The following is a 72,089-nucleotide window of genomic DNA, read 5'->3' as shown; positions in this document are numbered from 1 at the left end:
ATGCTATTGCTATTGGGCAATCCATGATATTGAGTACTAAGAAACTACAAATGATGATTCTCCAATACGGATTGGAACTAAGCAGCCACCTGGCTATACAGAAACATGTCATATAATCATATAACCCCACCGAAGGTAGCAGACAAGATTGATATTGGTTCTAAAGGGCCACCCTAAGGCTCCTAAGTCCAGAAAGATGCTCAGTTGTGCTGAATACTGATGGTAGACCAAGAATATAACTATGATCACTTTAAACCAGGGATAGGCAAAGCTGGCTTTTCTATGACTTGTGGACTTCAACTCCCAGAATTCCTGAGCCAATCATGCTAGCTCAGGAATTCTGGGAATTGAAGTCCACATGTCATAGAAGGGCCAACTTTGCCTACCCTTGGTTTCAACAAAGACAAGAATTGGATCTAGGACTGCATGAATGCCACATATACATCTCTCCCATTTAGTTATGGTACCAATAGTGGCTCCTAACGCTGTTTTCACCTTGGAAAGAACCATAGGCCCTTAGTTGGCAAGGTAGCCAAACATGGAAACAGGCCAAGTAATACAGCTTACATCACCGACCTACAAATAAAATCAAATATACTTAGAAACAATGATTGACGGCAGAAAAAGACCTCATGGTCCATCTAGTCTGCCCTTATACTATTTCCTGTATTTTATCTTAGGATGGATAAATGTTTATCCTAGGCATGTTTAAATTCAGTTACTGTGGATTTACCAACCACGTCTGCTGGAAGTTTGTTCCAAGCATCTACTACCCTTTCAGCAAAATAATATTTTCTCACATTGCTTTTGATCTTTCCCGCAACTAACTTCAGATTGTGTCCCCTTGTTCTTGTGTTCACTTTCCTATTAAAACACTTCCCTCCTGAACCTTATTTAACCCTTTCACATATTTACTTGCAAATGCTTTCAGGAAGGAAGCACAAGGCTACGGAAAGAGCGAAACTGATGGTGGGCAAATCATAACTGCAGTGGTGCAGTATTGCCTGCGCATTGAGACATGTAGAGAAACAAACCTTTTCTTGGTTGGCCTGTTACCATTCTTGCTTCATTTCTACATCTGGTTTCTCCCTGTCTGCTGAATGGCATAAGAATCATCATTACATAAGCTTTTGCTCTTGAGCTCCCATTACATTGCCTTTAACATCCATTTCATGCCTCAGATCATACCGAGCATCGTATGGTGCGCTGTGGAGTCTAAATCCTCTTAAGTGATTATTCCAATTGCATCTGTCTGGTTGCTACAACACTCATTTGCGAGACTATTGTGAGCGTGCATTGATGGGTATACCACAGGGGAAGGATGCGCATACGCATCCACTTGTGTGTGTGAGAGAGTGAGTTTAGTTCAATGTAACCGTTGGATGAGGTGTGACGGAGAATGTTAAGGATGCCTCAAAGAAACCAAAAAAGCCCCTTGTGACAGATTTGGCACCCCTCTTAGGGAAGCTGCAAGAGGCTTGTCTATGGGTAGAGAATACGGGTCCTTTTGCTGGGAGGACAAGTCAAGAATTGGATAATGTAACGAGCCACAACCTCTTCTGCCTGAGATTAGCAGGAATTCCGTGCCTACAGTACAAATGAGATCAGATTATGAGGGAGCCAAAGTGAATTGTCATTGACTCTCTTGTGGATTCTCTTCCCATTCCATCTTTTGGGACTGTCGGTCATTTCCCGCTGTCATTCTATCTGTGAGAGTTTGCAATCCGCAAAGGAACTGGAAGCTGCTTGAACGGGGAAAGCTAGCAAGGGTCCGGATTTGAGCTTTACTAAGGACGGTCAACCACCCTCTGCAAAGTATCTCCCATCCCCTTGCCTTGACTGTGCCCTTTGCCTGGATGGGGGGGAACTTCCTCATATTTTTTATATATTTAAGTTAAATAAAAAAGAGAATAAATGGAAGCCATGGCGTACTGTTTTTATGGGCGTACCACAGAGAGGCAAGCATACAGCTAAGCTGGAAATGGAAAGTTACCTCACATCGGTTTAGAGGAGTTGTCTCTCAAGGTGGCCGTCCCTGCCTGGGATAGAACCACGGGGCCTTCTGTGGACAAGGGATGTGTGTTCTTTGCCCTTTAATAAAGCTCACATTTCAGATATTAACATAACCATACTGAACTGCCTTGGGCAGGACTAAGCTGACTTTACTCTTAGGTGCTTTTTTACTAGGACTTTTGTGATTTACCTTGAAACACTTTTGCAGTGGTTCTCAACCTGGGGGTCGGGACTCAGGACCCCTTTGTGGGTAGAACAACTATTTTACAGGGGACACTATGACCATTTATTCCCATGGTGTTAGAAATTAAAGCTTCTATTCTAGTGCCTTGGAACATACACTGCTCAAAAAAGGGAACACTTAAACAACACAATATGACTCCAAGTAAATCAAACTTCTGTGAAATCAAACTGTCCACTTACTGTAGGAAGCAACACTGACTGACAATTAATTTCACCTGCTGTTGTGCACATTCAACTTTGTACAGAACAAAGTATTCAATGAGAATATTTCACTCATTCAGATCTAGGATGTGTTATTTGAGTGTTCCCTTTATTTTTTTAAGCAGTATATTTTTACAATCCGACCAATTGGGCATTTACAGTGAGGGTGTCCCTCTAACCTTCCTGCCAATCAGCTTAAAGCTCTGGTGGGACAATTGTTGCTAGACTTATTGTGGGGATCACCACAACATGAGAATTCTATTAAGGGGTCATGGCATTAGAAAGGTTGAAAACCAACATTTTGTGTGTATAAAGCAAGGGGGGAAATTTAAGATCTTTTAGTAGTCCAGATGTATGTAGTTAATGGATCAGAAGTATTTATAACAGAGTAGTCCCAGGCTTACAACAGTTCATTTAGTGACCATTCAAAGTTACGGCAGCACTGAAAACGGTATGACCATTTTCCCCACAGTTACCACCTTTGAATCAGCCCCATGATCATATGATCAGATGCTTAGGAACTGGTTCATCCTTAGGACTGTTACTGTGTCCCAAGGTCATGTGATCCCCTTGTATGGCCACCTAACAATGGGGGAAGCCAGATTCACTTAATGACTGGGTTACTAACTTATCAACTGCAGCGATTCACTTAACAACTGTGGCAAGAAAGTTCGTAACGTGGGACAAATTTCACTTCACAAATGGTTTGCTTAGCCACCGAAATTTTGGGCTCAGTTGTCATCAGTTGAGGACTACATGTGATTAATGGCTTTTCTGCCTTAATACTAGTCTTTTTACTTGAAATCCTTAATTACTCCTTTTTATTTGTACAGTGATACCTTGTCTTACGAACTTAATTGGTTCCGGGAGGAGGTTCATAAGGTGAAAAGTTTGTAAGATGAAACAATGTTTCCCATAGGAATCAATGGAAAACTCATTAATGCGTGCAAGCCCAAAATTTACCCTTTTTCAAGCCAAAGTGCCTGTTTTTGCACTGGTGGGATCGCAAAAACGGTCGCTCCGCTAGGCACCACCACCCGGCCATCACCTTCCAAAACAGCCAGGGGCTTCTCGGCGTTCTCCCCATTTCGGCCAACCAGGAAGGACATCTCCGTGACGTCAAAGTTCTGCCCCTGGAATTCCCTATTGGGATTCCCCACCTCCGTTTGCATCTCCCGACCGACTGACAGCTCCACGTCTCTTCTCTTCTCCGCGTTCTCCCAAACCCAATCCCAAACTTTTCCCGAACTTCCGGGTTTGGCATTTGGGAGAATGCCGAGAAGCACCTCGACTCTTTCAGGAGGTGACAGTCAGGCGGTGGCACTTCTCGGTATTCTCCCGAACCCAAACTTTTGCCGAACTTTTCGGGTCCGGCTGTTTCGGAAGGTGACAGCCGGGTGGCGGTGCCCAGCATAGCACCCATTTTTGCGATCCTGGAATTCCCCTCCTGGTATTTCCCTACAGTATTGCAAAAACACAGAAGTCAGGAGGTGGGATTTCCTATGGAGGGGAGCCTCAGAGGAATCCCAGGATCACAAAAATGGGCACTTCACTTGCAACAGAAGTCTGGAGGCGGGGCATCCCAGCGGCGGTGGCGGGTTCGTAAGGCGAAAAAAGTTTGTAAGAAGAGGCAAAAAATTCCGAACCCCAGGTTCGTATCTCGAAAAGTTCATATGGCGAGGGGTTCATATCACGAGGTACCACTGTATTTGAAATATACATATTACAATAAGGCTGTGATGGAGAACTTTATCTATCTATCTATCTATCTATCTATCTATCTATCTATCTATCTATCTATCTATCTATCTATCTATTTAACTGGACTTATTTGCTGCTCCTCTCCGTGGACTCGGGGAAGCTCATAACATATACCAAAATACATAACAATAATTTGTCCAATTAATATGCTAAAAAAAGAATTCTAATTTTAAAACATTCATTCAAATTCACACAATAATCATGCTAACGATTGGCAAACATGCCACAATAGCACATGGAACCATATCTATCAGCATGCGAGCCGTTGCCCTAGTTCAGCTCCAGCTGATTTTTGGCTCAGGCAGAATCTCTGGGGGGGCATTTTTGGCGGGGAGAGTGTTTTTGCCCTCCCCAGACTCCAGGAAAGCATGTGGAACCTGGGGAGGGGCCCACTGAAAGTCAAGAAAGGGGGGGCATGCGTAGAGGCTGGGCAGTGTAGGGGGGGTCACACACATGTTCAGGGGGGCATGGCACACGGGGGCATTGAATTATGGGTGTTGGCACACGCAAACGTGCTTTTGGCAGCGAGGAAAAAAAGGTTCGCCATCACTGCAGTAAGGCATTCGGATCAAATTAACAAAGAAAAAAAAGCAACTTTTTTTTTAATGAAAAGCCTACAAATTAATTAACTATCAGCCTGACAAACTGGGATTACAAAGTGACATGCTTTGAACAAGAAGAACAAGAGACTGGTTCCCAAAACTTCACATAAGCTCCAACGTCTTTGCCATTCATATAATTTATCAAAAATGTCCCAAATTTCTTTAAATAGGTCCTTATTTCCATTTGTACTTCAACAATTAATTGCATATGTAAATTTTTTTTCCAAGAAGAGATATGAACCAGATTTTATTATACCAGATTGTTAATACAACTCTTTGAACTTTTCCCTCCAGAATCTAGCTATAGATAACAAGGAACTAATAGGTTTTGTGTTCCAAGAGTGGCATTAAAGCTTTTTAAAAATTGTAATAGAGGAGACCTTTTCATAGACCAGGAGGTAATTGAGGTAATTCAGGATATGAATGAAGGGAAACTTGATTTCAAACAGTAATGGTGACACAATAGTTAAAGTCCGGTATTGCAGGCAAACTCTGCCCACCGCCTGGAGTTCGATCCTGACAGGAACATGGTTGACTTGGCTTTCCACCTTCTGAGGTTACTAAAATGAGCCTTCAGATTGTTGAGGGAAATATGCAAATAGTGTTGACATTGTAAACCACCCAGAGAATGCTATAAAATGATACGGGGTGGTATATACATACAGTAAGTCTTCAATGCTATTGTGTTTTTAACTACTGCCAAATATTCTTCAAGGCTTACGGATATCAGAGACTTTGGGTTCATTGTTCTCTCTCTCTTACTCCAAACTATCTCACTAGTTTGTGCTTTCTTGGGTTCCTGAAGGAAAAATTGCTTATAAATAAAACAGATTTGAAGGTTAAAGTTATATTGAGATATTTCCCTGGTGCATTGTGGGGCTGAACTTTTTTTACTACCGCATTGTGGGTGTGGCTTTCTTGCCATGTGACCAGGTGGGAATGGCTTAACAATCATGTGACCCGGGGGGTGGCTTAAAGGTCGTGACCGGCTTAAAGGTGGCCAACATCAAGGGTTTGGGTTAGGGTGCCTGACCTCTCCTTGCCTCAAAGAGATACAATTTCCCTATCTATTTACTATTTCTGAACATCCAAAATATAGTATTTAATTCTATGTATATATGCCATATGTGTACATACATATTACACACAGGCACACACAAGTATACATTATCTACCATATAAACTGTATATGTATGTACACACATACACAAATGCACAGCTTTTCTAAAATTGTACACATTCAACCTCATGTACTGTGATAGGAAAAACATGCCCAGAGCCCAGAAGGGAAAAAAAGAAAAAAAAATTCAAAATTTTTCTACTGGTTCTGTGTACCTGACGGTCCTGTAGGAGCCCTCATCACTGCCCTGGTCTAAGAAATTCAAACTGGACTTCTGCCAATTCTAATTTCATCACCAGCTGTATTCAGAAAAGTTTCTTTTCCACCTTGGTCTAAAATATCCTGATGCTTTCTTCTCCCCTAGTTTATTGAGATAAACACTGGTGATTGCCCCATGAGTGGCAGAAGGCAGGGAATGAAAACAGGTTCTACTGACTTACACATCCATACCTGAAATGACACTTTAAGGATGAGGACTTTATCAAAACCCTCAGATACTGGCTTCAAGGCACAGCACAGAGATCTCTTTCCATCCTGCTCTTGAAGGCCGGGCTTTCAGCTGGGAAATATGGGCAGAAGCTTCTAAGCAGCTCTCTTCAAAGGGCTGTCAGCACCTGGCTGCCAAAAACAGGGCAAAGGCCTCATGGTTTTTGAGATGAAAGCGACGAGCTCCAGAGTGGGACCCATAAAGCTTTGGACAGAATTGCCCCTGTGCCAGTGAGCTTTGTAGAGCCAAGGTTCACAGCTTGTGCTAAAAAAGTATTCCAAATCTTAAGAGGACAGTAAAGCTGATTTGGGGGTGATGGTTAAAGGGCTAGAGATTCTAGACCCATTTTAGGCATCATCACCCACAACTTCTGGAGTCAAGTCATTCCAGAGGAGAGTATATTTTGTGTGCATGTGTGTGCGTGTGTGTGTGATATCTCTGTCTATGTATATATCAGTCTATCTGTCTCTGCCTGCCTACTATCCAATCCTATCCGAACCTAACCTAACCTAACCTAACCTAATCTAACTTATCTCTCTCTCTCTGTTTGTAAAAACTTGCCTCCAGGCAGTATGAATGCTCCAACATTGGAAGTTTTTAAGAAGAGATTGGACAACCATTTGTCTGAAATGATATAGGGCAGTGATGACGAAGCTTTTTCCCCATGGATGCCAAAAGTGCGCTATCGTGCATGTGTGAGTGCCCACACCTATAATTCAATGCCTGGGGAGGGCGAAAACAGCTTTCCCCACCTCCTGGGGACCCTCTGGAGGCTGGAAATGGCCTGCTTTCCAACTGGCCTGTTTTTCACCCTCCCCAGGCTCTAGAGCAGTGATGGCACGGTACAGGTGCCACAGGTGGCACACGGAGCCATATCTGCCGGCATGCGAGCCATTGCCCTAGCTCAGCTCCAACATGCATGTGTGTACCAGCCATCTGATTTTTGGCTCACACAGAGGCAGTGGGAAGGTGATTTTGGCTTCCAGAGAGCCTCCAGAGGGATGGGGGATGGCGTTTTTACCCTTCCACGGCTCCAAGGAAGCCTTTGGAGTCTCGGGAGGGCAAAACACAAGCCTATTAGGACCACCAGAACTTGGGAAACAGGTCATTTCCAACCTCCAGAGGGCCTCCAGGGGTGAGGGAATCTGTTTTTGCCCGCCCCAGGCATTGAATTATCGGTCTGGGTACTTGTGCATGCGCGATAGTGCACCCGCACATTCTTTCGGCACCCGAAGCAAAAAAGATTCACCATCACTGCTCTAAAGGCTTCCTTGGAGCTTGGAGAGGCCTCCCCCTTTCCCCTGAAGGCCTTCTGTAAGCCAAAAACACCCTCCCATAGCCTCCATGAGAGCTGAAAATTAACTGGCCAGCATGCACATTGGAGCTGAGCTAAGGCAATAGCTTGTGTGCCAGCAGATATGGTTCTGTGTGCCACCTGTGACACCCATGCCATAGGTTCGCCATCACTGATATAGTGTTTCCTGCCTGAGCATGGGGTGGGGCTAGAAAACCTCCAAGGTCCCTTTCAATTCTCGTAATTCACTTTCAATTCTGTTAATTCACTTCCAAAATATTACCTATAAAACTGCAAGGACAGTTGCCAGCGATATGACTTAAAGCAGTGTTTCCCAACCTAGGCCACTTGAAGATATTTGGACTTCAACTCCCAGAATTCCCCAGCCAGCGAATGCTGGCTGGGGATTTCTGGGAGTTGAAGTCCAGATACCTTCAAGTGGTCAAGGTTGGGAAGCACTGACTTAAAGGGACATATGGACCCAGACACAAATGATGCCTGGATGTTTGTGTTACATTGCTCCTTTCAGGGCCGCCGATAGACGGGTATTATGGGGAGCGGCGTCCCGGGCCCCGGCCAAATTGGAAAATGGGGGGGGGCCCGGGCCCGGTGCCCGCCAAAAACTCCCCAACTCCGATTGAGACAAACTCTGCCTCTGCAGCCCGCACCTTCTTCCCACCCCCAACGAGGAAAGAAGGCAGGGAGGCCGGCAGACAGGCAGGGAGCCCCGATGGCAGCCGCAGAAGGAGGAAAGACCGCGGGGTTGGCTCAGCCCTCTGGAAGCCAAGCCGCGCTGCTGGGGAAGCGGAATTGGGGAAGCCGGGAGAGGGCTGAGCCCGGCCGGCTTCTCCGCCGGCCTTGTGTCCCCCCGAGGATTGCAAGGGCAAGAGAGCCGCGCCTTTTGGCTTCCGGAAGTGCTGGGCCGGGGGTTCGGGGGGGGGGCCATGAACGCCGCCCGGAGCCAATGGCTTCTTTTGGGCTTACAGTAGCTGTACTCGAATTCCTGCTGCTGGTAAGCGCGCACGGGTGGCCGGGTGGGAAGGGCGAGGCGCGAGGGGGAGGCAAGTGGAGAAGCGGAGAGAGAGAGAAGTGGACCAAAAGAAAGAAAAGGGAAAGAGAGGGAGGGAAAGAGAAATGGAGAGGAAGGAAGGAGGGGAGGGAGGGAGAGAAGGAAGGAAGAGAAAGGAGGGTAGAAAGAGAGGGAGAGAGAGAGGAGAGATAGAAAGGAAGAGAGAGAAAGAAAGAAAGAGGGATAGAAAGAGAGAGAGAGTGAGAGATGCTCAGTGAGCCTTTCTTTGAAGTTGCCTTTCTTTCTTTCTCTCTTTCTCTTTCTCTCTTGCTCTCTTGCTCTTTCATTCTTTTTTCTTTCTCTTGCTTTCTTTCTTTCTCTTGCTTTCTCTCCTTCCTTCCCTCCTTCCATTTCTTTCATCCCCCATCTCTATTTTTATTTCTCTTTCATTCTTTCTTTCTCTCTTTCTTGCTTTCTTTCTTGCTCTTTTTCTTTCTCTCTTTTACCTTCCCTTCCTCTATTTCTTCTTTTCTTTCTCCTTCCTACCTTCTTCCCTCCCTCCCTTCCTTCAGTCCTTCCTCTCTTACTCTCCCCTTTCATAAGTTTCCTTGCTTCCTTCCTCTGTTCCTGTCCCTTCCCCCTTTCTTTCTTTCTTTCTTTCTTTCCTTCCTTCCCTCCCTCCATTTCTTGCTTTCCTTCTCCTTCCTCCCTTGTTTCCTCCCTCATTCCCTTCTTTCACTCCTTCTTCTCTTACTCTCCCCTTTCACACCTTTCCTTGCTTCCTTTGCACCCTTCCTCTGTTCCTGTCCCTTCCCTCTTTCCTTCCTTCCTTCCCACCCTCCGTCCATTCATTCACCCATTCCTCTCTTGATCGCCCCTTTTACCATTCCTTCCTTCCTTCCTTCCGATGTGGGCCCGGGCCGGCAGAGTAGTTTGCTTTTGCACCCTGTCTCGAGCTCCCTTGGTGCCAACCCGGCCCTCCCCACTTCAGAGAGAAGGGGGAGAAAGAGAGTGAGAGAAAGAGAGAGAGAGAGATAAAAAGAGAAAGATAGAGGGAGGGAGAGAAAGAGATAGAAAGAGACAAAGAGAGGGGGAGAGAAAGAGAGAGAGAAAGGGAGATAAAAGAGAAAAAAGAGAGAAAGAGAGATAAAAAGAGGAAGAGAAAGAGAGAGGGGGAGGGAGAGAAAGAGAAAGAAAGAGAGAAGGGGAGAGAGGGAGAGAAAGAGGTGGAGAAAGTGAAAGAGAGAGGGAGGGAGAGAAAGAGATAGAAAGAGAAAGAGAGAGGTTGGGAGAGAGAGAAAAGAGAGAAAGAGATATAAAGAGAAAGAGAGAGAAAGGGAGAGAAAAAGAGAAAAGAGAGAGAAAGGGAGAGAAAAAGAGAAAAAGAAAGAAAAGTAGAGAGAGAAAGAGAGACAAAAAGAGAGGGAGAGAAAGAGAGAAAGAGAGAGAGAGAGATAGAAAAGCAGGTGGGGGGGCACACCTATTTTGCCAGCCCTCGGATGGGCCATAGGGATCCGGTGTATGTGGAGGGAGGGGTCCCCAGCTTCTGTTCTGCAGAGGGGAAGCCAAAGCCCCCGCATGGGTTATGCAGAGTGCCAGTGTTTGGGGCAAGGTGGGGGGTGGGGGTCTTCCTTAACCCCCATTTCTTTGGTGGGGCTAAGAGACCTGCCCAGCAGGGCTGATGTGTTGCGGAAGGTCTTGTCGAGGGAGACCAGTGGAGCCCCCCCCCGCTCCCATCCCCAGGGAAGGGGGTTCTGGCATCACTGCCACTGGCTTTGGAAAGAAGCCCCCGGCCTCTTCAGGGGGTGGAGGGAGGGGTCCGTAGCACAGGGCTGGACAATGGCTGAAGACAGTTGACTGCAGCTTTCAGAATTCCTCAGCCAGGAATATGAAGAAGACAGTTTGAAAATTTAAAAGGGAAGGAAGGAAGGAAGGAGGGAGGGAAAAGAAAAAGAAGAGAAAAAGGAAAGAAAGAAAAAGAAGAAAGAAAGAAAGAAAGAGGAAGGAAGGAAGGAAGGAAGGGAAAAAAAACCAAAAGAGAAAAAAGAAAGAAAAGGGGAAGGAAGGAAGGAAGGAAGGAAGGAAGGAAGAAGGGAGGGGGCCCCCAGACACTTAGGCTGTATGGGGCCCCAAAATTCCTGATGGTGGCCCTGGCTCCTTTCCCTACATTATAGACCTGCATGGAGAGATATGGGTTTCCTATTCCTCCAGGTAGCAATTGACACACTACTTCAGTATAGAGCTATGTATTTTGGGTGCCCTGGGAGAGGCAAGAGGTAGAATTGACTGAGATTTCTGAAATATATTTGTGGAGAATGAAAACTTTCCACCCTCTCCTGCCCTTATTTAATATTTGTAGTGCATGGATTATGTATCCTAAAAGCCAGATATTTAAATCATAGGGTGAGTCCTGCCAGAGCAAAGGGAATACAACAAAACCAATAAGCAAGGTTGCTGGCTATTGCCCTGAAATCTCTCAATGTGATGAAACGTTTGCATTCATGGGATGTCATCCCATAGTAACTCAGATATTTGTGCCTGTTCCAAGAACCGCACCATTGTCCAGCTTTCTCAGCCCACCCCTGTCAAACCAATTTCGTTAGTCCAATCTTCTGTTCCCCCTCTGGGCAGCAGAACAAAGCAAGCCGCCGCTGTTAAAAAAATGTGTTTTTTTTTAAATCTATAGTTGATTGTCTTTATATTAAACAGAGTTTAACCATTGCTAGAAAAGAATTTGCATACGTTCTGCTTGTAGGTCGCTGATGTATTGGTTGCAGGTCTAAGTAAAAGAGATACAAATACGTATGCAGAATCTGCAATGTTGCTTTGAGTCCATGGTTTAAGATTCAGGATTTCCGGCTCTTGATGGCTAGAAATCAGGAGACCGTGAGTTCTAGTGCTACTTTAGGCATGAAGCAAGCTGGGTGATCCTAGAGGAAGCCCTTTCTCTCTGCTCCAGAAAGGAAGCAATGGCAAAATAGTTTTGAAATCATGCCAAGAAATCTGACTCAAAGGTGAGGGAGGGAGGGATGGAGGGAGGGAAGGAGAGAGAGAGGAGAAAGAGATATATATATATAGGGTGATTCGACACAAAAATATGTAACCCTTCCCTGGTGCAGAGCTGAAGGGATTGGATACTGTAGCCTAGAGCAGTGTTTCCCAACCTTTTTTGAGCCGCGGCACATTATTCATATTTTCAAAATCCTGGGGAACACTGAAGGGGGGGGGGGGCTAAAGAAAAGTTTGGACAAAAAAAATATCTCTTCCTCCATTTCGCTCTATTTCTCCCTCCCTCTTTCTCTCTCTTCCTTCCTTCCCTTCTTTCTCTCTCTCCATCCCTCTTTCTTTCTTCCTCTCTTTTTTGCTCTCTTTCTCTCTCCCTCCTTCCCTCCCTCTATGTCTTTCTCTCTCCCTTGCTCTCTCTGCCTCTCTTGCTATCTCTCTTTCATTCTCTCTCTTTCTCTCTCTTTCTCTCTCTCTCTGTCTCTCTCTCTATCTCTTTCTTTCTCTCTCTCTGTCTGTCTCTCTTGCTATCTCTCTTTCCTTCTTTCTCTCTCTCTCTCTGTCTCTTGCTATGTCTCTCTTTCTCTCTCTCTCTTACTATCTCTCTCTCTCTCTCTTTCTTTCTCTCTCTCTCTCTCTCTTGCTATCTCTCTTTCTTTCTCTCTCTCTCTCTTGCTATGTCTCTCTTTCTTTCTCTCTCTCTCTTTCTACCACACCGACAACAGCGGCATCAGGCAGTAGCCAAGGGTGGCGGCAGAGCGGCTGACTGCGAGCGGGAGCCCTGACGGCGGCAGCTGGACGTGCTGCTGGACGCCGTATATGCTGGCACTGCGCTGGGCATGGGCGTGGGGCTGGCACCTCCAGCCCAGCCAGCGAGCCAGTGCCAGCCCCGCAGCGCCGGCATGTATGTCTCCAGCAGCACGTCCAACCGCCACCGTCGGTGCCTCCACCCTGGAGCTCCCTCTCGCCGCCGCCATCTCCCCGCAACTGCCTGGGGCCGCTGCAGCTGGCACCCTCCCACTCCCACTGCCAGTGCCTTCCCGCCGGGCCCCAAAGGACACTTGCCGCCGACGTCAGGGAAGCTCCAGCTGGGCGGGGCGCTGCCAGTGCTGGTGCCTCCACCCTGGAGCTCCCTCTCGCCGCCGCCATCTCCCCGCAACTGCCTAGGGCCGCTGCAGCTGGCACCCTCCCACTCCCACTGCCAGTGCCTTCCCGCCGGGCCCCAAAGGACGCTTGCCGCCGACGTCAGGGAAGCTCCAGCTGGGCGGGGCGCTGCCAGTGCTGGTGCCTCCAATCTGGAGCTCCCACTCACAGCTGTCCCCCGGCTACTGCCTGATGCCGCGGGGCGAAGAATGAAGCTCTCCTTGTTCCCGCCTTCCTTCTTTGGGGCCCAGCAGGAGAGCGCTGAAAACAGCGGCATCGGGCAGTAGCCGGGGGACAGCTGCGAGTGGGAGCTCCAGGTCGGAGGCACCGGCAGCGGCAGCGGCCCGCCCAGCTGGAGCTTCCCTAGGAGCTTCGCGGCACACCTGACAATATCTCTCGCCGCGGCACACCGGTTGGGAAATGCTGGCCTAGAGGATAATTCTCTGCCTTACAAGGCAAAGGTTGCCCAGTGGGTATGGCTAGCTGATGAGGCCAAAATAAGGCCAAAATAGATCTATCCTAGTCTCCCTTAATTTTCAAATTCAGCAAAAAAAACCATGTGACATATATATATTCCATGCTATTCTTAGGCATGGAATTGATTGGATAACTTTAGGCTTCTCTCTCTCTCCCACCCTCTCTCCCTCCTTCTCTCTCTCTCTCTCCCTCTCTCTTTACCTCCCTCCCCTCACCCCTATCCCTATCTCTTCTCTCCCCTAGACTGGGAAGATTATGATGTAAAACTCCTTAAGACCTTGGCTATGTGTCACATTGGTCAAACAAGTGGCAACTAAAATCTCAACCAACAAATGCTCTGTCTTACATATTGGCAAAAAAAAAAATGGAACATAAAATAAAAGCTAGATGGACATGATTGTGTAGATGACCTATGTCAAAGACCTTAGAGTACTCATTTCTAAAGATCTAAGTGCCAGAGCCCACTGTAACAACATTGCCAAAAAGGCATTAAGAGTTGTTAACTTAATCTTGCATAGCTTTTTCTCTGGTAATATTGTACTACTAATGAGAGCATACAAAACATTTGCTAAACCAATTCTCGAATACAGCTCATCTGTCTGGAACCTGCAATACATATTAGAGAGTCCAGAAACATTTCATAAAAGGAGTCCTCCACTCCTCTATCTTATGCCACCAGACTTGAAATTTTGGGCTTAGACAACTTAGAACTTTGCCATCTTCGATCCAACCTAAGCGTAGTACATAAAATTATCTGGTACAATGTCCTACCTATCAATGACTATTTCAGCTTCAACCACAACAATATATGAGCAAACAACAGATACAAGCTTAAGGTAAACCACTCCAAACTTGATTGCAGAAAATATGACTTCAGCAACAAAGTGTTCAATGCCTGGAATGTACTACCTGACTCTTTGATTTCTTCACCAAATCTTCAAAACTTTAATCTTAGACTGTCTATCGTTGACCTCATCACCCCATTTCCAAGAGGTCTGTAAGGGTCATGCATAAGTGCACCAATGTGACTACTGTCCCTGTCCTAATGTCCCTTTTTACTCATATTAATTTCATGTATTCATAATCATGTTTATACTTTTAACTGATACCTTATAAATACTTAACAAAATAAAATTAAACAAACAAGTTAAAACAATACCTGCCTACCAACATGCATTGGACCAGCATAGTAGATCATTGTATATAACCTTAAATTAAAATACCTTCATTCTGCAGTGGATTGATTCACAATGATAACAACATTTTGGTTGCTGTAGTTGTTATTATTATTATCATCTTAATTTTGGGTCCGGCCTGGAAACCTCCAGATGTATTGGACTTCAGTCCTCACAATTCCCATTTCTGTTGGCTGAAATATCATTACAAATGAATCATTAGAAAAATTTAGGCTAGTTTCCTTAACTCAACATAGTCATATATATGTCACTACTATATATAAACCTGGCCCAAAGCATTCAATATATCTTTTTGATTACATCTCGGTATCATTGACCATATTTTTCTGTGTTTCCTATCCATAAATGTGGACCCTATTGGGCATTATTTCCAACTTAGATTGTTCTTTTCATTTTGCTTTAAAGTAAAGTTTAGATCATTAGAGCTTCACCAATCTTACCATGTCTTATGGGCTTGTGAATTACTTTTGAGGGAGCAAGTGTTCTGTAGCTCTAAGTAGAGATATTACATTAAAACAAAACCACATTGTATTTTTGGGGTGGTCAGAGTTATTCTTGTTCTTACCATTATCAGTGCAACTTTTCCTTACTCTTTCCATAGGAGGAGCGTGAAGTTACAATTTGAGAAATCTACTGAATATATTGCAGAGGTTCACTCAATAATTCCAGCGACCAGTCAGGTCCCACAGAGTTGGCCTTCTCCAAGTCCTGTCAACTAAACAATGTCGTTTGGCGGGACCCAGGGGAAGAGCCTTCTCTGTGGCGGCCCCGGCCCTCTGGAACCACCTCCCCCCAGAGATTAGAATAGTCCCCACCCTCCTTGCCTTTCGTAAGCTCCTTAAAACCCATCTCTGCCGTCAGGCATGGGGGAACTGAGATATTCTTTCCCCCTAGGCTTCTACAATTTATGCATGGTATGTTTGTTTGTATATATGTTTGGTTTTATAATAAGGGTTTTTAGTTGTTTTAGTATTGGATTGTTACATGCTGTTTTTTATCAATGTTGTTAGCTGGCCCGAGTCCACGGAGAGGAGCGGCATACAAATCCAATCAATCAATCAATCAATCAATCAATAAACATATAAATAACTGAGTTGGTAGGGGCCCTATTGAAGGGAAGATAAACTCTCCCTCTTGGAGTACTGGCGGTTAAAGAGAGATATTTTCTACTCAGAAAGGGGATTGTATTAAAATATTCCCAACAGGAGCAGAGGGCCTAAAGCAGTAATGGCGAACCTATGGCATATCTGCCGGCACACAAACCATTGCCCTAGCTTAGCTCCAGCGTCCCTGTGTGCTCCGACCAGCTGATTTTCGACTCATGTGGAGCCTCTAGAAGGGTGTTTTCAGCCTCCAGAGGGCTTCTGGGTGGGTGGGGGGAGGCATTTTTGCTCTCCTCAGGATCCAGGGAAGCCTCTGGAGCCTGGGGAGGGCGAAAAATGAGCCGACTGGGCCCACCGGAAGTCAGGAAACGGGCCATTTCCGGCTTCCAAAGGGCCTCAAAGGGGAACCGGATGAGCTGTTTTTGCCCTTCCCCAGACATTGAATTACAGGTGTGGGCACTCGTGCAAGTGCCATCACACTCACTTTTGGCACCTGAGGGAAAAAGGGTTCACCATAACTGGCCTAAAGTATCCTTGCCTTGCCTTTGCTTTTTTACTCTTTCAAGTGTTTCAGTAGAAAGAGTTTAAGCATCTATAAATAAAAATAAAATTGCATGGGCTCTACTTTTGTTCATTGACACTGAATTAACTGGTGTTTTAAATAGTAACCTTGAACAGCCTGCTAGATCAACCTTCCACCTTGCTGAGACTGCAGGAAATCCCTCTCTCAGCTTTAAGATATCCAACTAAGCTTCCCGCCAAGGAAGAAACCTCTGCTCAGCACACCTCAAGGCATTAATTCCTACACTTTTTCTTAGAAACATAGAAACATAGAAGTCTGACGGCAGAAAAAGACCTCATGGTCCATCTAGTCTGCCCTTATACTATTTTCTGTATTTTATCTTAGGATGGATATATGTTTATCCCAGGCATGTTTAAATTCAGTTACTGTGGATTTATCTACCACGTCTGCTGGAAGTTTGTTCCAAGGATCTACTACTCTTTCAGTAAAATAATATTTTCTCATGTTGCTTTTGATCTTTCCCCCAACTAACTTCAGATTGTGTCCCCTTGTTCTTGTGTTCACTTTCCTATTAAAAACACTTCCCTCCTGAACCTTATTTAACCCTTTAATATATTTAAATGTTTCGATCATGTCCCCCCTTTTCCTTCTGTCCTCCAGACTATACAGATTGAGTTCATTGAGTTCAATATGTTCTTTTTAATGGAAAAGACAATGGAAAGAAAAAAAAATTGTTAGTGGAAAAGTATCAAAGAGATAAAGCTTCCCTATCTATTTACTATTGCAGAAATCCAAAATACACTGTTTAATTCTATGTATATATGCCATATGTGTACATATTACATATTACACACAGGCACACAGAAATATACATTGTCTACTACACACTCACGCACAGCTCTTCTAAAATTATACACATTCAATCTCATTTACTGCAATAGGAAGAAAAAAAAACCCAGAGGGAAAAAAACAAAAAGAATTCAAAATTTTTCTACCGGTTCTGCGTACCTGACCATACCTGTAGAAGCCCATCACTGCTTTTGTCCCAGTTCTTGCCTGATTGGCTGTTCTCCCTCCCCTCCTGAAATCAAGGGGAGCACCTATCCATCATCTCACCGTAGGGTTGACCACTTGCTTCCTTACTGCACAACAAGCGCAACAATGGAGGAGAATTGCACTGCCTGGAAGGAACGGTTGGGTTTTCCCCATTGATCAGTTATAGGGAAGATGCAGGTGGGATGAGATGAAAGTGCAAAAGGGATGAATTTAGTAGCTAAAGGAAACTAACATCATTTTTCATGACCAGACGGGAGGGAATGCTGCGGGGTGGGGCTTCTCAGCTCCTCAATATGGGGGACAGCAAGCTCTAATCAGATAGGTGACCTTGAAAGGCAGTTCCTGGTATTTGGAGGGAAGTGCTTCCCTTCCCTCACTATCTGAGAAGATTTTTCTGACGAGTCTTCGGAGAGGGGCGGCGTACAAATCTAATAAATTGAATTGAATTGAATTGAATCCCCCCCCCCCCTGCAATTAAGGTGGGAGGATAAATAACAGACTCGGCTCATTGAGCAATAACACAAGCAATGAAAAGCAGCCACACACACAAGGTCCTGCTTCTGGGAACACCTGTTTGGTTGTCCCAAAGGTGCTTTTTCCAAGAGGCAACTGGACTTTCTTGTTTTTCTTTGAAGATGTTTCACTTCTTATCTAAGGAAGCTTCTTCAGCTCTGACTGGATAGTGGGGGAATGGAAGGATTGATATTCCTTGCAGACAGCTGGTCATTTGCTTTGTTTTTAGACCCTCGCTGAGGCCACTTGGAGGTTTTTCTGTGTCTGCAGAGTCACCTGAGTAGTGCAAAGAGGTGTGGAACCTTCTTGGAACTGCTGGAAGGACTGAGAATCTCCAGGGACACCTGTTTGATTCCACGAATGTGAAGCAACCTGGTCATGTCCTTTGAAGAGAGAGGGGAAAGAACGTGTGAATCTTCACATGCTCCTGAACAACTGTTGACAATTGAACATCAACAACATCTGGAAGGATCCATATATTCCTCCCCCCACCCCCAAAAAAGTACTTTCTGATTCAAAATACAAGAATTACATGATTATAGCACTGTTCTAAATAAGCACTATTTGAAATACGTGTATAGATCAGTACCAGGTTCTAAAACCCTTTTGGTTCGTGCATGTGTAAAAGCATCCTGGGAGGGTGGGCGGAGCTTCCTACCACCACTAGTTCGCAGAAACAGACTAAACCAGGAGTAACCCACTGCTGGTATATATACATTCTTATTTTGGAATGGGTTACTTGGATGGAATTTGCATACAACTCACAGAGTTGCCATCTCCTGCCTTCCAACTTCTCTTATCCCTCAAATAAGAGAATTATGTTTCTAAGTGATTGATGGCTGTTGTGGTTAGCTCTGGCCCTGCTCCTGCCCCAAGGACTGTGGATGTGGGGGAGACAGCCACATGCTGCAGGCCTGTTTTGCCCCCAGTGGAATCTGCTGATGAAGGCTCCTCTGACCAAGAAGACATGAGTGACAGGGAGGAGGAGAGTGGGGCAGACAGCTCAGAAGGAGATCAATTATCTAGCTCCTCCTTGGATTCAGAACAAGAGTTAATGATACAGCCACACATGCGGAGAGCGATGCATAGGCAACAACAACTGACAGATTATTATCAAAGAAAATGAGGCCACCTGTGGTTGGGTGGGGCTGTGATAATTAGTGAGGCTGTTATAAAGAGCAGCCTCTGGGTTTGGCCATTGTGGAGGATTATCTGATCGTTGTGTTTCCTGACTGCTTTACTGACTTTGACTTTTTGTTTGCTGATTTTCCCCCGCTTTGAAACTAAACCAGAGCAAAGTGTGTTTCACTTTGTGAAAGAAGAAGGACTGTGAATTGCCTCACAGCTGCAAGCTAAGTATCACAGAACTGATAAGGGACTTGGACAAATTACCAGTTTGTTTGGAGGCGAGTGCTCTTTGCTATACCAAAAGAGGGCTTAGGCTAAGTGAATTTTCATTATAAAGAACATTGTTTTGAATTTTCAAACGTGTGTGTGTCTGAAATTTGTACCTGTGAATTTTTGGGAGGAGCCCGACAGAACAATGGCGAACCTTTTTTTGCTTGGATGTCAAACGGACGTGGAATGCCCTCCCCTCTGTGCATCTCTGCTGCCCCTGCCCACTGAAGGGTTACCAAAAATTTTACTACCACACTGTGGGTGTGGCTTATGCAGGACGCCCTGCATTTTCTTTCAACATCTTTCAGCGCAAATTGGGTGCTCTGGGGTGGAGCTCCATTTTCACTACCCCACTGCGTTTTCCCCATCTGGCAGTAGCCCCCCCTGCCCTCCCCCTACATGTGTATAATCCTCCCGGCGCTTGCGTACAGGCCTCACTGAAGCCTCCGGACTTCCGATAGTCCCATTGGGCTGTTTCTTGCTCTCCCCCATAGTTCAGGAAAGCCCCCTGAAGCTCGTGGGGTAGTGAAAAATGGTCAAATGGGCCAACCAGAAGTTTTGAAAAGTACTTCTGATTGGGCCACTGGGCAGCTTTTCACCATCCTGAGGTTTCAGGAGGCTTTCGGGAACAGCAAAAAAATGGCTGAAAAGAATGCCGAAAATCACCTAGCCAGCATGCAGTATGTGCTGGAGCTTACATAAGGCAATGTCTCGCGTGTCCTCAGATATAACTCCAGGTGCCACCTGTGCCACACATGCCATAGGTTAGCCATCATTGTTCTAATTGGTTCTTAACCACACATGTTGTTGGGAATGTCAGATTGTATAATAAAGGTTCACAAAGGAGGTGGGGGTGGGGTGGGAAATGCCCTCGCTTGTACCGTGATGACATTTGTGCAATGACATTGGAAGGCATGGGTCATCTCAAATGCATATGGCATTATCTGGGGTTTATTATAGACATTGTGGCTCACAGCGCACAATCTGAAATTAACTTACACGTGGCAATAGTTTGAGCCTGGAGAGAACCCTAGGAACTCAAAAGTGGATTGTTATTTATTTTTCTGAAAATGTGTTGACAAAGCTCCTGAGTGCTGGGCAGAGTCTGACTTTAATTGAGGACAGCTTGCCCGTTATAGCATGAAGCTGTATGCTGACTCTCATTCTGTGAGCATGCCCTAAGCATCTTCTCCAAATTTCCCTAGAAAAAAAAGAAGAAGAAAAATACATTGGCTGCTGTTACTGCTTCAGCCTCCATAGTTTTCCACCCAAACTAACCCGAATCCTCTTGTTTTTCTCTGTCAAATCAGTGAATCAGCATTAAATCCAATTATGAGTCTTATTACTGATGGGAAGCATAACTGTGCAGCAAATTAGCAATACATGGAATGCATTGGGGTGGATGGGAAGCAACACTGCTGGAAACCTCGCCTGGTATGCCCGTCAGCCTGGAACAAACAAAACTGCTCACATTCAAATTCTCACTGTAGTGACAAACAGAATTGACTACCCCCACCCCTGTGGACTCTCTCTCTCTCTTTCTCTTTCCCCTCTCTCTTACTTGCTCCCTCTTTCTCTCTTTCTCTCTTTCTTGCTCCCCCCCTCTCTTTTTCTCTCCCTTTCTCTCTCTCTCTTTCTCTCCCTTTCTCTCTCTCTCTCTTTCTCTCTCTTTCTCTCCCCCTCTCTTTCTTTCTCTCTATCTCTCTCTCTCTGTTTCCCTCTCTTTCTCTCTCTCTGTTTCCCTCTCTCTTTCTCTCTCTCTCTGTTTCCCTCTCTTTCTCGCTCTTTCTCTCCATTTCTCTTTCTCTCTCTCTCCCCCGAGCTTTCTTTCTTTCTTTCTCTCTCTCTTTCTCTCTCTCCCCTCTTTCTCTCTCTCTTTCTCTCTCTCTCTCTGTTTCCCCCCTCTCTCTCCCTTTCTCTCTCTTTCTCTTTCTCTCTCTTTCTCTCTCTCTTTCTTGCTCCCTCTTTCTCTCCCTTTCTCTCTCTCCCCCTCCCTTTCTCTCTCTCTTTCTCTCTCTTTCTCTCTCTGTCTCTCACTCTCTTTCTTTCTATCTCTTTCTCTCTGTCTCTCTGTCTCACTCTCTCTCTCTTTCTCTCTCTCTCTCATCTGCTCCTATATAGTGTGATTCTTGCCAGATGACACATCACGTGCAATTTATCTCCCTGCTTCCCACTGCGAAATCTTTATTTCCCGAGCCCAGATGTTTGGTTTTTCTTCTGTTATTTTAATTAGATTCTGTTCGGCTACTGCTTTCACAAAGTATCATTATTGCTTCGAGAACGCAGTAAAAAGAGTGCCAGACGTTAGCAGGAGAAAAGGAAGAGGGTCCTAGCGAATGGGGGGGGAGGAAGGATATTGGAGAAAAAAGGAGGCAATTAGAATTTTTAGTGATTGATAATGGCCAAATGGGGAAAAAGATAAAACGAACCTTGTGGCCAGAGCCATGTGTTGCCAAACAGGAGATGCAAGATTTCACTGTTTTGCTAACTGCGCCCGGTGGTATTGACATCAACCTACCTCAACATGGTGGCCCCAGATGTGCTGGGATTGTGGCTTCTCATATTCCCCCTGGCAATTTCCTAGATAGGTGACTGATCTTTATGAAAAAGGAGAGAGAGTTATGGTTTACTGCAGTGTTTCCCAACCGTGACAACTTGAAGATATTTGGACTTTAACTCCCAGAATTCCCCAGCCAGCGAATGCTGGCTGGGGAATTCTGGGAGTTGAAGTCCAGATATCTTCAAGTTGCCAAGGTTGGGAAACACTGGTTTACTGGACAAGGCAAAACCTATGTCAGACAGAATGAAGCAATTTCACTGTTGCAAAGAAACAGCCCCATTCCTCTTTCTTGAAAGATTGAGTTGTACAGAACAACCCTAATGCCAGTCATGGGCAACCTCCATTAGATTTCCTGTCCAGCACTCTGATTTATACTAAGTACAGCGGCCCCTCATGATACGAACTTAATTGGTACCAGGAGGAGGTTCGTAAGGTGAAAAGTTCGTAAGATGAAACAATGTTTCCCATAGGAATCAATGTAAAAGCAAATAATGCGTGCAAATCCTTCAGGAAAATCCCAAACTTTAGAAGGGAGGCGAACAGAGGGCAGGGAGGAGCAGCTAAAGGGGGCGGGTGGAAGAAGCAAGGCTAGGCTAAAGGGTGAGTGGGAAGGAAGAAAGGCAAGGGGGGCACCCCTCCCTTTTCTTTCTTCAAAAGACACCGTTTCAAGCTGCCCCTCCCTTTTCTTTCTTAAAAAGACACCATTTTAGTGCTTTTGCAAGCATGCAAAATCTTTACTCCTCCAAGCTGCCCCTCCCTTTTCTTTCTTCAAAAAAGGAGAAAAAAAGAAATCCCTTCATCCCAGCAGCAGCTGCTTGGGTTCCTAAGGTGAAAATAGTTCGGAAGAGGAGGCAAAAAAATCTTAAACACCGGGTTCGTATCTTGAAAAGTTCATTAGACGAGACGTTCGTAAGATGAGGTACCACTGTAGTTACATCTAGCCAACATTTAAACGTCCATGATGTTTCTGGACAAGCATCATTCCGGGAAAGGTGAAGCTTGGCTTAACCCAATCCTTGAATTAAATCAGGGGTGGGTTCCTAAACTTTTCCTAAACCACTCTCTGGGCGTGGTTTATTTTGTGGGCATGGCTTGTCATGTGACCGGGTGGGAGTGGCCAGCCAAGCATTCGGAGCTTCTCAAGATGCTCAGGTGGAAGGAAACAGAGATAGCTCCTACCACCCCGTTCCTCCCCACCTCGGCAGCCCAAGAAGAGTCCGAATTTATGAGATGCCTGGGATCATTGCCACACGTCCAGAGTTTCTCGGGCTGCTGACGGGTGTGTGTAGGGGGAAACAGAAATAGTTGGAGCCTCCTAAAAGAACTGCCAACGCAGTCTTGCTGCTCCCGCTGCAGGGCCTGCATTGGTGGGTGGATTTCCCCAGCTGGTCCCAAGCTTCCCTCTTCTCCACCAGCCTCGGCTGCCGCCATCTGGCTCCTCCCACCTCTTCCCTACCATGAAGTGGCTTGGTACAGATTCGGACACGTAATTGCAGCTTTACTTGAACTGCTTTATTCCAGCATAAACATAACGTTAATACAACAGTCAGTATTCAACTGTCAAACCTCCTCGGGTTTCCCCTATTTAACTGCCAGCTGGCTGAGGAACGAACCAATGGTAATCCCTTATTTTCCCCGGTTGCTAGGTTACCGCCCCTCTCCCGGTGCCCTTTACTGTTCTCATAACACTTCCTGTATGGAGCCTCTCTAGGCATCTCCTGTCGTTGGTCCTTTCATACATAACACTCCTCCCCCCCTTACTCTGGAACATACATAATCCTTTAAGTAGATTGGCTTCCGAACTATTCTACCCGAATGACGTAGTCCGTCTTCCCCTGCTACCTGACCTCGCGGAGGTTCATGGAATTCTGGCTCTGCACTTAAAGGAACGGTAAACTGGGACAGAAGGTGGGTATCTACGTTACTGTCCAAGACCCCTGGACCTGCCATTTCCGAACGTACTTCATTATCCTCTCGCGGAATGGAACTATTATCTTCCATGAGTTTCTCTGCTTTGCGGAGACGGACCTGATCTAAGTGTCTACGCCATACCCTGCCATCCTCTAATTCAACTTCATAAGAACGAGGACCCGACACTTTCACTATGGTGGCCGGAACCCAGGTTGGACCTTCCCCATAAGCTCGGGCAAAAACCCGAGATCCTACTTCCAAGTTTCTAGGAGGAGCCTCCGGCCACGGAGAATGGTTTCCGTACCATGGGTGTAACCTGTCTAAAATTATTCTTAATTTTCGACCCATTAGCAGCTCCGCTGGGGTTTTTTGAGTGGCCACACATGGAGTGGAATGCTGGGCCAATAACATCTATGATAATTTCTTTGACCAAGACCCTGGTGGAAGTTTCTTAAGTGAATCTTTCGCTGACCGTACCATTCGCTCCGCCTGTCCATTACTAGCCGGGTGCCACGGTGACATAAGGGCATGACGGATTCCCGCAGCCGCTAAGTAATTTTCAAATAGGACCGATGTGAACTGTGGTCCGTTATCCGACACCACAATATCTGGGTATCCGTGGGTTGCAAACAATGCATTCAACGCATTGATAACTGCAAATGATTTGGGTAGAATGTAAATGCACCACTTCCAACCATTTTGAATGGGCGTCCACAACTATTAAAAGATTTTGACCCAGGAAAGGCCCAGCTAGATCAATATGGAGGCGAGCCCATGGGCCTGCAGGGGGTTCCCATGCTAGTGGTGGTGCTCTAGGAGGTGAGGGCCTGTTTTCTTGACACCTTAGACATGCCTCTACACACTCTTCTATCTCGTGATCTATTCCCGGCCACCACACGTAGTCTCGGGCCAGGCCTTTCATCCTTACAATTCCGGGGTGCCCCTTGTGGAGAAGACTTAGCACTTGACGCCTAAGAGAGGGTGGAATAATTACTCTGGACCCCTTAATAAAGAGCCCTTTTCCACTGATAATTCCGAACGGCACCTCCAATAACAGGAATATTCAGGTGCTTGCTCCTTTTTAGGCCACCCCTGGAGCACCCACTGTCTTACTATAGCCAACGTTGGGTCACGGCTTGTCTGTTTCGCTACCTCCGATGCGACTAAGACTAATGGACTCTCCTCAATGGCTAACACACAGGACACTGGCGCCGGGTCTTCCAAGATATCTGGAAGAGGACATCTACTTAACGCATCGGCATGGGCAATGTGCTTTCCCGACCGGTACACCAACCTGTAAGTATAGTTTGCTAAGAATATAATCCATCTCGCCATGCGGGGTGACAGAACTACAGGACTTTGGCGATTTCCTTCTAAAATTCCTAGTAAGGGTTGATGATCAGTTACAAGTTCAAATTTTCTTCCGTACAAATAATCGTGAAATCTTCGCACCCCTGCCACTAAGGCCAATGCTTCTTTGTCTATTTGCCCGAAGTTTCGCTCAGCCTTAGCAAGAGTTCTAGAAAAATACGCTAATGGGGCCTCCGACCCATTTGGAAGTCTATGACTTAACACAGCTCCTACTCCAAACTGGGAGGCATCACAAGTCAAAACCAATGGTAATGTTGGGGAATATTGAATCAATATAGTATTGGAGATCAGAACATCTTTTACGGCCACAAAAGCGGCCTCTTCTCTGGGTCCCCAGTGCCAATGTGTCTTACTATCTAATAAACGATGTAACGGTTCCGCTATTGATGCTTTGTGTGGAATGAACACAGCGTAGAAGTTTAGCAATCCTAAAAAAGCTTGTAATTCCACTTTAGACTGAGGAGTAGGGGCTTCCCTGGTGGCTCTGGTTTTCTCAGGGGTAGGATGGATACCTTGTCCATCCACTATAAACCCTAAGAATTCTACTTTAGTAACTCCCAACATGCACTTACTCAATTTTAACTTCAACCCCTTCTCTTGAAATTTTGTTAAGACCGATTTAACTCTTGCTAATAATTCCGTCTCCGAGCAGGCGGATACTAGGACATCGTCGAAGTATGGCACGACCCCTTCCAATCCATAAAGAAGCCTCTCCATGAATCCCTGGAAAATTCCCGGGGCTATTGATACCCCAAACTGTAACCTTCGGCAACGAAACACCCCTCTATGTGTGACTATAGCTTGTGCTTCTGCAGTTTCATGGTCCACCGTAAGCTGTTGGTAGGCCTGCGATAGGTCTAACTTCGCATACAAATTACCCTTCCCCAGTGAGTGCAGAAGATGCTGTACTACTGGAAGGGGATAAGAATGGTGAGCTAATGCCTTGTTTATGGTACATTTATAATCCCCACATATACGAATTCCTCCGTCCGCCTTTACTACAGTTACGACAGGAGTTTCCCATACAGCTTGATCTGTTGGCTCTAAAACTCCCTGGGCTATTATCTTATCTAATTCCTCATCTACCTTTGGTCTGAGTGCCAAAGGTACTCGGCGGGGCTTTAAGCGTAGTGCAGGCACTTTCGGATCCAAGCTGAAAGAAATAGGTGAACCGTTATAACAGCCTAGTTTCCCATCAAACACATCTGGAAATTCTTGGGCCAAGGTCATGAACGAAGAAGCCCCCCTTACCATATTTATTCCCGTTACTTCTAGGCCCAATGCTTGGAACCAATCTAACCCCAATAGATTAGAAAATGGCCCATCCACCACTATTAATGGTAATTGTCCCTTAAATTTTTTGAACTGAACAGCAAAACGTCCTTCTCCTATCACTGGAATAGCGCGGCCTTGATAATCTTGTAGATTCAATCGGCATGGTAACAACCCGTTTTTTGACAATTTCGGAAAACACCGCTTAGCTGTAGACCACGACACCAGTGAGCAAGCCGAACCCGTGTCAACCTGCATGTTGCACGGCATGTGGCCCAGGCGAACAACCACTGTAATCTTTTCGGATGATGAGGAAGTTTCACTGACAACCGTAGACCTCTGCGATGGACGCGTGTATATTACGTTGCAATCTTGACGTCGGTAATTCGAGTCCTTGTAGTTCCCTCGTCCTCCGCTAAAGCTATTATACTTCTGGCTTGAGGCTGTTGAATGTTGCTGTCGGCGGAATTGACAGGCTCTGGCTATATGGCCCCGTCCTCCGCATCTCCAACAATTAAAGTCTTTAAAGGGGCAATTTGATCTAAAGTGATCTCCTCCGCACCCTCTGCATGGAGATGGTGGTCGTCTAGCTCAGTGTTTTTCAACCAGTGTGCCGCGGCACACTAGTGTGCCGTGAGACATGGTCAGGTGTGCCGCGAAGCTCAGAGAGAGAAAAAAAGCAAGAGAGAGAGAGAGAAAGAGAGAGAGAGAAAGAGAGAAAGAAAGAGCAAGAGAGAGAGAAAGCAAGCAAGCGAGAAAGAAAACAAGAGAGAGAGAAAGAAAGCGAGAGAGAGAGAGAAAGAAAGAAAGGGAGAGAAAGAAAGCAAGAGAGAGAAAGAGAACAAGAGAAAGAAAGCAAGAGAGCAACAGAGAGAAAGAAAGAAAGAAAAAGAAAGAAAGAGAGAGAGAGAAAGAGGGAGGGAAGGTAGGAGAGAGAAAGACAGAAGGAGGTAGGGAGGGAGAGAGAAAGAGAGCAAAAAAGAGGAAGGAAGGAAGAGAGAAAGAAAGAGGGATGGAGAGAGAGAGAAAAAAGAGGAAGGGAGAGAAACAGGGAGGGAGAGAGAAAGAGAGCAAAAAGAGGAAGGAAGGAAGAGAGGAAGAAAGAGGGATGGAGAGAGAAAGAAAAAAGAGGAAGGGAGAGAAACAGGGAGGGAGAGAGAAAGAGAGCAAAAAAAAGGAAGGAAGAAAGAGAGGAAGAAAGAGGGATGGAGAGAGAGAGAAAAAAGAGGAAGGGAGAGAAACAGGGAGGGAGAGAGAAATAGAGCAAAAGGGAGAAAAAGAGAGAGAAAATTTTTTTGTCCAAACTTTTTAGGCGCCCCCACTCCCCCCTCAATGTGCCCCAGGGTTTTGTAAATGTAAAAAATGTGCCGCGGCTCAAAAAAGGTTGAAAATCACTGGTCTAGCTCGCTCAACTGGCTGGACTTTGTTTCTTGCAACAGCTAATTTGCAGACCTCTTCTTCTAACCCCAAAGACCTTTCAATGTCTTGTGGAATTTGTTTTGTATTAACATCAGGAAGTAATGTGGTGGCATTTACAGTGCTTTCCATCTCTGCTAATGACTGCATTGAGAGCTCGAAAGCCCTAGCCTCCGCTAAAGCTGTCTTGAACGTTAAGTCTCTGATTGACAATAAACTGCGTTTTAAACGGCCGTCTCTTACCCCAAATACAAGTCGGTCTAGTAAATAATCTTCTAAGTTGTCAAACTCGCATTATAATGCTGCGCATCGGAGAGCCGCTACAAAATCATTTATTGATTCTCCTTCTGTTTGATTACGATGGTAGAATTTATATCTCCTGGCATAACGGGAAGGTGCTGGGGCATAATGTTCCTGGAGGGTATTTAAGAACTGCTGCCATGGAATGTCATGTATTGGGGTGGGGGCAAATAGGGCTCTTGCTGTTTTGAACATTTCGGCTCCACAGAACCCTAGAAAATATGCACGTTTCCTGTCGTCTGAGATTTCTGTGAACCCATTAGCAATAAGGAAACAGTCAAATCGGGCCACGTATGAATCCCATGTTTCACTCTTAGGGTTGAAAGGCAGAAAATTAAGTTGTGTAGACATCATTTCCTTTTATTTAACTTAATTTCTTGGATTGTATACTTGCGTGGAAATCCTCGTCGCCAATGAAGTGGCTTGGTACAGATTCGGACACGTAATTGCAGCTTTGCTTGAACTGCTTTATTCCAGCATAAACATAACGTTAATACAACAGTCAGTATTCAACTGTCAAACCTCCTCGGGTTTCCCCTATTTAACTGCCAGCTGGCTGAGGAACGAACCAATGGTAATCCCTTATTTTCCCTGGTTGCTAGGTTACCGCCCCTCTCCCGGTGCCCTTTCCTGTTCTCATAACACTTCCTGTATGGAGCCTCTCTAGGCATCTCCTGTCGTTGGTCCTTCCATACATAACAGTTGGAGCCTCCTAAAAGAACTGCCAATGCAGTCTTGCTGCTCCTGCTGCAGGGCCTGCATTGGTGGGTGGATTTCCCCAGCTGGTCCCAAGCTTCCCTCTTCTCCACCAGCCTCGGCTGCCGCCATCTGGCTCCTCCCACCTCTTCCCTACCTTTAATGAGCCTGGGGTGGGAGAAGACCCTGAGATCACTTGAGGCAGGCTCCAGGCCTGCTCTTGTGGAGATGTCATACTGCTCTAGCTCCTCCCACCTCTTCCCCATCTTTAATGGGACAGCCTGCGGCCAGGAGGAGGTGGCTGAGAGGCAAATGGGGGGGGGGAGAGCTGTTCTCCATCTTTGCCTCACAGCAGGGTAGGGAGGAGCTCTCTGAGGCGCGGAATGGCAGCAATGGGAGAGCCATGCTATGGCCTCAGTTCCTGAGGTGGGGAGTATGACGATAACATCTTCATGATGTCACCAGTGGGCCACCGCTACTGGTGTGGGCACCCCAGACCGCACCGGGAGGAACCCACCTCTGAGTTAGGGTTGTTCTGTACAACTCAAGGACAATAATATCTTTTTTCTCCTCATATTGATGAACTAGGACTATACTAGGCTGGACAAGAGCAATTATAACATCTTATATCCTGACCCAAATTAATTGTGTTTTTACTTGTTTATACTGTTTTTTCTGTTTTATATTTTAAATTTATATTTTAATATTTTTATTTATTTATGATTTATTTATTTATTGGATTTCTATGTCGCCCCTCTCCGAGGACTCGGGGCGGCTCACAACATATATAATAGACAATACACAATATAATCCAATTAACTAATTAAAAATCTAAAAAAAACCCCAAAACCATAAAAAAAAAATCATTCCATTCACTCCACATTATCTCAACACGTTCATTGGGCAGGGGGCAAAGATCTAATGGCCCCAGGCCTGGCGGCATAAGTGAGTGTTCAGACTCTTACAGAAGGCAAGGAACGTGGGGCCCATGCAAATCTCCGGGGGGAGCTGATTCCAGAGGGCCGGGGCCTCCACAGAGAAGGCTCTCCCCCTGGGTCCCACCAAATGTCTGGTTGATGGAACCTGGAGGAGGCCGACTTTGTGGGACCTGACTGGTCACTGGGATTCCTGCGGCATATTAACTGGAGTAGATAATTGTACCAGAATGGTCTCTCCTTTTAGCATTCAGTGCTAGATTTTTCTTCAAGCCTATACTCAGGCAAAAAGTGAATTCTACTTTGGCTAGGATTTTCTAGTTCGTCTAAAACAGGGTTCCTCAAATCCCCAACCCCTGGTCAGCACAAACAAGCAAAGCCCCATCCCAGGGATGCAGCCAGCAGGCAAAACCACATCCCCTCTGGTCTGCAAAAAAACCCTTTTCTCCACAAAATCGGTCCCTGGTGTCCAAAAGGTTGGGGGCTGCTCACTTAGAGTGTTTTTGCACAGAAACAGAGTATCAAGAATGGGCAATGCTTCCAGATCTAATTGCTCCAAGGAAGTCCAAAACACAAAACTGGGATGGGTAGCAACAGCTGCAATCTATCAGTCTCAAAGGCTGCAGTGATATGCCTGATGGCTCAAGGAAATACAGTGGTACCTCATCTTACGAACGCCTCTTCTAACGAACTTTTCAAGATACGAACCCGGTGTTTAAGATTTTTTTGCCTCTTCTTCCGAACTATTTTCACCTTACGAACCCAAGCAGCTGCTGCTGGGATGAAGGGGTTTCTTTTTCCCCCCTTTTTTGAAGAAAGAAAAGGGAGGGGCAGCTTGGAGGAGTAAAGATTTTGCATGCTTGCAAAAGCACTGAAACGGTGTCTTTTTAAGAAAGAAAAGGGAGGGGCAGCTTGGAGGAGTAAAGATTTTGCATGCTTGCAAAGGCACTGAAACTGTGTCTTTGGAAAAAAGAAAAGAGAGGGGCGCCCCCCCTTGCTTTTCTTCCTTCCCACTCACCCTTTAGCCTAGCCTTGCTTCTTCCACCCGCCCCCTTTAGCTGCTCCTCCCTGCCCTCTGTTCGCCTCCCTTCTAAAGTTTGGGATTTTCCTGAAGGATTTGCACGCATTATTTGCTTTTACATTGATTCCTATGGGAAACATTGTTTCATCTTACAAACTTTTCACCTTACGAACCTCCTCCTGGAACCAATTAAATTCGTATGATGAGGTACCACTGTAAATGGAAACTTTCCTTTTCACCAAGACCCAGGTTTCAACTTCCTGAACTGTTGTTGGCCTTGTCTCGCTCTGGGTCTTGGATTGAAATGCAGCCATTTCAGGACAGGCCAAGCATAATTAGTTATTGATAATCTCCACAAAGTATGTAGGTATGTCCATTGGAAAGCAGAGAATGTGAGTACAAAGGAGAAAGCAATGACCTGAGTTTGGGCTCAAGCCAGAGGCCTGTTGGAATTAAAGCCACAATTCTTGCAAGGAGCGATCTTTAGTGGCTGGGATATGTTTGTGCAGTAACTACATCACAAAGCACCTTTTATCCTGAACAAGAAGCCCCAGGGCACCTTAGCGTGGATCAAGCAGTGCAGGAACATAAGAGCTGCCAGACAGCGTAAAAACAACCATCCATCTAGCCAGGCATTTGGTCTCTGCAAAGTGAAATGAAGGAGGCTGGGAGGAAAAAGTCTGAACCATAGCAAGATGACCAACCACACTGGTTTCACCCAGTGAAGGGCTGTCAAAAATTTTACTACCACACTGTGGGCATGCCCTATGCAGGACTCCCTGCATTTTCTTCCAACATCTTTCAGTACAAATTGGGTGCTCTGGGGTAGAGCTCCATTTTCCCTACCCCAATGTGTTCCCCCCTGTCCGGGCAGCAGCCCACCCCTGGTTTCACCCCAAATCTGGATGCATTTGAAAATGTAACAGGTACACCTGTAAGGACCTCAGTCCAGGGGGAAAGTACAGTGATACCTTGTCTTACAAACTTAATTGGTTCCTGGATGAGGTTCTTAAGGTGAAAAGTTTGTAAGACGAAACAATGTTTCCCATAGGAATCAATGGAAAAGCGATTAATGCGTTCAAGCCCAAAATTCACTCCTTTTGCCAGCCGAAGCGTCCATTTTTGCGCTGCTGGGATTCCCCTGAGGTTCCCCTCCATAGGAAACCCCACCTCCGGACTTCTGGGTTTTTGCGATGCTGAGGGGGAATCCCAGCAGGGGAATCCCAGCATCGCAAAAACAAGTGCTTCGCTGGCAACGGAAGTCCGAAGGTGGGGTTTCCCATGGAGGGGAGCCTCAGGGGAATCCCAGCAGCGCAAAAACGGGTGCTTTGCTGGCAATGGAAGTCTGGAGGCGGGGCATCCCAGCGGCGGCAGTGAGTTTGTAAGGTGAAAATAGTTTGTAAGAAGAGGCAAAAAAATCTTAAACCCTGGGTTTGTATCTCGAAAAGTTTGTATGATGAGGCGTTTGTAAGATGAGGTATCACAGTACTTGGCTTTGAGGCCAAGAAAGATCCAGTCTCAAACTGCAGGATCACATTCATCCTCCATCTATGGCTCTCACAGACCCCTAATTATTTGTTTACTATACTTTTTTCATATGACAGGAAGAGACAATGATTGGGTGCATGGGTGGAAATAATCAGGTTATGTATATTTCATTTTCATCCAACTTTAAATGGAAATGAAATTAAATCAGTTTTAGCCATCATCCTGGCTCCAGCCACTATTTTGAAGATTTTAGTCTCCAGTTTTTTCAAAAAGTAACTGACCTTATGAGATAAATAATCTATGATAGAGGTCTCCAACTTTGGCAACTTTAAGCCGGACAGACTAAGCTGGCTGGGGAATTCTGGGAGTTGACATCCTCCAGGCTTAAAGTTGCCAAAGTTGGAGACCCCTGCTCTATGATGCTTCACTGATGATAAAAGTATAACAAGAGCCATGCTGAAATCGGGCCAAAACCCATCAAGTCCAGCATTCTGTGTCACACAGTGGCCCACCAATTGTCCATGGGGATCTTGAGCAGAAAGGGGAGGAGGCAAGACCATCCCTTTCCCTTGACCCCCAACAAATGGTACCCAAGGGAATCCTGCCTGCCTCAATCAAAATAGAAGCAGCACTTGGACATCCGTTTCAATAACTACCGATACACTTGGCATAATAACAAGTCAGAGGGTACAATCAATTCCTATTGGTTGCTGCAGACCCCATCCCCACCCATCCAATTCACAAATTGGCTATCCACTGGCTTGGGTTTGGGGAATAATTACCTTGCTAGCCCCTCAGCAATTTTAAAGGTAGCTAAAGCATCTGTCCCGGGCATCTGCCCACATTCACTGAAACCAACACCATCACCAGCTAGTTGGGCATGTGCCCTGGCCAGCTCGTCTTTCGGTTTCTTGAACATGCATGCATGTTCCAATTTGGTATAGACCAGTGATGGCAAACATGTGGCACGAGTGCCACAGGTGGCATGCGGAGCCATTTCTGCTGGCATGCAAGCTGTTGCCCTAGCTCAGCTCCAATGTGCATGTGTTGCCAGCCAACTGATTTTTGGCTTGCACAGAGGCTTTGGGAAGGCATTTTTGGCTTCCAGGGAGCCTCCGGGGTGGAGGGAATGGGGGATGGCGTTTTTACCTTCCCCAAGCTCCAGGGAAGCCTTTAAAGCTCGGGAAGGGTGAAACACGAGCCTACTGGGCCCACCAGAAGTTGGGAAACAGGCCATTTCCAGCCTCCAGAGGGTCTTTGGGGGCCAGAGGAAGCTGTTTTCGCCCTCCCCAGGCATTGAATTATGTGTGTGGACACTTGCACAGACACAATAGCATGCGCACACACTTTTTTGGCACCAGAGGGAAAAAAGGTCCGCCATCACTGGTATAGACAGCCCCATTGACCAATCCCGTCAATAAGGCACTGGTATAGACAGTCCCATTGACCAATCCTGTCAATAAGGCACTGGTACAGACAGTCCCATTGACCAATCCCGTCAATAAGGCAAAATAGAATTTGGCTATTGGATAACACAAATATTTTTTTAACCTCTTAAGGACTGCAGAGAATATAGCCTAGGAAGAAGAGTGTGGTAGACTTCCAGCTATTTTAAGATTAAAGAGGCAAATATATATTGATCACAGAGGACAGTAATAGCCTAGGGTTGCAAAGCGATCAACACACCCCTCCCCTTTTTTAAAGAGTAGCTTACTCTAGCAAAATCAACAGGTGAAGCTTTCCGCCACAGAAAAAGACAACATTATCACTGCCTAAGATCTGCAGGACAAGCTGAGCTCTTAAAAGCACAGCCACCCGAGAGCTTTCAGTATGGCTTTGTTTTTAGTGCCTGATTGTGTCCATTCCCTTCTTCTTTTATGACCACCTTCCTATTGGGCCCAGTAGCAAGCAGTGCCACATGTGGCATTTAATTACCTCTCTGCTGAGTGTTGCTGTGCTCTTGCCACAGGATTAAGCACGCAACATAGTCGTCACTTAACAGCAATAATTAATGCATAATGCAGATGTATTACAGGGCAGCAGGAGACCTCATGCTCCTTTATGCTGCTCGCCTATTGGCCTTAGCCCTGCAGAAACAGATAAATAATAGCTTGGGAAGCATGCTATATCAGGAGGAGAATAAATGTACACCTAAGATGCCCTAGCATCTCATTCTGTGGTTTTGGTTGATTAAAATCATTTTATTTTAGGTATCCTGCAACCTATTCATCAGTTAATGACCGAAATGCAGTCGAATCTTGCTGCTAACCCTGGAATAATGTCCTTAATTTTAATTGCGAGGAAATAAATTTGCTTTATTCAATCTGTTTTATCTGCAAGTGGTGCTTTGTTCGGTGAATGTTTGCAGCTGTAATGATAAGCCCACCCTATTCATCATGATGATGGTTCTATAGTAGAGATGCAAGCACAAAGAGAAGAGCTTATAAGGTATCCAGTCCAGGGGTGAAAATATTTTTTTTCCCTACCAGTTTCTGTGGCAGTCGCTTGGTGGGCATGGTAGGGGAAAGATACCGCAAAATCCCCATTCTCTCCCCACTCATGGGGGAAGGATAGTGCAAAATCCCCATTCCCTCCGCACTACAGGGGAAGGATACTACAAAATCCCCATTCCCTCCGCACTACAGGGGAAGGATAGTGCAAAATCCCCATTCCCTCCACACTCCAGGGGAAGGATACTACAAAATCCCCATTCCCTCCACACTCCAGGGGAAGGATACTGCAAAATCCCCATTCCCTCCACACTCCAGGGGAAGGATACTACAAAATCCCCATTCCCTCCGCACTACAGGGGAAGGATACTGCAAAATCCCCATTCCCTCCACACTCCAGGGGAAGGATACTACAAAATCCCCATTCCCTCCGCACTACAGGGGAAGGATAGTGCAAAATCCCCATTCCCTCCCCACTCCAGGGGAAGGATACTACAAAATCCCCATTCCCTCCACACTACAGGGGAAGGATACTGCAAAATCCCCATTCCCTCCACACTACAGGGGAAGGATACTACAAAATCCCCATTCCCTCCGCACTACAGGGGAAGGATAGTGCAAAATCCCCATTCCCTCCCCACTCCAGGGGAAGGATAGTGCAAAATCTCAATATCCTCCCCACTCATGGGGGAAGGATAGTGCAAAATCCCCATTCCCTCCCCACTCCAGGGGAAGGATACTACAAAATCCCCATTCCCTCCGCACTACAGGGGAAGGATAGTGCAAAATCCCCATTCCATTCCCACTCCAGGGGAAGGATAGTGCAAAATCTCAATTCCCTCCCCACTCATGGGGGAAGGATAGTGCAAAATCCCCATTCCCTCCCCACTCCAGGGGAAGGATACAGCAAAATCCCCATTCCCTCTCCACTCCAGGGGGAGGATACAGCAAAATCCCCATTCCCTCTCCACTCCAGGGGAAGGATACAGCAAAATCCCCATTCCCTCCCCACTCCAGGGGAAGGATACAGCAAAATCCCCATTCCCTCTCCACTCCAGGGGAAGGATACAGCAAAATCCCCATTCCCTCTCCACTCCAGGGGGAGGATAGTGCAAAATCCCCATTCCCTCCCCACTCCAGGGGAAGGATAGTGCAAAATCCCCATTCCCTCCCCACTCCAGGGGAAGGATACAGCAAAGTCCCCATTCCCTCCGCACTACAGGGAAAGGATAGTGCAAAATCCCCATTCCCTTCCCACTCTAGGGGAAGGATACTGCAAAATCTCCATCCTCTCCCCACTCTGGGGCTAGACAGAGGTGCTATTTGCCAATTCTCTGAATTCCGGTACTCAAAATTTCTGCTACCGGTTCTCCAGAACCTTTCGAAACCTGCTGAATTTTACCACTGATCCAGTCCCATTTACCCTTCTCCCCCCATGATTTGCTTTAAAAAAAGAGATGTAGGAAAGTCACAGGCTGGTTAGATATAATATTCTTGACCCCTTTTTTCTTCTCAGGGAACTATTTGCAGAAGTTCCTTATAGTCACTTCAAATCACTTTGGTCTATGCTGCCCTCGTGGCAGAAGTCACCCATTGAGTAAGCTATAGCACCTTTATACCCATTTCTTGAGCACTTGAGTCACACAATACAAAAGGAAGGGAAGAATACATATCATGGCTTATTGTGCTGGGTGAACTAGGGCACTGAAGGAAAGCCATAACTATTATATGGATTATGAATACTTCTAAAATGATTCAGAAGAAGTGCTTCAGACCTCTGTAATTTGTCAAGGCAACCATCTTCGTTCAAGTCTCCAACCCAAGCCTTAAAAAAACCCAAAAAACCCAAACCCAGTTGCTACAAAAAGCCAGTTCTTTAAAACCAATGAACTCTTCAAGCAGCCACACCTTTCTTCACAATAGATTTTATTTTTAAAAAGGCAGGGGCTGGGTGGGAGACCAGCTACAGTAATCTAGAGATGCTGTCTGAAGCATTTCTTCCTAATTATTTTGGAAGTGTACAGTATATCACCTAAGTTTTGCTAAATTTTCTTTCTTGGTGATTTGATTGTTCTGATCCTTTCCATCTACACCCAGAGAGCACATGGTGGGGGAAAGCAATACTTTTTTTCTTTTTTTAACCTTTAGTTTAAAGTTAAAAATACCTGAGCTGTGCCCACATTCCATTTACCCACAATGCCTCTGGGCTGCTTCAAGGTCTTATAGAAGTATTTATTTATGTATTTATTTATGTATTAATGTATTTAATTATTTATTTATTTATTTATTTATTTATCTATCATGTCTGTCTGTCTGTCTGTCTGTCTGTCTGTCTGTCTGTCTGTCTATCTATCTATCTATCTATCTATCTATCTATCTATCTATCTATCTATCTATCTATCTATCTATTCAACTTCTATGCCGCCCAATCCAGAAAGACTCAAGGCAGCTTACAAAATACAAAATACAAAAAGATACAAAGTAATAAGAAGAAGTCGAATATAATATCTAAAACTAGAAACCCATAATAAAAACCCATTTGTTATTTTTAAAAAAACCCACAGTCATAATCACATGCATACACACCATTCATACAGTGTGGCCATGAAAGAAGTACTGTACAATTCATGTCCCCCAGGCCTGCCGGCAAAGCCAGGTCTTCGTGGCCTTACGGAAGGCCAGTAGGGTGGGAGCGGTATGGACATCGGGAGGTAGTTGGTTCCATGGAGCCGGGGCAGCCACAGAGAAGGCCCTCCCTGTGGCCAGGTCCTGTCGACTAAGCACCTGCATTGCTTAGTCGACGGGACCTGGAGGAGGCCAACTCTGTGTGCTCTTATTGGTCTCTGGGATGTATGTGGCAAAAGGTGATCCTGTAGATTGTCTGGCCCTGAGCCACATAGGGCTTTATAGGTCTGTCATCTGCACCTCTATAACTGTCTGGTTTGGTTCTGCCACCCAACAAGCCAGACACAGACTTCAACAGATAATCAGAACTGCAGAAAATAGAATAGAACAGAACAGAACAGAAAAGAACTGAACTGAATTAAATTCTTTATTGGCCAAATGTGATTGGATAGACAAGGAATTTGTTTTTCAACAAAGCCAAACTAACTTCGAATATCTTAGAAGTTAATAACATTGATTGCCAATCCTTGATGTACAGTAGTAGAACCTTCCCCTTTTTGTTTTTTTGCTATCCTTATTTTTATTCATTTTTCATCTTTTCAGACACCCCATCTCCATCTAGAGCTTCATCTTCATCAGGAAATAGGTAATGTTGAATCCTGTGTTGTATGGCTCTCACTTCATTCTTTTCTGTTGGTTCCTTGATACTCCTGCCCTTGTCTTATCCAAGTTCCAAGCAAGAATAATTTGGACTCATTCTTCCTACAGCAGAATAATTTTTTCCTATTTCAGGTAGAATGACACCACCTGGCTTAATAAGGGAATTTTCTTCCCCACTGAGCAGAACAGGATTCCCTTTATATATTCCTCTCTTTTATGGGGCTACAATGAGCAGTATCCTAACTTACAACTCTTTTGTTCACATGAGCATTGTAGCTGGATATTCTCGGGTAAGAAAAACATTCTGTGTTGAAAATTGGAATGAATAATATGGATTTGAGGCAGTAGCCTATTCATCTAATGATTTTTTCTCCTTATTTAATTGCTTTACACATGCACATACACATAGAAACAGAAATAAGGAAATCTAAGGAAATCCTTATGCTGTGATTCAGTAAACTATTAGGGATCAGCTATTCCAGGTAGAGCTCCAGATCTAGTTGGCAAAAATCCAGAGGACCACTAGATGGTAGCAAGGGGATACAACCCCTATTTCTTTGTAGCCCACACCTGTGTTCAGGATTATCAACATTTTGCAGGAAACCTCTTTCCACATTTTATGAAATCTCAGTATGATGGCTCACAATTGATCTTCAATATTCCACATAGAAACCAAATCATGTTAAAAAAAAGTTTAGCAAGAGGGCCAACAGTTTGGCCTTTTCCTTCATTAAACAATCTTCATTGGTTAGACAATTTTAATTCTTTAAAGAAAACAATGGTTTTGCAAGCCTGTCTCATATCTGCACTCTTTGTTTGTTTGTTTGTTTGATTGATTTATATGCTGCCTCTCTCCGAGGACTGATTGTTGTCTCTTCTTTTTCTTCTATGTTTAACAGAAAGCTACTGTGTTCATTTAAAAAAAATGAAGGTTGCACAATATTTTGTCGGTAATGCGCAACATTTGGTTATATTTTCTAGGTTTCCCCTACGCTATTGAAAAATGCACACAAGCGATTTAAACACCACTGTTGTACCACTTCCCACTTTTTAAAACCAGGATTTTTAATCCTCTCACTCTAGAGAAATTCTTGGAAATTCAAAAGAGCACATACCTTTTGGTACGCCAGCATTTATCACAGATGTTGTTGCAATACAGATTCTAACTCTTTGGTTGCCCGATTGCTTATGACAGTCGGTGGAGATGCAACAGTGGAACTTTGCCTGTTGAATTTTGACTTATTTTGCAGCTGTATAATGTGTAGAACACTATACGATTTGAGTGGTAGAGTGGGAATAAATTAATGAATTAATGAATTGTTGCTTGTATCCTAAGATTTTTATTAATATTGTTTCTTCATTGCTTATTTGACCCCCTATGACAATCATGATTCTTGACAAATGTATCTTTTCTTTTATGTACGCTGAGAGCATATGCACCAAGACAAATTCCTTGTGTGTCCAATCACACTTGGCCAATAAAAATTCTATTCTATTCTATTCTTTTTTATTCTATTCTATTCTAAACAGCCAATCATACAATGTTGGGAAAAAGCACCCATCTTTCTAATTTCCTGTCTGGATAAACAGGAGGGGTTTTTACCAAATTAAATTTATTTATTTATTGGTTGGTTGGTTTGATTTATATGCTGCCCAACTCCCTAAGGACTCTGTGTGTAAGTGGATCCTTGAAGGATCTAGCTAGTTATCTGGCCATACTGTGCAGGACATATACATTTTGCAATACATCCTCATCTTTCAGCAAAGCCAAACTAACTTGGAATATCTTAGAAGTTAGTAACATTGATTGCCGATTCTTGATGTACAATTGTAGAACATTCCCATTTTTGGTTTGTTGCTATCATGAAAGTGGAATGCAACAACCCCCATTATGGGTCTTAAGGTTATATTAAGGTCCTCCGATATCAGATCACTGTCACTTGCTTTCATAGAAACATAGAAGATTGACGGCAGAAAAAGACCTCATGGTCCATCTAGTCCGCCCTTATACTATTTCCTGTATTTTATCTTAGGATGGATATATGTTTATCCCATGCTATATATGTTTATCCTTTCGCTTCCAATGAGACAGATTAAAAGAAAATCCCTTCTTTCCACAACAGGGATCACCGAAGATGCCTATCCCGAAGTCACCGCTTGCCGGACGTCAGATCAGAAATGCAAGCAGGAGCACCGAGCGTAAAAACTACATCTCCCATAATGCCTTTTGCACCCGGTAGTAGCTGGCAGCGGCGAAGGAAGAGCCACGCGTTTCCCTCCTTCTTCTTCTCCTCTTTTTTTTCCCTTTTCTTTTCACCAGCTCAGCGATTTTCTTTTGGTCTTTGGACTCGCTTAACGTGAGCAACAGTTTGTCCAAACAGTTTGCACTTTCCTCGTCTTAGGCTGCAATGCTGCCTTTCCCTTTTAGACACTTTGCCAAGGTAAGATGCGGTGCGAATAGCAGATGGGGCTCTTGGTGGAGGGGAAGAGAGAGCGAGCAAGTTGCTTTGCCCCCCTTAAAGTGGGAGCAGAGATGCGGAGAAGAGGGCCAAGTGGCTTCCTTGGTCACTCCTGAAAAGGGCTTTTGAGCCGGCGGTCTTTGATGTTTGGGGACCTGTTAGGATGCAGAGCGGATGACTTGAATTGCAAAATATGGGGGATCTGACCTCAATCGCCCCCAAGCTGCATGGGGGTGGTGGGTTATTTAAAAAAGGCCTGAGCTGTTCTCCACGCTCGGCTCAGTTTTTCCACTTCTCTGAACAGCAAAAAGTTTTCACTGCTCCAGGAAAGATCCATCTACCACCCCCACTTCATTTTATATCTTTTGTTTTGAATGGGACTGTTAAGTGTGCAAGTTTAGAAATCAGAGTTTTCTTGGGTAAAAGAGTTTATATGCCCGCCTGGGGCTTATAGCAAGGATCTGATAGCGGCACAGATCGTTGCCATTCTGCTACTCAATTATTATTTAATTCTGGCTAATAGCTCTTGGAAGCGGCACAGAGCAAGGCGAAGAGTTATCTCGACGTTCAGGACTGAGACACTATTATCAGCCGAAACCTCTCCAAGCAGTCACACTTTGCTGGGTTTTATGGGCTAATTTTTTCCCCTAACATCTCCTTTCTTTCACATACTGTCCTATCTGACATTGCAGCTTTGAAGACAGGAATTACAGAATTGGTTAGAGGCCTCCGGCGGGCAGGAAGAAAAGAACAGGGATAGATCAGAGACAGAACTTAACTTTTTGCAGCTACTCGGTGACCTGGCTAAAGTTCACTTGGTTGTACCCTGGAACTGTCAATAAAACAACCTGCCCCTCTGGGAATTGCTCTCTGATTTGCTGGCTGTTGATTAGATAATGTTATTAAAATTCTCCTTTATATATATATATACTGTATATATATAAATAACAACCCACCACCACAACAAAATAAAAGATTAAAGATTGTATGGCAAATTTATCCTTGCAACCTGTCAAATATTCCTTTCTTTTAAAAGGGGATTTTATTTTTTTTCCCCTGGCAAACAGCATTGGAACATTTCACCCTTAAAGCCAAATTTGATGCAGTCTTAAGTTTTGCTACTTTGCTGATGCAACTTATATGACGCCATTGCATCATCTGCAGAGGAGAGATGATGGTTGGCTGATAATCCCTTTAATAAAGAAAATGAAAGCCAATTTTTTCCCCCTCTTCAAAGAACCTGTCATTTGTGGTAACAGCCTTACTTTGAAATGAATTTTAGTGGTGGGGATGAGGGAACCAGTCCAACTTTGTAGGCGCATGTGGATCCAGCAGTTCTTCCCTGACTGGATTTACCAGCTCAGCAGCACAAACAGAGGCCTCTGCTGTTCTACTCAGAAGAGAGGCCCACTTGCCCATCTGCAGCCATCTCTGCCTCACCAGACCTTGAAATTGACTGGCCCGCTTGCCCCTCTCACTTTGCCTTTTGAGTTCCCACTCCATTGCTCATTCATTGAGTCAAGTGACCAGAAATAGAATTCCTTTTCTGAGTTCCATTTGGGTAAGATGCCGTAAGGAATGTAAATGCCATTCTGCAAATTCGTTGAGACAACTTAGAGGGAAGTTGACTAGCTTCAGCAGTTTTGGGTTGCATGCTTGCCGGTATATGGGACTGTCTTCCTTATTGTTAGCAAAAGTGATATTTTGCCCGCATGGCCCCCTTTCCTCCCAATCTTCAAAAACTACCACTGTGCTCAATAGCTGCCTGATGATAGAAACTTGCAATTTAAATTTCTTACTGTCAATGTGATTTGTGTGATGATAGTCTAGTTCTGACATGAACATAATTGCTACTGGTCACTGCTGCAAGAGCCAGCATGGCAGAGGGAGAGAGTTGAAGGTCTATGCTGGATCAATGTAACTTATTGGGGTAATCTAGTCTTTATATCATTTTCCTCCAACCGCACAGCCTCCAGAAGCAATGGGCTCTTAATAAAGGATAATATTTGTAGCTCAGGATTGAAATGAGGGGTCCTTGGTGCGCTCTGAGCTTGTTTTCTTGCAGATGTTTAATTACCCAAACTAGGGTAATACGGTAATGAAACATCTGCAAGAAAACAAGCAAGCTCAGAGAGCATCCAGGTTCCCGCAATGGATTCTGTGGACAATGCTCTTTGCGCTATTGTTATGGCTGGTCCATGTCCTGCTCAGCTGATCACGGATTTCGAGGCTCGAGAGTCAGGTCCGTCTTGGTATCCTATGCCAGTGTTCTTGACATCTGAATCTGAGAATGAAGAGGATGAGGAGTTAGGGACTGGACACCAGAGACTATGGCATCTGCAGAGTTGGTGTTGAGTGAACCAGAGGATGATGATGATGATGATGAATCAGAGGCTGAGCCTTTGTCAGACGCAAGAGTGAGAAGGAGTTTTAGCAGACAGGAAAAAAGGGTCTGTGCGTTAGTAGCTCAATGGAACACTTGGCCACACCTTGTGAGTATTTAAGGGACAATCTCGTGAGATTCAGTGTGACAAACAACCTTTCATAATTATGCCAAGGAGTTCCAGTTCATGCTGAAGAAAATCCAGCTTTTGTTTCTTCTTACCTTGCTTTGAAAAAGACAGACTGCTTATCCAGAAACCCTGCCAGAATGCTGCAAGGTTGGAATGATTTAATTGCCCTTATCAGAGACTTTATGAACTGCTGGAATCCTGCCCGGATAACTAATTAATCATGGACTGCTGTCCAGTTCCCAAGAAGTTTCCTTCCACTTTGAAATCTGTAAATGCCATGAACTCTTATTTTCAATACAATCATTTTATACGTTCCTACTTTGTCTTCTGGGTGCGTGAACTTTATTTCTTGAGGTTTGCCAAGCCTGGACAGAACAGCTATCGGGAGTTGCAATATTAATATAATGTATCTGGAGAATTACAAGTAGTAGAAATCCATTTAGGCAGTTATTTGTTTGTTTGTTTGTTTGTTCGTTCGTTCGTATGCCGCCCTTCTTTTTAGATTCAGGGCAGCTTACAACATGTTAACAATAGCACTTTTTAACAGAGCCAGCCTATTGCCCCCCACAATCCGGGTCCTCATTTTACCCACTTCAGAAGAATGGAAGGCTGAATCAACCTTGAGCCGGTGATGAGATTTGAACCGCTGACCTGCAGATCTAGCAGCCAGCTTTAATTCCGAAACTTGAATGGCCCCAGAGGCTTTTCTAATATAATTCCCATCATTCTTTGCCATTGCTTATACTGATAGTAGAGAAGGAACATCTGAGGACCCAAGGGTGGAGATTACTGCCAAGTCTGGTTTGGCCGTCTCTTTCATGTAGTCTTAATTACATGGAGGAAGAATCGAACTGTACCCTAAACCTTGCAAAGGCAACTTTGAGGGATGTGGCCCTTCCCTCCCTGCCTCGAAAAAGGGAAGTTGCTTTAAACATATGGGGGTTTCTTAGGGATTGGGGAGTTTTTATATATGAGCAGTCTTTCCTCCAATAGAAGGACAAACATTGGCTCTTAAGATTGCTATCAATCATCTGGAACTTAAAACTAGCCCTGCTGATGAGACCTAGGCCCAGTGTTTTGTTTCTCACAGTGGTCAGTCAGATGTCTCTGAGAGGCTCACAGGCAGGATATTCCCCTCTTCTATCATAATTCCCTTGCAACTCTCTTTGAACGCATAGCATCTTATATATCAGTGGTTCTCAACCTTTCTAATGCCGCAACCCCTTAATACAGTTCCTCATGTTGTGGTGACCCCCAACCATAAGTCTAGCATCAATTCTCCCAACAGAGCTTTAAGTTGATTGGGAGGAAGGTCGGAGGGACACCCCCACTGTAAGCGCCTGATTGGTCGGATTGTAAAGATATGCTCCAAGGCGCCAGAATGGAAGCTTTAGTTCCTAACACCATGGGAAATTTGTCTTTTCTCATGATCTTAGGTGACTCCCAGGTTGAGGACTACTGTTGTATATTATTATGATTGATGATTTGGGAACCAGAATTCTCTGTTCCTAGAATGCTCTTCTCCTGGCTTCGAAACTTTTTAATTTTATTTTATAAATATTTTATGCTTTGGAAGACTTATCTCTCTGCTGAGTTGTTCCCTGTCCACAATGATTCTGTTTCTTCTGTCAGATAATAAGCTAGAGGTCCCATTCTGAGATGAACTAGGAAGAATGGGACCAGTAGGAAGTATTTTTCTGTTGTAACCCTTCCACTGTGGAATCTATTGTCCCTGGAAATATGCTTGGGTCCCTCAATCCTGGTTTATAGGAAATCTCCAAAACTTTCTTTTTTAAATAAGACCAAGACTTTATTTGTCTTGGTGCCTGGTGAAGAGAGAGAAAAATCATCTTATTTAAACCAGTCATTTTTCTTCAGACTTTTCCCAATTTCATGCTTTCTTTCTTTATTCAGATTGTTGACCTCAGTAGCTTCCAAGTTTGGACTCTCAAATGAAATTTAACTATCATTTAAATTATAGTTGGTGGCACAGTGGTTAGAATGCAGTGCTGTGGCTAACTTCTGCTAGCTGCTGGCTGCCTGCAGTTTGGCAGTTCGAATCTCACCAGGCTCAAGGTTGACTCAGCCTTCCACCCTTGCGAGGTCGGTAAAATGAGGACCCAGATTGTTGGGGGCAATTGGCTGACTCTGTAAACTGCTTAGAGCAGTGTTTCCCAACTTTGGCCACTTGAGGATATCTGGACTTCAACTCCCAGAATTCCCCAGCCAGCGAATGCTGGCTGAGAAATTCTGGGAATTGAAGTCCAGATACCTTCAAGTGGCCAAGGTTGGGAAACACTAGCTTAGAGAGTGCTGTAAAGCATTTTGAAGCGGTAAGTAAGTCTAAGTGCTATTGCTGTTGATATAATCATTGGTCCCATGGGATGGAACTATTTGGCATTCTTATCCCATAGCACAGTGGTTCTCAACCTGGGGGTCGGGACCCTTTTGGAGGTTGAACGACCATTTCACAGGGGTCACCTAAGATGATGAGAAAAGACAAATTTCACATGGTGTTAGGAACTAAAGCTTCTATTCTGGTGCCTTGGAACATATTTTTATAATTCAACCAATCAGGCACTTACAGTGGGGATGTCCATCTGACGTTGCTGCCAATCATCTTAAAGCTCTGTTGGGAAAAATGGAGCTATATTTATGGTTGGGGGTCACCACAACATGTGGAGCGGCAGTAGAAAGGTTGAGAACCACATCTTCTCCTAGGCGGCCATTTTGAATATGTATTAATGGGGCTTCCAGTAAAGCATTTTGCCCCCTGTGGATAATATACAGTGTGCTTATATGATTTTTGAAGAATTGAAGATTTTTGACTGGGATGGCTTACTCTGGCTCTTTTGTGATCCTGTCTGCTGTCTTACCTTTTCAGCCGCTACAAAGATGCTGCCAGGCAAGGGCGAGTCTGCGGGCCCAACACAGCAAGGCAGCTGCAGCTTCTTCCAACAAGGCCTCAGGCTGGACCGGGCAGGAGAGCTTGGCAGAGAGCGACCCTGAGATGTGGGATTTGGTACAGCAGGAAAAAGATCGCCAGTGCCGGGGTCTAGAACTCATTGCCTCCGAGGTGAGTGACAGAAGCATCTTCTTCCTCAGCCTTGGGTTGAAGGTGAAGCAGGTGCATTTTACTTTGGATCCTCCTTCCAATAAGGGAATGTTGTCATCTTCTTTGATACCTAAAACAGCTAATGCTCAAGTTTCAACATTTTTCTTTTTTAGCATAAGAAAACCAGAAATGTCATTGAAGTTCACTTATCTCCCCCCCCCCCCCCCCATTCACACACTTCTTTTTTTCTCTTTCCCCAATTTCAGAATTTTTGTAGCCGGGCTGCCTTGGAGGCTCTGGGTTCGTGTCTCAACAACAAGTATTCTGAGGGCTACCCAGGCAAGAGGTAGTGTACTTTATTATGGGACAAAAAAAGAACTTAACGAATTGGGATGGGCAGACATGAGAAAGAATTAAAAAGAAATTGCCTGAGTTTATCCTCAGCAGTTTGCCTTAGAATAGGAAAATACAGTAGTCCTTGACTTACAACAGTTTGTTTAGTGACTGATTAAAGTTACAACAGCGCTGAAAAAAGTGACTTGCAATCATTTTTTACATGACCGCTACAGCCTCCTCATGATCAGATGCTGGGCAGTTGACTCATATTGATGATGGTTGCAGTACTCTGGGGTCCCTCTGTGACTTCCGACAGACGCAGTCAATGGAGAAGCCAGACTTACTTAACAACCATGTTACTCACTTAACCACTATGGTGATTCACTTAACGATGATGGCAAGAAAGGTTGTAAAATAGGGCCGAACTCGCTTAACAAATGTCTTGCTTAGCAACAGAAAATTTGAGCTCAATTGCGGTCGTAAGTCAAGGACTACCTATACGGCCTTATATAAGTTAGATTCCAATATGTCCACCAGTCCTAGAGTCAAACAACATTTGAAGGACCATGATCCCTCCATTCCAGGCCTATAGCATCTTAAGCACTAGTAATACTGCCTGCCACAAAGCAATACATTTTTACTGTATACAGATATATACACTGTTCAAAAAAATAAATAAAGGGAGCACTTAAACAACACGATATAACTCCAAGTAAATCAAACTTCTGTGAAATCAAACTGTCCACTTGGGAAGCAACACTGATTGACAATCAATTCCACATGCTGTGATGCACGTTCAACTTTGTACAGAACAAAGTATTCAATGAGAACATTTCATTCTCATGTGTTATTTGAGTGTTCCCTTTATTTTTTTGAGCAGTATATATATTCAGATATCCATTACTCTGGCTGGAGGAGGAAGCCTTATTTTCTGTTCTCTTGGATTATCTGGGGGTGAAGGCTAAAGGAGCATGTAGATCCTATTGAATCCTTCTCACATGACTGGTGTTCGCCAGCCACATGAAATGACTTGCCTTCAGAAGAGGCCTCAAGACATTTTGGTAAGGTCCATTTCGGGCCAGATTCAGTTATATATTGGCTCTGAGTCTAGATGGTGGAGATGAGAAACATGTTATAGTGCCGTGATGGTGAACCTATAGCACTAATAATAATAATAATAATTTATTAGATTTGTATGCCGCCCCTCTCCGCAGACTCGGGGTGGCTCACAACAATAATAAAACAATGTACAATGTGACAAATCTAATGTTTAAAAGAAAACACATTAAAAACCCAACATTTAAAAACCATGCAACACAAGCATACAATGCCACAGGTGGCAGGTGGAATGTGGAGTCATATCTTCCGGCATGCGAGCCATTGCCTTAGCTCAGCTCCAAGGCTGACCAGCTGATTTTTGGATCATATGGAGTTTCTGGGAGGGGGTTTTTGGCCTCCAGAAGACCTCCGGGGACAGGGGAGGCCATTTTTGCCTTCCCCAGGATCTAGGGAAGCCTCTGGAGCCTTGGGAAGGTGAAAAACGGGCCTACTGAGCCCACCGGAAGTTGGGAAATGGGAGAGTAGGGCATCATGGGGGGTTGCACATGTATGCACAGGGGGATGGGGCACATGGAGAGGCATTGAATTATGGGTGTGGGCACAAGTGCGTGCAATAGCATACACACACGCACTTTTGACATCTAAGGGAAAAAATGTTCTCCATCACCGTTATAGTGATATTTTGGAAACGGGAGGGGGGAGTGTTGTGTGGACATTTATTATGGATGAGGTACAGACACGTACATGGAGAGAAGGGGTGGCCAGAATGCTTCTTTAGAGCAGTGTTTCCCAACCTTGGCAACTTGAAGATACCTGGACTTCAACTCCCAGAATTTGCTGGCTGGGGAATTCTGGGAGTTGAAGTCCAAATATCTTCAAGTTGCCAAGGTTGGGAAACACAGTTTTAGAGAATGGTTGCCAAGCTAATGTTCTTTGTCCACCCTGATTGTTATGTCTGATTGCATGGAGGAGACAGATGAAATTTTCTTCTAGTTTTTCTCTGTTTCAGGAATTTAGAGCGGCATTACGGTTTTTTCCTGTTACTAACTTTCCCTTTGTGACTGTTGTTATCCTGATGCAGGTACTATGGCGGCTCTGAGGTGGTGGACCGCATTGAGCTGCTCTGTGAACGTCGCGCTCTTGAAGCTTTTGACCTGGATCCTGAACGCTGGGGGGTGAACGTTCAGCCTTATTCTGGATCCCCGGCCAATTTTGCTGCCTATACAGCCTTGCTGCAGCCGCATGACCGTCTCATGGGCCTGGATTTACCCGATGGGGGCCAGTACGTGTGTGGATTGGGGAATGAAGCTTGGGGAGGAAAGCCTTGTGAGAGGTTGCAGTCTAGGAGCATATCAGAAGGGGTGGAAAAGGGAGGACTGGGCTGCCACAGTTGGGATAGCTGAGAGGAAAGAGAGGAGGGAGGTGCACAAGAATAATTGAGAGAATGAGGATCTGAAGGTTTACTGACCCACAAGAAGAAGGAGCTGAAGAAGCTGGAAGAGACAGGGGGAAGACCCAGAATGACTCATAAGTAGCATTTTTGGAGTACCCTTTTTTGACCAGCAATATAGAAAACTCATCGAATAAGGATTGCCTCCTCATTGTCTGTCTCTGATTTAGACATGACTCATGTTTTCTTTATTATTATTATTATTATTATTATTATTATTATTATTATTATTATGTCAATACAACACATCAAACGAGACACCTATGCTGGATTTTGTATTTCATCACCATTACTATTATTATGTCATTTGGCGGGACCCAGGGGAAGAGCCTTCTCTGTGGTGGCCCCGACCCTCTGGAACCAACTCCCCCCAGATATCAGAGTTGCCCCCACCCTCCTTGCCTTTCGTAAGCTCCTTAAAACCCACCTCTGTTGTCAGGCATGGGGGAATTGAGATTTTCCCTTCCTCCTAGGCTTATAAAATTTATGCATGGTGTGTCTGTATGTATGATTGGTTTCTTAAATTAGGGTTTTTAAATTAAATATTAGATTTGTTTATATTGTCTTATTATTGTTGTTAACTGCCCCGAGTCTACGGGGAGGGCGGCATACAAATCTAATAAATAAATAAATAAATAAATATTATTATTATTATTATTATTATTATTATTAGTAGTAGTAGTAGTAGTAGTAGTAGTAGTAGTAGTAGTATATTATTATTTATTAGATTTGTATGCCACCCTTCTCCGAAGACTTTAATTGTGACTTGTAGACATTTCTGTCATCTTCTCTGGATGCCAATATGGATGGTGTTGGATGACGTTGAAAAGCATCTGCCTCTTCACTTTCTGGGAACTGCTATCCTTTGTGTCTTCCCATAATCTACACCTCTCCCCATGCTATCACTCTCATGGTGGCCCTGTGGGGGAAGTGCTTGGCTAATTTGTAATCTCTTTAGACATAAATATTTGTTCCCTTAGCTTCTTCGCTCGAGTTGGGCTATGATTGAGGCTTAAGCATTGTCTTGACAGAATGTCTTCCTTCTTCTTGACAGCCTGACTCATGGGTATATGTCTGATGTGAAGCGTATCTCAGCCACGTCCATCTTCTTTGAGTCCATGCCTTATAAACTCAACGTGAGTAAAACAGGAGTTCAAAATATTTGTGTGGCCCTGATTTCCTTATTTGTTTCTGACAGTCGGTTAAAAAGGCAGATCTAGAATGGTGTGCTAAAACAGAGGTCTCCAACCTTGGCAAGTTTATGAGAGGTGGACTTCAATTCCCAGAATTCCTCAGCCAGCATGGCTGGCTGAGGAATTCTGGGATTTGAAGTCCACCCCTCATAAAGTTGCCAAGGTTGGAGATCTCTGTGCTATGCATGTGGATGCATGCAGAAGATGGGAATGACAATCAAACTGAATTTTGAAAAAAAAAAATCTCGATTTTTATGATAATCTCAGTGACAAACCAAACAAAGCAGTCTAGCTTCTGTGTTTGTCAGTAAGTGTGTGAGTGGTGTTTTCTGAAATCAGAATTATGACTGAATAGGTTTTCCGGTAGTTGAGAGGATGGTGGGAAAAGTTTCATTTACACATGGACTGGACCTCCCTGCCGCTGACAGAAATTAGAATAAATTACACCCATTGGTAAACTCTGCAGATTAAGCTGTGAAGAAAGCAAAAAAATTGGACACAAATGCTTAAGTTACAGAATAGGATTTCCCGAACACCAATTTTATTCATTCAGATATGTCCATAATTCAGTATTGTATCATTCGGTCTCTCTTAGTAGCTTTGATGTCTCTCTTAAGGATATGCTGTGCCTAAAGATCACTTTTCTGAATAAAGTAAATCTTTTTACACTTGGACAGCTTCAACCAACATTCATGAGTGGCTCTCAACTTTTGCAAAAACATAGAGCCTTGGGTTGAATTATATTTTGTTTTAAGTTTATGTTTTACATTTATATTCTGGCTGAAGAAATCATTATTATGCTTGGGTGGTTGAATCTAACCTTGATACCTACTGTCACCTTTTATTTTGTTTTTAATTAAAATGTAGAATCCCTTTCTCAACTAGCGCCCTTTATTACATCTTCATGTTTGTGTTAAATGTTAAATGTATTTCAAGGTGGTCTATAGAATTTTGATCATGTTGACTGGAATTTTCCAGACATTGGGACTTGCAACTAATTCAAATAATTTTTTTAAAAATCATTTTTAATGGTAATTTTTCTGCCCCCTGCCCTCAAACATACATATTTCATGAACAAAGTGTTGTCCGGATTGTTTTTACATATACAATCCTTTTTACTTCATAACTCTATTTTCCATTTCGGCCATAATATTCTCTACATATTTCTTTATCTCCACTTATTTTCTTTTTAATACACAATTAAGATTACTAATTGCCCTAAATCCAATATCTTACAATAACATAAATTAGTTGTCTTATTCCTCCATTACTACACATATTCCCCAAATTTCCTATCCCACAAAATTTTAACTTCGTCTCCTAATTTAAATTGTCTTTAAATCTAAAACAAATTATCATTTCACATTTCATCTGCTGTTCTATTTTTCTATCAACATTACACCTCATCATATTCAAATCTTGTATGAAAATGCTATAACTTAATTGACTATCCACAATTAATAATATTTCAAATTTCCCATCCCACTTTTCCTACTAATCTGTTTTGCTATAAGCAATATACACCATCATATTCAAATCCAACATGAAAAACCTTTAACTTGATTAACTATCCAAAATTAATAATATTGATACAATTTCCTTAGATCTACTAATGAGAACCCTATTCTCCTTCCTCCTTTCCACTAACCATTTTCTTTAGATCTCTCAAAAATTCCACTTCTTGTTAATTTTCTTATCCGTCATTCCCACACCCCATTTCTTTTCCCCCCACCATCAAGGTATATAAACAGGCTTAAGGCTGAGAATCCTTACTGCCAGCACAGAAGGTGAAATGAAAAAAAATCAGGTTGCATTTATGTATCCACTATGGGAATCCAATCAATAATTATTTGTTTAAAAGGGATTTCTTTTGCTTTTAGTGCCAGCCTGATTCTCTATGAATGCCCTTGTTTGGATTCTCTTGCAGTTTCTTTTAAAATTTTTAAACCTTTTTAGAAAATCAGGATACTGATTGCTGGCAGTGTCAACCAGCTATAAATATAGTGGCTGGGAAGAGATGACTAATAACATCTCTCCTTCAATATCTTGGCTAGATTTAATGCAAGTTTTTAGGGATGATGTATTTCCTATAGCTTGATCTACAAAAGGATTGGTACTAATTTTGGCAGCATTTGGAAAAGGACAGTACAGGCAATTCTCGATTTACAACAGTTCATTTAGTGACCGTTCAAAGTTACAACAGCAGTGAAAAAAACCCCACTCCAAAGGTGCTTTTTCAAGAGGCAACTGGACTTGCAAAAACACCTTTGGGACAACTATGTCATGGATGACTGAGAATCTCCATGGACATTTAGCAGTGAAAAAAGTGACTTATGACTGTTTTTCATACTTACCACTGTGGCAGCATCCCCGTGATCATGTGATCAAAATTCAGATGTTTAGTAATTGGTCATATTTATGAAGGTTTGGTGTCCTGGGGCCACGTGATCACCTTTTGGGACCTTCTGACTAGCAAAGTCAATGGGGAAGCCAGGTTTATTAACAACCATGTTGCTAACTTGACAGCTACAAAGCTTAACAAGTGTGGCAAGAAAAGTCACAAATTCACCTAACACATGCTTCCCTTAGCAACATAAATTTGGGGCTGAATTTTGGTTGTAAGTTGAGGACCACCTATATTGATTTGTTTGTCTGTCCACTGTCCAGCCAAAAACAGGACTCATTGATTATGACCAGCTTGAGTTAACTGCCCGACTGTTCCGCCCACGTATCATCATCGCCGGCACCAGCGCTTATGCCCGTCTTATTGACTATGCCCGCATCAAGAAGGTATGTCTTAGTCACGCAGGGGTAGGCAAAGTTGGCTCTTCTGTGACTTGTGGACTTCAACTCCCAGAATTCCTGAGCCAGCATTATTGGTTCAGGAATTTTGGGAATTGAAGTCCACAAGTCATAGAAGGGCCAACTTTGCCTACCTCGTCTTAGTGGATTGGGAGGCCAAATATTGCACTGGGGTTAGCTTATATTCTTCATCTATCCCTTTTTTTGTCAGGTGTGTGAAGACGTGAAGGCCTATCTTCTTGCTGACATGGCCCATATCAGTGGCTTGGTGGCAGCCAAAGTCATCCCATCACCCTTTGACTATGCTGATCTGGTGACTAGCACCACTCACAAGACTCTGCGAGGTGCAAGGTAAAATGAAGAATTTGGTGAACTATACAGTAATCTAACAATATCCATCATGGTATTCCACCTTTTTTGCAGTTGTACCAAGGACTATGGCTTCAAGATAGGTTATTTACCGTATTTTTAAGACGAACCTTGATTTTACAGGTGGAAAACAAAGAAAAAAGTATTCTGAACCAAATGGTGTAGTAATATATTACTTAATAAAATACCAGTGTAGCAGAACACTTTTTACAACCATGTACACTTGTTACAAACTTCCAACTTGAAAGCTTTAAGACTTATGGACTTCAACTCCCAGAATTCCTCCTCCGGTCATGCTAGATGAGTAATTAGAAGGCAAAACACCCCCATTTTTTACGTAATTGGTCTGTTTTTCTCCCAGTTTTTGGCAAAAATTGGATGGGAAGAGGGTCTGGGAAAAATGCCAGAAAAGGCCATTTTTCACCCATTTAAAAAAAAAAAAAAAAAAAAAAGGATGTTTTTGCTTCCCCCCCCCAGCACCCAGGAGTTCTCTGCAGGCTTTCAAGACCCTCTTTCCACCCTATTTTTGTGAAAAACAGACACATTTTTTGCAAAAATGGGACATGGGGGCAGGGCTTCGGGAGGCCCCAAATGGCTGTACTTGGTGTATAAGACGAATCGACATTTCCACCCTCTTTTGGGGGGTAAGGTGCATCTTATACTCTGAAAAATGTGGTATTTCAAATTCAAAAATCTTGTGTCGAAAAAATTTCAAGATAATATTGGGCTATTGCTGTCTGAATCTGTAGAGAACAGCTGACATATAAATCTATCTATCAATATATATAGTGTAGACCAATACAAGAGAATATTTGTAGCTCAAGGTCAAATTGTGGGATCCTTGGTGCTCCCTGGGTTTGGTTGTTTTCTTGAAGATGTCTCATTATCCAGCTGGCTAACATCAGTGCTAATGCAGGGAGCACCCAGGACCCCATACAGAGTTGGGGCAGATATATCAAAAGACTTGATGCAATACGCAATACATTCATCTTCATTTGACCTATTTGTATCCTCTAGGTTTATAGGTTCTGTGGTTTTTCTGCCATTCCCAATACAGAAAGTGTGAGTTACCTGGGAGTAATAGGAAGCATGTTGCTTGTGCATAGTCTGTTGAGCAAGTAGACTAAGTTTTATCAGATTCAAGTCATTAGCATTGCAGAAGTAGCCAGTTGGAGCTTCTGGTAAACTTAGTCCAAAGTTAATTAGGAGAGATTATCTTTGGAGTCAAAAAAGGATGGTGCATTGCTGATTAGGCAATAAGTGAAATTGCAAGCCAATGAAAGTACAATTTTTTAAAAAAAATATTGCTTGTCTCTCACTTTTTGGATGCATCTATCTAATTTTGGAATGGTAACAATTCAGAATTTTTGCTTCATAATAAATATTAAATTTGTTTGCTGCCCATCTCACCATGAAATGATTCTGAACCCAGAGATTTTGAGATTTTTCTTTACTTCCATTACATTTTTGTTAAGTTATAAAGTAATGTAAAATACAAAATACAAAGTACATAGGAAAGCAGTAGGGAGGAAAAGGGGAAGGAGAGATGAGGAAAGGAAAGAAAAGAAAAGAAAAGAAAAGCATTGACTTCCAACTCTCTCTGTTAGAGTAAAGTAAGGCATTAACATCAAATCACAACTTTTTGCTTTTTCATAATAATAGGAACAAGCCATTTCTATAAAGATTTATCAGTCTAAGCTCTAATCAGTAAAATCCAAAGTCAAAGTTTCGTTCTCCCCATCAAGCACGAAGTTTAGAAGCAGAAACATGTGGAAACAAAAGTATTTACGTTCTTTTCAAAGTGGACAATTTTGTCATTTCAGCAAATGACAATTTTGTCATTTATTAATTTCTGCAACCACAGTGGGAATCGAAGCGTCCTTCCATCTTTGTGGATATAATAGTCTTGAACATATGTAGTAACAAAATTCCAATTTTTTTCTCTAGTTCTTTTTCCATTAAACCCAAGAGGAAAAATTCTGGTTTCATTTCTGTTTAGCTTCTTAGATGAATTCTGAGATTTTAGTAGTTACACAAACACGAAACGTGCATTTTTGTTTACCAATGGAATCAAATGGAGGTAAATTTGCTCCCTGTTGCTATAATCACAATCACTTTGCTTCTGTAGAATTGCTGCAAACATGGTCTTGATGAAGGACATTATATGGATGAAGGATTTTTTTAAAAAAATTATGACTGCAGACTGGAATATATTCTGCCTTGCAACTTTTGGAGCAATATTTGAGCAATCTAGTTAAGAGACTTGAGGCTTCCATCTTTGTATTGCCTACAGGTCAGGGCTGATTTTCTATCGTAAGGGTGTCCGTTCCGTGGACAAGAAGAGTGGCCAGGAGAACCTTTACAACCTGGAGGACAAAATCAACTTTGCAGTCTTCCCTTCTTTGCAAGGTGGCCCGCACAACCATGCCATTGCTGCGGTGGCAGTGGCACTGAAACAGGTAAGAAAGAAGGTGTCTGTTTTCTTTGGGGTTTGGGTGGCCTTGAGTGGATTTTAGCACAGTTACTGATACTGACATGAAATATTGATGTTCACACCCATTTAAGATTGGCAGTCAAGCCTTTGATTTAATGGGTTCTTCTCAAGTGGGCAGTAGCATCATTTTACCTCTCTTCAGTTCTAATTAAAAACATAGAAGATTGACAGCAGAAAAAGACCTCTTGGTCCATCTAGTCTGCCCTTATACCATTTCCTGTATTTTATCTTAGGATGGATATATGTTTATCCCAGGCATGTTTAAATTCAGTTACTGTGGATTTACCAACCACGTCTGCTGGAAGTTTGTTCCAAGCATCTACTACTCTTTCAGTAAAATAATATTTTCTCACGTTACTTCTAATCTTTCCCCCAACTAATCTCAGATTGTGTCCCCTTGTTCTTGTGTTCACTTTCCTATTAAAAACACTTCCCTCCTGAATCTTATTTAACCCTTTAACATATTTAAATGTTTCGATCATGTCCCCCCTTTTCCTTCTGTCCTCCACACTATACAGATTGAGTTCATTAAGTCTTTCCAGATAAGTTTTATGCTTAAGATCTTCCACCATTTTTGTAGCCCGTCTTTGGATTGTTCAATTTTATCAATATCTTTTTGTAGGTGAGGTCTCCAGAACTGAACACAGTATTCCAAATGTGGTCTTACCAGCGCTCTATACAGCGCTCTATCATTCTGAAATTCAGCTGGTCAAGTTGGATGTTCTATTCTCTGCACATCTCTTTCCCTTTAAAAAAAAATGCCTTTATTGGTTATTTACATATAAAAACAAACAAACAAAATAGTCAAAATAGTCAAAGTAATCAATATAGTAAAAAATAAGCAAAATAGTCAAATATTAGCACAGGTAAAACAAAAAAAGAAAGAAAAAAGGGAAAGAGTTAAGTATAATGAAAGTTGAGAGAGAAAAGTAAGAGAGGGAGAAATGGAAAAAAAAGGAGGAGGAAGGGAAGAAGAAGAGGGGGAAAATCAGAGTCAACTAATCTGTTGACTATCATTATTACGCAGTCTTTAAGTAGCATAATATACAATATCTTTCCTTTACTCTTTGTTATTACAGTATTTAAATAACATCCCTTTCCAATGGTACTTATAACCCTGTGAAGATGGCTCCGTAGAATCCTTAAGCCATGTGTTCCTTTGTTGCTCTCTCTATAGCAGGGGTGTCAGAGTCGATTTCATTGGGGGTTGCATCAGGGTTTTGTTTTACCTCAGGAGTGGTCATCCACACCTAGGTGGGTGTGGCCAGGTCGACATTGTTCGTGCCGAGATGCCTGTAGTGGCCTGAATGCTCTGCCAGCAAAAGCTCTGTTTCCGCTGGCAGAGGCACCATAGGCCAGTCCCTCGTTGTTTCCAGGACAGCCCTGTGGACCAGATTTAAGCACCCCGGGGCCCGGATCCGGCTTGTGGGCCTTGAGTTTGACATCCCTGCTCTATAAGGAATTAAGGACAATATACAGTGGTACCTCTACCTACGAACACCTCTACTTTTCTAGATAAGAACTGGGTGTTCAAGATTTTTTGGCCTCTTCTCAAGAACCATTTTCCACTTACAAACCCGAGTCTCCGAAACTGTAACCAGAAAAGGTGGGGAGAATCCTCTCTGGGGCCTCTCTAGGAATCTCTTGGGAGGAAACAGGGCTGAAAAAGGCGGGGAGAAGCCTCTGTGGGGCCTCTCTAGGAATCTCCTGGGAGGAAACAGGGCCTTCACCCTCCCTGTGGTTTCCCCAATCACACGCATTATTTGCTTTTACATTGATTCTTATGGGAAAAAAATTGCTTCTTCTTTACAAACTTTTCTACTTAAGAACCTGGTCACAGAACGAAGTTCGTAAGTAGAGGTACCACTGTATATATTTATCCCATATTAAAAAAAACCCTAGCCTGGCAAACAGCACAATGTGTATATGTCACTGTTTTTATCTGAGCAAGAGCTTGACATATTGCCCTATTTTGTGCTATCGTTTGTGGCATCCATCCTACCTGTGGTTGAAATTTAGTACCCATCTCATGATTGCAATTGCTATTTATGCTACAATTATTATTACAACGGTGTATTTTATGCACTGTTATTGCAATATTGTTTTAAAGTTTTATTAAGAATTACAGGTCGATGTATTTATGTTCGATCGTATGGGCCGTAATAAAGATTTCAATTTGGTTGGACATAGAATGAGCAATACATTTAAAGCCTTGGACATCTAGCAGCCTTTAGAAAAGGGAAGCTTCCAACAGGCGACTAAGAAGAATTTTTCTGAGAGCAATTAACCTGCCTTGGCCCTTTGTGTTTACAGTCTGATCTGCTGAAATGCCAGAACAACATCTGTTGTTCAACCATTGCAAAATATGGCCAACGAGGTTGTTTCCATGCCACTTTCTCTATCCTGCTTGTATCATCCAATCTAGTTGTAAATCCAGAGTTAATCTTAAAGACAATGCCGGAGGATTTATGTTGGCAAATGAAGGCAAATATGTGTGTCCCAAGATAATGTTGTGGGATCCGATCTAAGTTTTGTCACAAAGGTTTATTCTTCTGGTTTGTGCTGGAGCCCATCCACAAGGAACTTTCTCTCTTTCCAGAATGTATCATTCTCAGGATGGGCTCTCCAGCATGAGCCTTAAACTTGGACGAAAGAACTTTTAGTCCCGACTTAGATTGGATTTATGCTGGGGCAATTCAAGGGTGGGTGCTTACTTTCTCCCACTGGTGCAAGTGGATGTCCCCAGAGTGATTTTGCTTCTGTGCATGCACAGAGGGACAATTTTATTTCTGCATATGCTCAGAGAGCTGAAAATTGCAGAAAATTGTAAAAAAGAAAGAAAGATGGCGCCGCGCACAGATCGGCAAAAACAGACCGGAGCCATCCTGCCAGAATTGCGCAATCGGTAGGCCGCTACCGGAGCAGTGCACTAAACTGCCCTGGTAGGAACCCACCACTGGGGCAACCAAACTTGAAGTCATCACAATGGAATAAATCCTGGAGAATCAATTAGAACAATTAGTTATTACATTTATACTGTAAAGAGGATTGCCTTCCTTATTTAATTCAGCATGGTGGCTATAATACTTCTGGGAGAAACTAAGACTTGTACTTCCCTAACTTGGTGTCCTCCAGGTTCATTGGGTTTGAGTTCCTTGCTGGGTGGAAATTCTGGGAGCTAGGGAAGCCTGGACCAAACTTGGAGTAATCCAGAGGATGGGATTCTATGGAGATTCTTAGTCATCCAGGTCATGGTTGTCCCAAAGGTGCTTTTTCAAGAGGCAACTGGACTTTCTTGTTTTTTCTTTGAAAGTGTTTCGCTTCTCATCCAAGAAGCGTCTTCAGCTCTGAAAAAAAGATGGGAGGTTTTGGAATTAACATAGCAATGCACACTTTTGGATTTAAAAGAAAAAAAAATTGCTTAAGAACCTGGAATGCAGAAGCATTCAAGTAGCATCTGTTGGCCACTCCTTAAAGCATCTCCACCTTTTCCCAGGATTGTGCAGCTGCTCTCTGCAGCTGCAGAACAATTCTGGGGGAAAAAAGATGCATTTTGATTGAAGGAGTTGCTGACAGATGCTACGTGTGTGCCTACGTGCACTGTGAAATTGCCTACATGCACTGTGATCTTGTATTACGCATACAATATCCTAGTAATTTAATGTTTGCCAGTAATACATTTGTTGGCTTTAAACAAAAACCAGAAACAGTTCAATACAGTTTAAGAAATTCTGTGCAACACAACAAATATTTGGCTATATTAGTTTGGCTGGGTAGATGAATAGGTTCTATTAATACATCACACTAAGCTATGCTTGTTTTAAGCGTGCTCAATTGAACAAGCTGTAACAGGGCAAAATTAGTCTTGGAGACAGGCAAACTAAACCAGGCATCTTGGTCTAACTTTTTAAGCTGCTCCTGTCTTATAACTTTGAATTGATGAGGGACAGAATTCACCCGATACGCTTAAAAACCGTGTGTCCCCATTTTCCCATAATAGTATAGTTTTAATAGCAATAAATTTACAATATACAGTGGTACCTCATCATACGAACTTAATTGGTTCCAGGAGAAGGTTCGTAAGGTGAAAAGTTCGTAAGATGAAATAAAAGTAAATAATGCGTGCAAATCCTTCAGGAAAATCCCAAACTTTAGAAGGGAGGCAAACAGAGGGCAGGGAGGAGCAGCTAAAGGGGGCGGGTGGAAGAAGCAAGGCTAGGCTAAAGGGTGAGTGGGAAGGAAGAAAGGCAAGGGGGGCGCCCCTCCCTTTCCTTTCTTCAAAAGACACAATTTCAGTTCCTTTGCAAGCATTTTGTTCTCTGCAAAATTTTTCCTCCCCCAAGCTGCCCTTCCCTCCTCCCTTTTCTTTCTTAAAAAGACACCCTTTCAGTTCCTTTGCAAGCACGTTGTTCACTGCAAAATGTTTCCTCCTCCAAGCCTCCCTTTCTTCAAAAAAGGGGAAAAAAAGAAACCCCTTCATCCCAGCAGCAGCTGCTTGGGTTCGTAAGGTGAAAATAGTTCGGAAGAAGAGGCAAAAAAATCTTAAACACCGGGTTCGTATCTTGAAAAGTTCGTTAGAAGAGGCGTTCGTAAGATGAGGTACCACTGTATACCTCTTTATAGTGCTTTACAGCCCTCTCTGAGTGGGTTACAACATATTGGTCTACCCCCCAACTATCTGGAGTCACATTTTACTGACCTCAGAAGGATGGAAGGCTAAGTCAACCTTGAAGCAATCAGGTTCAAACTCCAGACTTTGGGCAGAGTTAGCCTGCCATACTCTAACCACCATGCCACCATAACCACTCTTTTAATCAGTAAGCCATGAACAAATTACGGTTTCTAACAATTATTACCCTAAATTGTGATTGATTCTGAATGGCCTTAGCATAATGTGGGAACTCAACTATAAACCTCTCCTTTAAGTCTATGACAGGACATCAAGAGTGCTATGATATCCTATAATGTCATAAGTTACACTGTAGGAGAAATAATGCTGATTCTTCCCAATTGTGCATCCTTTTCTGCTTTAGGCGAGTTCACCCATGTTCCAAGAGTATTGTCAGCAAGTACTGAAGAACTCCAAGGCCATGGCAGAGGCGTTGCTACAACGAGGATACAACCTTGTTTCAGGTATAGTGAAGATCTGATCCCATGTGTGCTAGAGCCCATACAGGATCAGCTTTTTCTGATGGCCACTCTAGGGGGAAACGGTGTACAGATACTGTAGTCCTTGACTTACAACAGTTCACTCAGTGAACGGTCAAAGTTACAACAGCACTGAAAAAAAGTGACTGATGACCATCTTTTCAGACTTATGACCGATTTACATTCGGGTGCTTGACAACTGACTCACATTTATGATGGTTGCAGTGTTCCCCCAGGGTCTTGTGATAATTTTTTGCCACGTTCTAACAAACCAAGTCAACATGGAAGCCAGATTCATTTCACAACCAGGTTACTAATTTAACAACTGCAGCGATTCACTTTAACAAATGGCGGCAAGAAAAGTTGTAAAATGGGGCGAAACTCACTTAATGAAGTTCTTACTTAACAGCCTAAATTTTGGGCTGTGGTTGCAAATTGTGGATTATGTGCATTTTAATATTCTTCCCCATTATTAGCTATCATGTAGAATGATTCTTAGGTAAGGGAGAATAATTCTACGCCCGCTTTCCATATGATGTGTGGGTAGTAGTCGGACTTTTTCATATGTGATAGAATCTCTACCAGCAATCTGAACTGATATACCACAGCCAAGTTGCACCACGTTTTCCTTTACAGTATGATCCTGAAAAAACTGGTTGTTCAGGCAATATATATGAATTCTGTACAGGTAATTCTTAACTTACAAGAGTTGCCATTCAAAGATAAAATGGCACTGAAAAAGTGACATATAACCATTTCTCACACTTACGACCATTGCAACATCTCCTTGATCATGTGAACATGCGAGATCGAATTTGTGCTGGTCAATGTGACCAGAGATTTACTTTTGCAAGTTTTCGAACATGGCAGCCGATTCAGATTTATGACGGTTGCAGTGTCCCAGGGTCATGTGATCAGCTTTTGCGACCTCCTGACAGACAAAGTCAATGAGGAAGTCAGGTTCACTTAACAACCAAGTTACTCACTTAACAATTGCAAGGATTCACTTAACAACTGGCGGCAAGAAATGTCGTACAATGGGGCAAAACTCACTTAACGAATGTCGTGTTAGCAACCTAAGTTTTGGGCTCGCTTGTGGTCATAAGTTGAGAACTATCTGTATATAATGCAGGTGTGAAGGTTTGTAGGTATTGGCAGACAGATGCTTGGTAACGTAGTAAATCTATGAAAAAATGCGAACAATATTATGATAAGAGGGAGGGCACATTCAGTTGGTCGACTCAGCCAAGAACTACATAATATTTCAAACAAGATAAAATCCCTATTGAGGTAAACAACATAACATGAAATTTGTTGTGCCAGGGGAGGTATTTGCTTAATATCGCTGCATATGTAGTTTTCAGGGCTACATGCCTCGTAATGGGGTAATTTTTACTGGGTACAATGGAGGTCACTATTGTCCCCAGATGAATCAGAGGGTTTTTTTTGCAAAAATATTGCCCATTAAAGTTTTTAAAAATGCTTTTCTAAGAGTTTTCTGTCTCATCTTTTCCTGGTAAAAATTGCTTTCTCTTATGCCATAATAATCTCAGGAAAATCAAATTAGATATACAGTATATATATATATATTTAGCAGTCTGGTCTATTGCTTATAAAAAGGAATAAAAGTAGGTTCAAGAGAGATATGAAAAATGAACTTTTCCAGGAAGTCATGTAAACCTGTACACGGGGGCATGGCATCTTATATTATCTATTTCTCTGCTCTGAGAGCTCAAGGAAAAGAGGATTCTATACCCGGTTCTGAGACTTTGAAGGAAAACGTAGTTACCCCATGGAAATCATTGACACAAGATTTGTTGGCTTGGAGTTTGGGTCAGCAACATGAAAGAGTTCATTAACTTCACGAAGGAGATATCTGCCATATCTTAGCTGGGATCAGGAGATTCTGACTCGGACAGAAAAAGCTGGGCAAGAGGCATTTTTGCCTTGAATCAGCAGGGCAATTATATTTGGAGGTTAATCAAAATAACTTATAAATGGACCTCTAACTATAGAGATGTAGAGCAGTCTGCTCTTGCTGATGGGAATTATGCAAGTTGCCCATTACAGTGTTCTCTCGATTTTCGCGGGTTCGAACTTCGCAAAACGTCTATACCATGGTTTTTCAAAAATATTAATTAAAAAATACTTTGCGGGTTTTCCCCCTATACCACGGTTTCCCCCCCCCAATGACATCATACGTCATCACCAAACTTTCGTCCGCCTTTAATATTTTTTTTAAATAAACTTTAATAAATAAACATGGTGAATAATAATCTAAATGGTTGCTAAGGGAATGGGAAATTGTAATTTAGGGGTTTAAAGTGTTAAGAGAAGGCTTGTGACACTGTTCATAGCCAAAAATAGTGTATTTACTTCCGCATCTCTACTTCGCGGAAATTCGACTTTTTCGGGCGGCCTCGGAACGCATCCCCTGCGAAAATCGAGGGAACACAGTACATCCAGAGTAGTGTTCCCCAACCTTTCCAAGTTTGCGGCCCAGCCCAGCCTGACGGGAGGAGAAGAGGGGATGGTTTTATGTTATGTTGTGTTGTGTTATTTTAGATTTTATTTTATTTTATTGCATTGTATTTTATTATTTTATTATTATTATTATTTTCATTTCATTTTATTTATTTTATGATTTGATTTGATTTGATTTATAATCCACTCATTCCTGACAGACTCAGGGCGGTGTACATGAATAAAATAATAAATTACAATAAAAAGCCCATATCAAACATTCTTCCTTTTGTGTGAAGGGCAGGCTCCTGCACACACACACACATCTTCATTTGTATCAGTGGTGAATAGGGTTGTGAGCACTAGTATTGGCACTCATGCCAGCCTTCCGCTCATGCAACCAAGTTACGAATAGGCCACAGCCTAGTAATGGGCCGTAGCGCTCAGGTGGGGTACCTCTGATCTAGAGGCTACTCTACCAGAGTGGGCAAACATATTACGGAGGATTGATGGGGATTGGTTAGATTGCCTGGAGAAAACTTAACTCTTCTTACTAATGTATCTCCTTTTCTGACCATTAAAGTTATGAGTGGGTATGATTGTGTACTATTGATTGTTTTTAAGATAATGGGTTTTAGCTACAGTTTTAATTATTAGATTTGTGTCTATATTGTTTTATTGTTTCTGTGAGCCGCCCCAGTCTTCGGAGAGGGGCGGCATACAAATCTAATAAATTATTATTATTATTAATTAATTATTACTCTTTTTGGACTAGGTGGCACAGATAACCACCTAGTACTAGTGGACCTGCGCCCAAAAGGTATTGATGGAGCCCGGGCTGAAAGAGTATTGGAACTAGTGTCCATCACTGCTAACAAGAACACCTGTCCTGGGGACAAGAGTGCTTTGACACCTGGAGGCTTGCGACTTGGTAAGAGCACGGAATTTTAAAAAAGAAAATATAATATGTGGTTGTTTCCTACCTGTGGATGATGATTCTTAAAATGATGGTTCTGCACCATGGCAACCCTAATTTCAGATGCATTAGAAAGAAAAGCTTTTCCCTGTGGTCAACTACTTTAGAAAATCAGGAACAGTGGCGTATTTCATTAATACAGAATGGACTACAAACATCGTTCAGCAAACACAGTGAAATTTGGGGGGAGCTTTCTTATTTTGGGCATCCTCAATGCATCTTCAGCACTTTAAACTATTTTGGGAAGATCCATGGGATGGGGAAGAAGAATCCATTCAATACTTACTATTCAGGCATGGGTTCCATTTACTTTCCCCGCCAGCGACGGAAGTGCCCTGTTTTGCGTCCACTTGTGAAAATTAGCTTTTACACATGCTCAATAGTTTTAAAAAAAAAATCCCATCCGCATTGCAAATGAGGAAAGGAGCACGGAAACAAGCTGTGGAGCTGATCATCTGTGCTTCGGAAGCAGAAATGAAACTCCATATAAACTGGAGGTGGGTGTGCGGGGCCACTTACAAGCATACAGAGAACTGGTTTGTGCCCAGCTAGGAGTCTGATTTACTGGTTCTAAAGAGCTGGTCTGAATCGGCAGGAACCCGCCTTTGTTATTCTTCCTTCAGCAGCTGAATGTACCGTATTTAAATACAATCCTTGCAAACACCGATGTTGCAGGATTCAGAATCACCTGCAGTATTTCTTAGATACATTTTACATTAAACTCCATCCCTTACCTTGTTGTAAGGAGAGCCTGAGTCCTTCGGGATTGGGTGGCATAGAATAATATTATTATTATTATTATTATTATTATTATTATTATTATTATTATTATTATTATTATTATTATTATTATGTCAATACAACTCAAAAAACGAGATCACTATGCTGGATTTCGTATTTCATCACCAGTCGGGCGCTTCCCAAGCACCTAGGACTGTGTGATGTAGCGGCGAATTATGTTTGCCGATCCCAGTTAAGCCGCCTTTTGCAATTGACAGATGGAGATTTTGTCAATTCCGATGGTTTTCAAATGTCCGCTGAGATCCTTTGGCACTGCGCCCAGCGTGCCAAGTACCACTGGGACCACTTTCACGGGCTTATGCCAGAGTCGTTGCAGCTCGATTTTTAGATCTTCCTATTTCACTAATTTCTCTAGCTACTTCTCCTCAATTCTGCTGTCCCCTGGGATTGCGATGTCGATGATCCATACTTCCTTTTTCTCCACAATCAGATGTCTGCTTCAGAATTCGGTCAGTCTGAAGTCTGAAGTCCTTCTTCTTCTTCTTCTTCTTCTTCTTCTTCTTCTTCTTCTTCTTCTTCTTCTTCTTCTTCTTCTTCTTCTTTTTCATCATCATCATCACCATCATCATCACCATCATCATCATCATCATCATCATCATCATTATTATTATTATTATTAGATTTGTATGCATCCCCTCTTCGAAAACTCAAATTTAAGTCAAATAAAATAAACAAATATACAGATGGAAAGGGGAATTTGTAAACTGAATTTACATCCCTGTATATGTGGGAACTTTTCTTGTCTCCCTTATACACTACAGCCCGGATGTCAAACTCATGGCGTCACATTGCTGTCACGTGATGTTTCGCAACATTTTTCCCATTCGCGGAGCTGTGGTGGGTGTGGCCTGTCCATGATGCACCCGGCCAGTTTGACACCCTTGAACTGAAACCTTATCCACTTAGGATTTCACAGCATAGTATTTATGTGTAAATTTAGTCTTTAGATGTTAAAAGCCACACTTCTTGAAATTATTTTAACATTTTTCCACAGGAGCACCTGCTCTTACTTCCCGACGGTTCCAGGAAGCTGATTTCCAAAAGGTTGTTGAGTTAATCGATGAAGGAATCCGGATTGGCCTGGATGTCAAGCAGAAGACCTGTAAGTCTCTGTGTTATGAAAAGCCAGAATCTGCTGGTAATTGTTGGTCATTTTTTCTCCCACAGTCAGTGAGTTGAAATAGAAATTGCATTGGCTGAAAATGTGAAGATATTGATAAAGTACCTGGTTATGTTTTATGTATTCGTTACATTCTTTGCTATATTTTAATTGTGGTTTAACTGAGACTCACATAGTAACAAACGCGGCCGCGAGAGCCATCGTGGGGCTTCCCAGATTCGCCCACGTTTCCACAACACTCCGTGGCCTGCATTGGCTGCCGATCAGTTTCCGGTCACAATTCAAACTGTTGGTTATGACCTTTAAAGCCCTACATGGCATTGGACCAGAGTACCTCTGGAACCGCCTGCTACCGCACGAATCCCAGCGACCGATAAGGTCCCAGAGAGTTGGCCTTCTCCGGGTCCCGTCGACTAAACAATGTCGTTTGGTGGGCCCCAGGGGAAGAGCCTTCTCTGTGGTGGCCCCGGCCCTCTGGAATCAACTCCCCCCGGAGATTAGAACTGCCCCCACCCTTCTTGTCTTCCGTAAATTACTCAAGACCCATCTATACCACCAGGCATGGGGGAGTTGAGACACCTTTTCCCCCAGGCTTTTTATATTTTTATATTTATGTTTGGTATGTATGTGCTGTTTGCTTTTTAATATGATAGGGTTTTATATGCTTCTTTTAATATTAAATTTGTTTATTGTTTTATTACTATTGTGAGCGACCCCTAGTCTTCGGAGAGGGGCGGCATACAAATCTAATAAATAGAATTGAATTGAATTGAATCATCCTCTGAATGCTGCCTACTGTCTTTTTATTGATCTTGCTAGGTAATTTCAACATGCATCCAAATTTCTCCACCTAAAAATGAAAGTGGATTAATGTGCTAACACCCACTAGTCTACATTTTTTTTAGTTTGCCTGAAAGAGAGGGAAAGCAAAGACATCAGAGGGGTTATGGAAACCCAGTAGCTATAAGGCAGCCTTCATCAACATGATGTCCTCCAGATGTGCTGGATGAATTCCCACGTTCACCAGTCAGGGCAGAGGAAAACTGCCTTAGGGATTAATTATAATTATAAAAGAGAAGTAGGAAGTATTTGGGAGCATTTGTGGATCAGAGGGTTTTCTCCTGCGACGTGTATTTTTTCCATGTGCTGGCAACCTCCAGTTTATTTACCTACTCTCTTTTTCTCCCCCCCCTCCCACAGCCAAACTGCAAGACTTCAAATCCTTTTTGCTTTCTGATCCAGAGACAAAACAGAGGTTGTCAGATCTTCGGCAGCGTGTTGAGACCTTTGCTCGTGCCTTCCCCATGCCTGGCTTTGATGAACGTTGAGCTCTGGTTCAACTGAAGACTGGCTAATCATTACACCTAGATGACCAACAAGCTAGACGTGAAGAGTCCCCTGAAGCCTTGTCTCTCTGAGCTTTATCTAATGGGGGCCCTATTCAGAGAGGTGATCTCCTTGGCCATTTTCCCCCTCTATTCCTTATCCCCATTTTATAATGACTCAAAACAACTTACCGTATTTTTCGGAGTATAAGATGCATCTTAGTTTTTGGGGAGGAAAACAAGGGGGGGAAATCTGCCTCTACCTCCCAGCAAACAGCGCAGGTGATATACACTATTTGCTGTGTATTTCTGTGCATGTGTGCCTGACCTGTAGAAATAGCAAAGAATTGGAGAAATGTACATTATGGCAGTATACTAATGCCAGAAAGTTTTCTTAAATGTAGTCACACTAACGCCTCCCAATTATTTAAATAGATCAACTCCAAACATGATGGAGTCAGGGTTTAAATCAGTTGCCTTATCTTAATACTAAACAGGACACTGTGAAATTTCAGGCTATGCTTGTACAGATGCTATTAAAATTGACGTGGCTTTCTGGAAGTTTACCTTATTCTCCGCTATTTAAAAGAAGATACCAAAGCACTGGGCCTCTTCAGATCAAGCATTTATTTTAAAAAGCTTCTTCATTTTGTTAAGTTGTCTAGAACAATAATCAAGCAGTCTTTAAAAAATAAGTCTAATAATTTTGACATTCTACTGACATTTATAGTTATTGACTTACCTCAATGCATTGTTTCAGCAGTCTGATTAGCACAAGAAAATAAAAATATGCCTCTGCCTCTACCTCCCAGCAATTTGCTTCCTTGCAGCTTTACTTTCAGTTTCAGTAGGCGGCTTGCCTGCAGCCTCAAGTCTGCTGAGGGTCGGGAAACTGTTAATGAGTGGCTTGCCTTAACAGGCTCTGTTCTGTTTGCTGCAAGGAGGTAAATTGCTGAGAGGCAGAGGCCAAAGGGGTGGCTGGGTGAGGCTACATTCAGTGTATAAGACACACCCACGTTTTCACCCTCTTTTTTGGGGGTAAAAAGGTGCATCTTACACTCCGAAAAATACAGTACTTTGAACTTGGCTCTGATTCACAATACATGTATTACATTATGGAGAATGACTTGTAAGAATTAAAGAAATCCACCTCTTTCTATGAATGGAAGATATTTGAACCCTTTGTGAACATTGCTGCTGCTTTGGTCATCTCTGCCTGCAGGTGCCTTCTGTATGTATATGTATCATGCAAATATTTTCTCTGAATGTATATGCACAGCCAAAGATGTGTTTGTTGATGTTACTCTTATACATCATAGTAATGTTTGTACATAGCAACAGAAGTAAGCAGCATCATGCCTTTGTCACAATAGAGTATGTCATACACACTGAATCACATCAAAGGCCTTAACAATCATAGTGATTTAGATCCATCGTATGAACATGTAACAAACGACCAATCAATAAGGGGACCAATCAGTTGCTCAAAGTTTAAATATAGCTCCAAACAAACAACCCATCAACTGACCAGACTGGCTCACAAAATACAGAGGGGGGGGGGAAGTATTTAGTCAGACACCAGTTGTGCAAGTTCTCCCACTTAAAAAGATGAGAGAGGCCTGTAATTGACATCATAAGTACACCTCAACCATGAGAGACAACATGAGAAAACACATCCAGAAAATCACATTGTCTGATTTTTAACAAATGTATTTGCAAATTATAGTGGAAAATAAGTATTTGGTCAATAACAAAAGTTCATATCAATCCTTTGTTGGCAATGACAGAGGTCAAACGTTTTCTGTAAGTCTTCACAAGGTTGCCACACACTGTTGCTGGTATGTTGGCCCATTCCTCCATGCAGATATCCTCTAGAGCAGTGATGTTTTGGGGCTGTTGCTGGGCAACAAGGACTTTCAACTCCTTCCAAAGGTTTTCTATAGGGTTGAGATCTGGAGACTGGCTAGGCCATTCCAGGACCTTGACATGCTTCTTACAAAGCCACTCCTTCGTTGCCCTGGCAGTGTGCTTGGGATCATTGTCATGCTGAAAGACCCAACCACGTTTCATCTTCAGTGCCCTTGCTGATGGAAGGAGGTTTGCCCTCAAAATCTCACGATATATGGCCCCATTCATTCTTTCATGTACACGGATCAGTCGTCCTGGTCCCTTTGCAGAGAAACAACCTCAAAGCATGAGGTTGCTACCCCCATGCTTCACAGTAGGTATGGTGTTTTTTGGATGTAACTTAGCATTCTTTCTCCTCCAAACACGACGAGTTGTGTTTCTACCAAACAGTTCTACTTTGGTTTCATTTGACCATATGACATTCTCCCGATGCTCTTCTGGATCATCCAAATGCTCTCTAGCAAACTTCAGACAGGTCCAGACATATACTGGCTTAAGCAGGGGGACACATCTGGCACTAGAGGATCTGAGTCCCTGGCAGCGTAATGTGTTACTGATGGCAGCCTTTGTTATGTTGGTCCCAGCTCTCTGCAGGTCATTCACTAGGTTCCCCAGTGTGGTTCTGAGATTTTTTTTCTCACCGTTCTTGTGATCATTTTGACCCCACGGGATGAGATTTTGCATGGAGCTCCAGATTGAGGGAGATTATCAGTGGTCTTGTATGTCTTTTATTTTCTAATTATTGCTCCCACAGTTGATTTCTTCACACCAAGCTGCTTGCCTATTGCAGATTCAGTCTTCCCAGTCTGGTGCACGGCTACAATTTTGTTTCTGGTGTCCTTCGACAGCTCTTTGGTCTTCAACATAGTGGAGTTTGGAATGTGACTGAGGTTGTGGACAGGTGACTTTTATACTGATAACAAGTTCAAACAGGTGTCATTATTATAGGTAATGAGTGGAGGACAGAGGAGCCTCTTAAAGAAGAAGTTACAGGTCTGTGAGAGCCAGAAATTGTGCTTCTTTGTAGGTGACCAAATACTTATTTTCCACCATAATTTGCAAATAAATTTGTTAACAATTAGACAATGGATGTGTTTTCTCATGTCTCTCATGGTTGAGTTCTACCTATGATGTCAATTATAGGCCTCTCTCCTATTTTTAAGTGGGAGAACTTGTACAACTGGTGTCTGACTAAATACTACCCCCCCCCCCCCCACTGCATATAATAGCTAAATAAGAATAGGACCAAAAAATCCCACTGATGATGTTTCCTAGTCTGGTAATGAAATGTTCAGGAACTAAATGGAAACCAGCTTGGAGAGCAAACCACTGCCAAAATCTGAAACCTGAGCTACAAGTGTTTTCTATTATTTCTTATCAAAGGCGGTTCTAATTAAATATCCTGATTTCCCATAGTTTCCAATTAGATCCTGCTGACTTTCCACAAGGAGGAGGTAAAGGGCAAATGCCCTCTCCCATCGTTGTCCTCCAATCACTGGCATCACAAATGTGTGACTTCTGATTTTGATGACAGCGTGGAGCCATTATGTCTAGTCAACACTAAGAGGAAACACTCTATGCCAACACCTTTGCATGTCTCTGGCTTAGTGAATGCAGGTGGCTGTCTATGGAAACCTATTTCTATTGGGTTTTTTTTAAAAAAAGAGATGTATCATTGAACAGTAAAAGTTTATCACAGAACAAGCTGATAGTCTGCACTAACTGTTTAAATGGAGATAATCTTGCTACTGTTCCCTACATTCTGGCAAATTTGACCTGCATGATTCACAGAGGCTCATTTCCAGTGTTAAACATCAGCTAAGAAACCCCCCCAAAAGTGGATCTTGAATCTATGAGAATCAAGAGTTAGGTTTGGAGCCTATGATAATCACCTTCCTCCACTAGACCTCATCAACTCAATGCATCTATACTCCTCCCCCTCTTCCTCCTCCCCCTCCTCCTGTCATAGTCCCCCTCTTCCTCCTTGTAGGTCCCTCCACCAAGAGCCATGTGGATGGAGAAATCAATTTGAGCCACAAGTTGAGAAGCGTATTGTATTGGCAGTTCTGTGTTAGCAAAAACTTCAGAAGAGAAGGATTTAGGGGTAGTGATTTCTGACAGTCTCAAAATGGGTGAGCAGTGTGGTCGGGCGGTAGGAAAAGCCAGTAGAATGCTTGGCTGCATAGCTAAAGGTATAACAAGCAGGAAGAGGGAGATTGTGATCTCGCTGTATAGAGCGCTGGTGAGACCATATTTGGAATACTGTGTTCAGTTCTGGAGACCTCACCTACAAAAAGATATTGACAAAATTGAACGGGTCCAAAGACGGGCTACAAGAATGGTGGAAGGTCTTAAGCATAAAACGTTTCAGGAAAGACTTAATGAACTCAATCTGTATAGTCTGGAGGACAGAAGGAAAAGGGTGGACATGATCGAAACATTTAAATATGTCAAAGGGTTAAATAAGGTTCAGGAAGGAAGTGTTTTTAATAGGAAAGTGAACACAAGAACAAGGGAACACAATCTGAAGTTAGTTGGGGGAAAGATCAAAAGCAACATGAGAAAATATTATTTTACTGAAAGAGTAGTAGATGCTTGGAACAAACTTCCAGCAGACGTGGCTGGTAAATCCACAGTAACTGAATTTAAACATGCCTGGGATAAACATAGATCCATCCTAAGATAAAATACAGGAAATAGTATAAGGGCAGACTAGATGGACCATGAGGTCTTTTTCTTCCGTCAGTCTTCTATGTTTCTATGTTTCTAAG

At 43.3% G+C, this 72,089-nt stretch overlaps 1 protein-coding gene across 1 annotated transcript; it reads left to right on the top strand.

Annotated features, from left to right (window-relative positions):
- Positions 1-40,076: 40,076 nt before the first annotated feature.
- Positions 40,077-68,694, top strand: SHMT2 (serine hydroxymethyltransferase 2). The gene is made up of 12 exons (XM_070740965.1): positions 40,077-40,288; positions 45,704-45,895; positions 46,141-46,220; positions 48,351-48,551; positions 49,774-49,855; positions 52,580-52,702; positions 52,926-53,065; positions 55,377-55,542; positions 60,611-60,710; positions 63,964-64,119; positions 65,960-66,067; positions 67,286-68,694. Exons 1-12 carry the CDS (start codon positions 40,256-40,258, stop codon positions 67,411-67,413), a joined length of 1,509 nt encoding a protein of 502 aa, XP_070597066.1. The 5' UTR covers positions 40,077-40,255; the 3' UTR covers positions 67,414-68,694.
- The last annotated feature ends 3,395 nt before the right edge of the window (positions 68,695-72,089 follow it).

The sequence above is a fragment of the Erythrolamprus reginae genome, chromosome 2 (genome assembly GCF_031021105.1).
Source record: "Erythrolamprus reginae isolate rEryReg1 chromosome 2, rEryReg1.hap1, whole genome shotgun sequence".
Classification (NCBI taxonomy): domain Eukaryota; kingdom Metazoa; phylum Chordata; class Lepidosauria; order Squamata; family Dipsadidae; genus Erythrolamprus; species Erythrolamprus reginae.
This window is presented reverse-complemented; position numbering and strand designations above follow the sequence as displayed.

Excerpts from the sequence above, each read along its gene's own strand:
- SHMT2 (XM_070740965.1), top strand. The coding sequence starts at position 40,256 with ATGCTGCCTTTCCCTTTTAGACACTTTGCCAAG. Across the intron at positions 55,543-60,610 it reads TGGCAGTGGCACTGAAACAG|GCGAGTTCACCCATGTTCCA; the intron begins GTAAGAAAGAAG and ends TTTCTGCTTTAG. Across the intron at positions 64,120-65,959 it reads ACCTGGAGGCTTGCGACTTG|GAGCACCTGCTCTTACTTCC; the intron begins GTAAGAGCACGG and ends ATTTTTCCACAG.